General features: G+C 43.2%; 11 protein-coding genes across 18 annotated transcripts in view; 2 read left to right on the top strand and 9 right to left on the bottom strand.

Moving 5' to 3' along the window:
- Window positions 1-694: 694 nt before the first annotated feature.
- On the bottom strand, window positions 695-3,270 carry LOC139565318 (GTPase IMAP family member 7-like). 2 transcript variants are annotated; one of them, XM_071385539.1, is made up of 3 exons: window positions 3,131-3,270; window positions 2,316-2,470; window positions 695-2,209 (listed from the first exon to the last, which is right to left on the bottom strand). In XM_071385539.1, the coding sequence occupies exons 1-3, from the start codon at window positions 3,153-3,155 to the stop codon at window positions 1,331-1,333; spliced, it is 1,059 nt and encodes a 352-aa protein (XP_071241640.1). In that variant the 5' UTR covers window positions 3,156-3,270; the 3' UTR covers window positions 695-1,330. The 2 variants fall into 2 exon arrangements, with proteins under 2 accessions (XP_071241640.1, XP_071241639.1); XM_071385538.1 differs by having other exon boundaries at window positions 2,316-2,503; window positions 3,131-3,256.
- A 1,023-nt stretch (window positions 3,271-4,293) lies between these two features.
- Window positions 4,294-7,887, top strand: LOC139565319 (putative nuclease HARBI1). 2 transcript variants are annotated; one of them, XM_071385541.1, is made up of 11 exons: window positions 4,294-4,552; window positions 4,832-4,902; window positions 4,990-5,166; window positions 5,257-5,318; window positions 5,401-5,487; window positions 5,575-5,616; window positions 5,685-5,858; window positions 5,938-5,973; window positions 6,073-6,627; window positions 6,909-7,020; window positions 7,115-7,887. In XM_071385541.1, exons 1-9 carry the CDS (start codon window positions 4,395-4,397, stop codon window positions 6,148-6,150), a joined length of 885 nt encoding a protein of 294 aa, XP_071241642.1. In that variant the 5' UTR covers window positions 4,294-4,394; the 3' UTR covers window positions 6,151-6,627; window positions 6,909-7,020; window positions 7,115-7,887. The 2 variants fall into 2 exon arrangements, with proteins under 2 accessions (XP_071241642.1, XP_071241641.1); XM_071385540.1 differs by lacking the exons at window positions 4,294-4,552; window positions 4,832-4,902; window positions 4,990-5,166; ... (1 more) ...; window positions 5,401-5,487; window positions 5,575-5,616 and adding an exon at window positions 6,697-6,812 and having other exon boundaries at window positions 5,853-5,973.
- A 1,767-nt stretch (window positions 7,888-9,654) lies between these two features.
- LOC139565317 (HMG box-containing protein 4-like) lies at window positions 9,655-15,653 on the bottom strand. Its single transcript, XM_071385537.1, has 13 exons — window positions 15,547-15,653; window positions 14,752-14,833; window positions 14,465-14,601; window positions 14,302-14,377; window positions 13,594-14,187; window positions 13,254-13,457; window positions 12,925-13,121; window positions 12,641-12,722; window positions 12,475-12,539; window positions 12,238-12,337; window positions 10,870-11,045; window positions 10,573-10,695; window positions 9,655-10,401 (listed from the first exon to the last, which is right to left on the bottom strand). The coding sequence occupies exons 2-13, from the start codon at window positions 14,786-14,788 to the stop codon at window positions 10,357-10,359; spliced, it is 1,836 nt and encodes a 611-aa protein (XP_071241638.1). The 5' UTR covers window positions 14,789-14,833; window positions 15,547-15,653; the 3' UTR covers window positions 9,655-10,356.
- A 205-nt stretch (window positions 15,654-15,858) lies between these two features.
- On the bottom strand, window positions 15,859-18,522 carry LOC139565320 (ankyrin repeat domain-containing protein 54-like). The gene is made up of 8 exons (XM_071385542.1): window positions 17,762-18,522; window positions 17,409-17,456; window positions 17,197-17,295; window positions 16,997-17,068; window positions 16,771-16,818; window positions 16,564-16,688; window positions 16,362-16,469; window positions 15,859-16,206 (listed from the first exon to the last, which is right to left on the bottom strand). The coding sequence occupies exons 1-8, from the start codon at window positions 18,138-18,140 to the stop codon at window positions 16,132-16,134; spliced, it is 954 nt and encodes a 317-aa protein (XP_071241643.1). The 5' UTR covers window positions 18,141-18,522; the 3' UTR covers window positions 15,859-16,131.
- Window positions 18,523-18,801: 279 nt separating this feature from the next.
- On the bottom strand, window positions 18,802-24,233 carry LOC139564857 (FAD-dependent oxidoreductase domain-containing protein 2-like). The gene is made up of 7 exons (XM_071384696.1): window positions 24,228-24,233; window positions 22,307-22,593; window positions 21,962-22,128; window positions 21,603-21,768; window positions 21,018-21,244; window positions 20,633-20,803; window positions 18,802-20,356 (listed from the first exon to the last, which is right to left on the bottom strand). Exons 1-7 carry the CDS (start codon window positions 24,231-24,233, stop codon window positions 20,124-20,126), a joined length of 1,257 nt encoding a protein of 418 aa, XP_071240797.1. The 3' UTR covers window positions 18,802-20,123.
- Window positions 23,961-26,810, top strand: LOC139565340 (heme oxygenase-like). Its single transcript, XM_071385571.1, has 7 exons — window positions 23,961-24,123; window positions 24,230-24,281; window positions 24,475-24,586; window positions 24,761-24,976; window positions 25,071-25,343; window positions 26,323-26,371; window positions 26,459-26,810. Exons 2-7 carry the CDS (start codon window positions 24,232-24,234, stop codon window positions 26,572-26,574), a joined length of 816 nt encoding a protein of 271 aa, XP_071241672.1. The 5' UTR covers window positions 23,961-24,123; window positions 24,230-24,231; the 3' UTR covers window positions 26,575-26,810.
- LOC139565336 (DNA replication licensing factor mcm5-like) lies at window positions 26,803-31,816 on the bottom strand. Its single transcript, XM_071385563.1, has 14 exons — window positions 31,509-31,816; window positions 31,062-31,188; window positions 30,729-30,857; window positions 30,416-30,588; window positions 30,126-30,281; window positions 29,827-29,996; window positions 29,558-29,729; window positions 29,346-29,457; window positions 28,742-28,885; window positions 28,410-28,652; window positions 28,173-28,285; window positions 27,886-28,014; window positions 27,519-27,789; window positions 26,803-27,328 (listed from the first exon to the last, which is right to left on the bottom strand). The coding sequence occupies exons 1-14, from the start codon at window positions 31,676-31,678 to the stop codon at window positions 27,227-27,229; spliced, it is 2,211 nt and encodes a 736-aa protein (XP_071241664.1). The 5' UTR covers window positions 31,679-31,816; the 3' UTR covers window positions 26,803-27,226.
- A 352-nt stretch (window positions 31,817-32,168) lies between these two features.
- On the bottom strand, window positions 32,169-38,812 carry gcat (glycine C-acetyltransferase). The gene is made up of 9 exons (XM_071385570.1): window positions 38,508-38,812; window positions 37,681-37,811; window positions 37,473-37,574; window positions 37,194-37,340; window positions 36,666-36,820; window positions 36,450-36,532; window positions 34,812-34,983; window positions 34,118-34,239; window positions 32,169-32,543 (listed from the first exon to the last, which is right to left on the bottom strand). Exons 1-9 carry the CDS (start codon window positions 38,725-38,727, stop codon window positions 32,392-32,394), a joined length of 1,284 nt encoding a protein of 427 aa, XP_071241671.1. The 5' UTR covers window positions 38,728-38,812; the 3' UTR covers window positions 32,169-32,391.
- Window positions 38,813-41,271: 2,459 nt separating this feature from the next.
- On the bottom strand, window positions 41,272-47,520 carry LOC139565337 (target of Myb1 membrane trafficking protein-like). Of its 5 annotated transcripts, none has more exons than XM_071385565.1 (16): window positions 47,387-47,520; window positions 45,916-46,000; window positions 45,734-45,812; window positions 45,473-45,622; window positions 45,228-45,362; window positions 44,937-45,068; window positions 44,569-44,685; window positions 44,291-44,424; window positions 44,182-44,209; window positions 43,949-44,072; window positions 43,802-43,865; window positions 43,312-43,381; window positions 42,890-42,958; window positions 42,204-42,263; window positions 41,925-41,964; window positions 41,506-41,749 (listed from the first exon to the last, which is right to left on the bottom strand). In XM_071385565.1, the coding sequence occupies exons 1-16, from the start codon at window positions 47,436-47,438 to the stop codon at window positions 41,652-41,654; spliced, it is 1,437 nt and encodes a 478-aa protein (XP_071241666.1). In that variant the 5' UTR covers window positions 47,439-47,520; the 3' UTR covers window positions 41,506-41,651. The 5 variants fall into 5 exon arrangements, with proteins under 5 accessions (XP_071241667.1, XP_071241666.1, XP_071241668.1 ...); XM_071385567.1 differs by lacking the exon at window positions 47,387-47,520 and adding an exon at window positions 46,725-46,862; XM_071385566.1 differs by lacking the exon at window positions 42,890-42,958 and having other exon boundaries at window positions 41,272-41,749.
- A 5,732-nt stretch (window positions 47,521-53,252) lies between these two features.
- On the bottom strand, window positions 53,253-64,655 carry LOC139565099 (bMERB domain-containing protein 1-like). 2 transcript variants are annotated; one of them, XM_071385179.1, is made up of 6 exons: window positions 64,150-64,655; window positions 59,849-59,969; window positions 57,351-57,424; window positions 56,491-56,605; window positions 55,180-55,250; window positions 53,253-55,011 (listed from the first exon to the last, which is right to left on the bottom strand). In XM_071385179.1, exons 1-6 carry the CDS (start codon window positions 64,226-64,228, stop codon window positions 54,890-54,892), a joined length of 582 nt encoding a protein of 193 aa, XP_071241280.1. In that variant the 5' UTR covers window positions 64,229-64,655; the 3' UTR covers window positions 53,253-54,889. The 2 variants fall into 2 exon arrangements, with proteins under 2 accessions (XP_071241280.1, XP_071241279.1); XM_071385178.1 differs by having other exon boundaries at window positions 59,849-59,972; window positions 64,150-64,653.
- Window positions 64,656-64,965: 310 nt separating this feature from the next.
- Window positions 64,966-66,931, bottom strand: part of LOC139565098 (major facilitator superfamily domain-containing protein 6-like) — a 3,892-nt gene continuing 1,926 nt past the window's right edge. The window contains exon 2 of the mRNA XM_071385177.1: window positions 64,966-66,931. This exon is cut by the window's right edge and continues 1,323 nt beyond it. Coding sequence (XP_071241278.1) covers window positions 66,420-66,931 — 512 coding nt within the window. The 3' untranslated portion in view covers window positions 64,966-66,419.

The following is a 66,931-nucleotide window of genomic DNA, read 5'->3' on the forward strand; positions in this document are numbered from 1 at the left end:
CTGGAAGACAGATGTAATCCCTGAGCATGTTCTCTCTCTTTCTCGCTCTCTTTCTCTCGCTTGCGCACACATATTCACTCTCTCCTCTTTCTCGCTCTCTCCCCACTCTCTTTCTCGTTCCTTTCCTCCCTCTATTCTCAGGAAACATGAGAGCTGGACTAATTCTCTCTCCCTCCCACCCCCGGCGGACCACCCACATTCGGAAACGCCTAGCTGTTCCACAGGCAGGGTCTGTCAGCTTAGAGCGAAACTTAAAGAGAGAGATGTAAAGATGGGTTTGACTGATGGTTTTAACAGAGTATCAATTACATCAATGTCAACCCCGTAACCTACCGTTTTGCATAAAGAGAAGAGAGGAAGCTTTGAGAGCAGCGCTTCAGTGTTTTCCAAAGTCAGAGGCACTTTCACTTAGGACTCCACACTCATCACCACTTATTAACGCCCTCTACACGCGCTCGCAATTGTCCTCAGCTAACACACACTGCTGCAGATGGTCCGTCTATAGCGGAGGTCTCCGTTATCTATCATGCATCATGTGAAAATCTTGTTTTCGAAAAGTAGCCTATACTCAACTCCTAAATTAAGTGCTTGAAAATGTTGGCCAATAAATGACTAAATTCAGTCTGAGGGAAATGTGTAATTGTATGCTTTACAAGTATAAACTGTGTGACGTATACAGGACACAACAAACTGCCTTGGAAATTGTATTTTATTTCCTTCAGTTAGCAGTAAGGTATTTGTTTTCAGTTGAGCGCAAATATTTAATGTTCAACTTCAATGTTTTGGTCAACGTCTCCACCAAGTGGATCATGTATGTAACTTCCCCTTTATTTGAAGTTTTTAGTAGACCCTACCATACCTTCTATAATAATTGGTTTTGAAAATATGACCAGTCAATAGGCATGCCAGCAGTGAAACAACAAATATTATAACAAGTATTGTGAGGAATGTACATTGGTCAAATACAAGCCAATTGCACAATACAATATAAGTGCAGTGAAATAACAAAGGGAAACTAAAATTGTTCTACTTCATATTCACCATTTCCAGCACCACCCCAACATCAACATATGTGACAATGGTATGTTCCTATGTTTTGTAGTAAAAAAGAAAGAGAAAGATGATTATGACTAATTGTGAGCTGGTATTAAATACAAAATGGTTGATGTCATTGGAAACACATCTTTCTCCATTTTTTTACTATAAAACAGAAATACACAATTTACACATGTTGATATTGGGGTGGTGCTGGAGATAATGAATATGAAGTTGAAAAATTGTGAAATGTCCCTTTTGAGGTTAATAACTGGAGCTATGTATCCCATTGCCATTATTTGTTTTTCTCTGTCTTTAGAGTCTTCCTTCTCCCCACTTCAGTGGCTACTGAGCCCACAGTGGCCCCCAGCATCCGCCCAACGGGCCCACCTACAAACAGGCCAACGAAAGCCCCCAGCAGAGACTCCATCCTCAGCATCTTGGGCAGCCTCCTCAGCCACCCTGTCAATCCTTGCCACAAGGACGAGAAAAATGAGGGAGAGGAGGAGGCAGGAGAAAGAGAGGTAATACCCTCGGTGTCTATGTTCAGGTTGTGCACACTCCTCTCTGCCTCCTCCCTAACTCTTGCCATCTCTTCATCGTCTAGCTCTTCCTCTGGAGGTGAGGCTGAGGAGGGCACCTCTTCATCTAGCTCCTCTCCACCTCCCTCTCTTCTCTGCCGCACTATCTCTGCCTGCTTCTCTCTTACCCTGGCCTCAGCCTCCTGGTAGAGGGGGCAGCTGTAGAACTCCACCCCGCTCTCTTTTACAGTCTGTTCAACCTTCTCCAGCAGCTCTTCCACACTCTTCCTCTCATCCTTCTCTCCTCTACTCCTCCTCTCCAGAGAGTGATAGCGGTCTCCACACATCACCACCAGCTCCAGTAGGTCTTTGCGTCTGGTGGCGATGTACTCGTCCAGCTGTTGTCCCAGAACCATCTGGTCTGTGTGGGTGAAGAGGATCAGGGTGTGTCCACTGACTGCAGTGGGGCCAAAAACTTTCTCCAGGGCCTCCAGGGCCCGCAGCTCCATGTCAGCCGGCCGGTCCACAGGGACACACAGCAGGAAGGCATGAGGCCCCGGGGCGGACAGGGCCACGCAAGAGGAGACATGGTGCCTCACCTCCTCCGGGGGGCGCTCTGAGCAGAACCAGTCTTGGGCGACTACCACTGATACCTGCAGGCAAAAACAGTGTGTAATGTTAGAACCTCTGGTTGACATTTAAGTCATTTGATCAGTGTGTAGGCTACTGTCCTTTTAAAGTATCAACAAAGTATCTTACCCATCTCCCTGCAATGGTTCCTCTGTGCTTCTCACATTCCTGAGTGACAGCTGGCTCACTGGCAGTCTGGGTAAAGAAAGCCTGGCGGCCCAGTATGGCGTTTCCAGCTGCACTCTGTCCTGCTCTTGTCCGGCCAAGCAGAACCAGCCTCAGCTCTGCATTGGGACAAGGCGAGGAGATGGAGTGTTCTTAGAAAGGGAGGATTTAAGTAGCCCGCACACATCACAAGTTCTGTCATCTGATCTCTGCTTTCAGTTTCCGTTTACATTAGTACTGTTCAATAAGCAAAGACTTTTGTATCTCTGAAAGTTCTGCCAAAATATGTATTGTAACAATGGAGACATTGTACATATCTTTCCTGTGAGACAAAAAAAAATATGAATAGAACGAACTCGAATCACGAAACATCTCATAGGCTATACCAGGGTTTCCCACACTCGGTCCGTTTTGTTTTTTTGCCCTGGCACTAAGTACACAGATGATTCAAATAACAAACTCATTATCAAGCTTTGATTATTTGAATCATCTGTATAGTGTTAGGGCAAAAAACCAAAACGTGCCACATGACCGAGTTTGGGAAACCCTGGGCTATAAAATGTAGCATACGATGTAAACACGTTTTATCAAATTCCAAAGAGACAGCTCAAACGAAATGCGGAGACAGCCTCCCTCACGTTCTAAAAACTGACAGGCCGTAAAGTGCGTTTGTGGCGAGTTAACAGCGCACAAGTGAGTATGAAATAGTCGTAAACAAACGCGAAGTCAAAGCCTACACTTCCTGGAACCTGCGTGAATAATTGGTAGGCTACACGTACCTGTTTGTGGGGGACCTGATGCCATCTCTTGATTGTGCGATATTGCCAGATATTATTGCCGTATTTAGTATGAACGCTAGTCAACTTCCTCGTGCCTACGTCCTGACTCACTAGAAGAAGGACCAGTCTGTGCCGTGTGCTTCTGCAGTCTTCAGGGCGTAGCCGTACAGTCAATGCTCTTCAAGTAAAGCCGGTTTTAGCCTGCTACGTTTTTGTAGTGTCTTTTGATGCAGTGACAAAAAAGTAAAGTAGGCTGACTTCTTCAATGGCAATTATGCATCAACATTCGAATCAATATGTTCATGGCATACTTGCTCAAACTTCCAAAAAATCTAATCTCCCGTGAGCACATTCTCTGTGTAGACTGATAATCTGCCAGAATTGAAAGGGATGCGCATTATATTATGTCAGGGGTATTCATCCGGAGGTCTGCGAATATAAATATTTGTATTTCAATGTTTTTATGACTACTGCTAGCAACAACAGAAAACGAATTTTGAATGACATGCATACAATGACGTCAGTTTTATTTCTCAGTTTATTCATCACAATGACATGGTCGCAGATGTAATTGCAGGGTACAGTGAAATTCTTAAACTTCACGCTCCAACAGTGCAGGTCAAAATTATACAAAATGACACTGTCTTTGGATTTACACTCACTGGAATGTCTGACATAGGCATTGAAAAAGCACTTGCAAATAGACCACCAGTGCAGAAGTGCCACTGGCTTTCTGGTAAGCTTTTTTGATTTGGACAAATGTTTGACAACACATGGCTAACCTTTGTTTAACCAGTTAAACAGATGCTCTTAGCGAAAATGTGTTACCGTTCTACCTAATATGATATGCTAGAGTTTACACTTCCTCTTCCAAATTATGTGGGGTCAAAATAATGAAAAACGATTTACCAAATATATTCATTTTAAAATGTTGATTACTTCATTCACCTGATAAGACGTGATATTTTTCGGGTGCTAATATAGGATGGGGGTCCCTGGAACACCGATTTGCCTGGAAGGCGGTCCCTGGGCAAGAACAGGGGCCTGTTGCACAAAAGTAGAATTAAGACATCCGGGATAAATGACTCAGCTGAGCTCAATGAAGCCAAAACATGTGGGTCCAGGCTTAATTGGTTGCACAAAGACCAAGCCAGGATGAGCAGACACGGATTCATTAAGCCAGGTGAAACCAATCCTGGATAGGTGCGCGCTCACGGCTCACTCAAATAGACCCCGCCACAGATCACAGATTAACTGATTTACCATGGCAACTAGAGCCGCGTACTTTTCCCCGTCGGAAGCACAAATCCTCATGGAGGCATACGAGGAGGTAAAAGATATAATTAAGAAGAAAGGCAACACCGCCACAGTGATAAAGCAAAGAGAAAAAGCGTGGCAAAGTATTGCAGACCGCCTGAATGCGTAAGTAGTGCACAATTACACACTCACCGCTCCGCTGAAACATCACAATTACAATTCAAATATTTAATTCACATCTCCAAAAATGCAGTTGTACTGTAATTATGAAACGGTTAAATTTTTAATTGAAATGCACTGCAGATATGAGTGAAATTGTGTAAAGTAACTCCATCACACTGTATAAAGCTATGATACATTTTTTGATATTTTTACTGAAAACAAGACAAAAATACCAAGTAATTTTTTGCAGTGTGACTCCATTAAATGTGTGTGTGTGTGTAGATTAAACATGAACGGGCCAAAACGGACATGGCAGCAGGTCAAAATCAAATACAAGAACATTCTGCAGAATGGTATGGTCCCTGACTAATATTTAACAAAGCACAAGCATATATTGTACCCAGAAGGTGCCTGCTCACACATTGTCTGTACTGTTTTAGCAGTGAAAAAGAATACCCACAGACAAGGCACGGGTGGTGGGTCACCAAAGGCTGACCTTACCCCAGCAGAGGACATGGCCTTGGAGCTAAATAAAGGCAGGCCCGTCTTAGAGGGGATCCCTGGGGGGAAAGAGACGAGCATAGGTTCCTCCCAAGATGCCACCCGCTTCATTCAAGGTATGTCCTTCCATCTCTACATGGGATACAACCACATTCATATTGAATCAATTTGGACTGTCTGACTTTGGTTTACCTATTGCCTTGCAGTGTCTGGCAGCACTGTGTTCCTGTTAGAGCCACCAGCACAAGCACCAGACGATGCTGATCCAGTGAGTACTCCATCAAAGGCATACTGTAGGCCTGGCATGTCTTGTCTACTAGCTTCAATATGAATCCGATTAAATGTGATAGGGTGAAGGCCCCAGTGCAGCAGCAACAGCACATGATGGAGACGATGATGAGGAGGAGACCATCTCTCTGGATTCCAGAAGGCATGAGGTATCATGTTAAGACTGTGAAAGTACTATTTACTCTACAATGGTGAGGAGTCCTCATCAAAATCAAAAAATCTAATTTCTTTTACAGGACCCAGATGCTATACAGTGGGAAAACCAGCCTGGCAACATAGTGCGTATTAATAAAAGGACACCACATCCTGCCAAATTCCAGCTGCGCTAATTGTATTGTGTTCACAGAGCTCACAAGCTATCAGAAAGTTGTATGGCAACCACCTCCGGCGCCAAATAGAACTGGCAGACATAGACATTCAGTACAAGAAGAAAAAGATGGAAAATCTTGCACTGGAGTCCGAAATAAAAAAGAGGACAATTAGGAAACTGGACCTTGAAATAAAAAAACTTGAGAGGGAGGTGAGATATGCCTTCAATGTACACTGTATGCTAACTGTAACACAAATGTATTAATCATTATTTTTCTTTCCTCCCCCAGCTCCAAGAAGATGACACAGCTCAAAATAAAAATTTGGTATATTCTCGTAAAGTCAAGTGAGCCATGACATATGAGCTCTTATTGTGAGCACACAGGACGGTGGCATCTTTCTAAGGTTTTTTTTAATTTTCCCAGCAATCAGTACAACCAAGTCATCGTTATAAGGCATCGCCCTCTTTTGCCCACCCCCCCAGCACCAGGTGTGGCCACTAGCCTATATGAAGGCCCAAAATTGTGTGTTCCTTTCTGCTCTGACAATGGCATGCCCATTCGTGCGAGATGTGGTGGATGAAGAAGCACTTGTGCTGAGGAGAGCCTTCAGGCGAGAAAGGGTCTTCAGGGACCGGTTGGACCCACTGGCCTTCCCTGATGACCATCTATATGAAAGATACAGGTTTTCTGCAGATGGCATCAGGTATCTATGCAGACTACTGGGTCCCAGGATTAAGCACCGCACTGCACGGAGCCATGCACTGAGTGTGGAGCAAATGGTTTGTGTGGCCTTGCGCTTTTTTGCTAGTGGAGCCTTCCTGTACTCAGTGGGGGATGCAGAACAGCTGAACAAGGCCACAATTTGCCGCACAATAAGGAGTGTGTGTCTGGCTATCAAAGCATTAGCAGATGTCTTCATCTCCTTCCCTGGCCACAGAAGACTCTGTGACATCAAAGAGGAGTTCTATAGGATTGCAGGTAAGAGGATCTACAAATTACAGGACAACTGTTAACACATAGTAGGATACTCATTACTTTGTGTGACAGGTTTCCCCAATGTCATTGGTGCAGTGGACTGCACACACATAAGGATAAAAGCCCCCTCAGGTGCCCATGAGGCCGATTTTGTGAATAGGAAATCCTTTCACAGCATTAATGTTCAGGTGAACATAACTTTTTGATATTGTCCATTGACGAACACTCTGCATTGCCAGTGATGTGCATTGATTGGTGTAATATTCCTCATCTTATGATTTCAGATGGTCTGCAATGCTGACTGTGTGATCAGCAATGTTGTGGCAAAATGGCCTGGCTCAGTCCATGACTCCAGAATCTTTCGGGCCTCTGAAATCTATCAGTGCCTATCACAAGGTAAGCCACACAACCCCTATTTATAACCATCATGGCTGTGTCAAGAATATCACTGTGTTTATGAGGTAGTAATGATGAGATTTTGTGTTGACAGGTGAATTCTCTGGTGTGTTGCTGGGAGACAGGGGGTATGGCTGCCAGCCTTTTCTCCTGACACCTTTCACAGACCCCCAGGAAGCACAGCAGGCCTACAACCATGCCCATGCCAGGACCAGGGCCAGAGTTGAAATGACCTTTGGCCTCCTGAAGGCACGCTTTCACTGCCTTCACAAATTAAGGGTCAGCCCTGTTAGGGCATGTGATATTACTGTGGCTTGTGCTGTCCTCCACAATGTGGCCTGCCTGAGGAAGGAGAGGGCCCCCAGAGTGCCACCAGCCATGGACTGGGACAATCCGGCAATCTTCCCTGATGACGACAGTGGTCGGCTGCTGAGGGACCAATATGTGTTGAATTATTTTAGTTAGTATGTGTGCTTTCAATTTTGGTTAAATATGTCCTGCGGTGGCAGAGGAATTTTGTTTTTTTTGGGTTCGTTTTTTGACGAATTTGGCCTCTTATGATGTTTGTGCGGTATACTGTGTGTAATACAAGGCTGCAGGGAGGCTACTGCATCCATTCATTTGTCTGTTCAGTTGATGTGTATGGATTTGTCCTGCATTTATTTTAGTGTGCAGACATGCAGGGTGTGTTATATACAGACCTTTGAATGTGTATGTATCATTTTGTATAATATGCTTGGATTCTGTGCTTTCCATCTTGTAGAGTCACTGTGACTTCAGTTTCGAAAGGAGCTGATGGTTTACCTGCTTTGTTTTGTCCTTATTCAATAAAGGAACATAATGTTACACATTGTGTTTTTATATTCATATGGAATGTGTATTTGTTTATATGACAGAGTACTAGGGCCACACTGAAGAAAAAGGATAAAGTCATAAATTTATGAGGCTGGTTCTTTCTGCAGAAAAGCTACATATTGTTTTTACAGTTTTGATACTTATGACAATGTGATACTTAATATTCTGGCACATCAGCATGTCTTTGTTTATGAAACCATACTGAAGTACAATTTCACGAAATGCCCCACATCTGTCATTTTAACAACTGGTTACAATATTATGACTTGTGTTTTTTTCCCCCTCTGTGGCCCTAATATTCTATCATTTTATATATAGCCTTATAGTCTATGGGAAACTGTAAATTATCTAATGATAGCAACATCTAAAAATCATTTTTTTATCCAAAATCATTGAAATTAATGATCACAAACGTTTAAATAATAACAGTGGGTCTAGTTATATGTGATAACAATGTATAGTGAGCAGTGAAATAACTATTGGTTTCCATTTGTGGTGACTGCTGACTGACATTAGGGATGAGATTAAATAGATCCTGGAATTTAGCCTGGTCTGGAGCAGGCTAGCTCCACAGAATAAATCTCCATGGTAATTTATACCATAACATATCCTCCTGCCCCCTATCCATCTTTAGTGCAACCGGATTACGGATCAATTGAGCCAGGATCACCAAGATATCCTGGCTTAATCCCTTATCCTAGTTTTGTGCAACAGGCCCCTGGTTGAAGACCATTGTTATATCGATACTGATTATTTGTCGCCATCTTCATATACACATACAGTGATTGGTCGCCAAAAATGGTTTGTTTACGTTTCTACCGGTTTGGCTAAATGGAGTAGGCCTACAGCGCTATCTAGTGGTCGCGTCGGGGACAACAGTTGTTGACAACGTTACGTTGTAACTGAGCTCTTTCATAACGCCTCAATCACACCAACAGACAAGCGCAAAATGGACGCAGCATCATCTGGATATGTGTGCCACAAAAGTTAAACATTCACCTTCTGCTACCATTTCTGTCAAGCCGTCTACGTTCAATAAATCCAACGTATGCTCCACATATAATGCACTGAAACGCAATGTTGCAAGTCAAACGCAGCGTTCCATCGGAAATGTACTTCTGGTGAACCAAAATGCAAAACAATGCCAGTGTGATCGAGGAGTAACCTTGACCTCGTTCTCCTAACCTGACACGTTTATTAGTTCGCTTAACTTGCCATGTAAATAAACCATTTGTGGCGACAAATCATCAGTATCACCAAACGTTCTCTCAATTTCTAACACGTATGAACACGAAGTTAATCACGCAGCTGACCAAATTACACTAGATTTTACTTCTCGGTTAACAGAGATGAACAAAAATCCAAAGCACGTCATTAGGTAAGGTTTTGCATTCCTCCCTGGCTGGGGCATAGAGGCATGTGGAAGCACAGACATAGTAAGTCGCTCTGGATAAGAGCGTCTGCTAAATGACTTAAATGTAAATGTGTTCTAGTTCTATTGTATGTGTAGAGAAAAGCATATCATCCTCAGTCTGACAAGGATCCTGAAGATTCACAGGCAGCTGCTGCAGTTCATGTACAATTCACTTTACTCACTTAAAAATAGCAATTTCAGTTGTAGGTATAACTGGCCTTAAAATGTAAACTATCTTGATACACTGCAATGGTTTGTTACAATAAATATAAGCCTTACTCATTCATTGGTTTGTGTAGGTGTCAGAACAACAGCTGTAGTTGAAATAAGGTGGCGTGGTACATACCAGTCATAAGTCTGCTATGCTCAGTCTGCATGTTGCCACTGTCATTTTTATTGTCAACATTTCCATACTGTATACTCAGAGGAAGAAATGTATTAATGAAAATGTGGATTACAGCTTTGTGCTTCAAAAGCTGCAAAACCCACAACAGTAGTTTGATTGCAGTTGCCTCGAAATATTTCTACCGTATACAAATTTCATTCTACAATCAAAATCTAAACCTTAATACTCAGTAAAATAGCATATATACAAAAGAGCAAGTCATTATGTAATTAACTGGTAAAACAAACATGAATAGTTGTCAAATATATTATTTTCATGGTATGTTGATGGAAGAGGAACAATGGTGGACTTGGGCCCTGGCTTGTCCTTTTGAGTAAAAACTAGCCTCTGGAGATACTGTATACACATAGAAAACACACACGCCCGCACACATTCACACAAGAACATACAGTTAAATCTGAAGACACTAACAGACATGCCAGAGGGAAAGAAAAGAGTCTTCATTAAAATAGGTTTCAGTAAAAAACAAATATAAAAAAATAACACATTTTAAAAACATGTTGAAAGTATTAATATCCACGTTTTCCAATGTCTTGCTGCATAAATAATAGTCTGCATCCCAAGCCACAAGCCACGCTTCTATAATGGGTACTCTCACTCCAAACGTTTTACTTCATGGCAAGGACACTCAGTAGACAAGAAAGGAATGTTTCTGTTGGCTTCACAGCCCTGGCATGATGTAGGCAATGTTGTCCAAGGTGTTGGACTGAAAGAGACATAAAAGGAGAGAAATGTTTCAGGCTGGCCTCATGCAACACACTTGCTGTCACACAATGTGCTGTCACTACAGCCACATATTTTTACTTTACAGCCCAAGTGGAAGATGAAACCTTTCAGAACAACATTTCAAATAGATGGCAAGGTGTGAGTGATTTACCAAGACTTGGCGGGGACATCCGTTGAGCTGGGGGATCTGTGCTGTGAGGCAGGTCAGGGGTCCAAGGGCACACAAGATGGAGTCCAGCAGTACAGAGAGACTGCCTGACACCGCCACCATCCCCTGAGTGAGGTGAGAGCAGAGGCAGTTAGTCTAGTGGTCACACACAAATCTTTGTTCAGTCTTTACTCATATGAACGTGATAATGAGACATTTCTGTTGTAGGTGAAGAGAGTACGTTTGGACACAACAGCTAAGTTAAAAGATACAGGGAATAGTTGGTTGGTGTGTGTGTACCTCTGTCTCCTGTAATCGGTGGCCGATGAGAGACAGGGACTCTCCCAGTAGCTGCAGGTGGGCGGCCGCATCGATGGGGTCGACATCAGGGACCCGTGCTGGTGACAGGGACACACCCACAGACGCCCGGTTGGGGGACACCAGCCCTGCTCCCAGCCCCATGCCCTTCATAGAGCCTGAGACACACAAATACAACACACGCAGTGACCAACTGACCATGAGTGTCATGTGGGCTACTGAGAGAGAGATAAAGCAGCATAGAGAAGGGACAGGACTACTGATTGACTTGTAATCACTGTCAAAGCTGATAGAGCTGCAAGGCCAATGTGGCTGCAGATGGGCTCTTACTAGGGATGCGCCGATATCACATTTTTGACCGATACCGATATTTTCCTTGGCAAAAAAAACCCAATACCGATATTTAACATTTTAGCAGCCTTTTAAGCATTCTAGAACAGTTAAATAGTTAATGCACACACATAGATGCAGCAGTCTAAGGCACTGCATCTCAGTGCAAGAGGCATCACTACAGTCCCTGGTTCGAATCCAGGCTGCATCACATCCAGCCGTGATTGGGAGTCCCATAGGGCAGCGCACAATTGGCCCAGCATTGTTACATTTCACGTAAACCCTGTTTGTCTGCATCGAAGTAGCGGTCCTTGTAGCTAGCATCGAGCATGGTGGTGACACAGTAAAGAGGCTCAGAGAGAATCGCTTGTTCACGGCCTAAGTTATAACCCCACGGTCGGTAGGCAGTTTTGTTGAGCAGACGTTTCAATACCATGACAGAGGGTATCTGCTGCAGACGCAGTTGATTACCTTATTTCTCCAGTCAGTTGTTTGAATGGCACTAGAAGTGTGTTCATGTTTCCAAGTTTCAAACATGTTCTCAAGTGCCATTGAAATGGAAGCAGCGGTATGAGAACCAGCACATTATTTAGCATGCAATACTGCGTTGACACACTGTGCTGTCAGACTCAACATTCTTATGGGGCTGACATCGCTGGTCCAAATGTCAGTCGTGACGCCCATAGCAAGTAGCATAATGAATTCCATTATCTTGGCGTTAGTGGATTTCGCCTTTGCGTTGTCTCGCTGAAATGTTCTTACTCTTTCAAATGACTGCTCAACTTGAACTTGTTTAGTTGTTGGAAGTGTGCGCCTAGTATGTTTCTGCTTTCGTTCTGTGTAGCGCTATTACGTCATCTACTTACGTTATATACGTATGCACGTCAGCTTTGACACCGGTTTTGCACATCGGTGTTAAACTAGACATTGGGCCGATGCCGATGTTGGCATTTTTAGATAATATCGTTTGATTCCGATATGCCTAGCTCCACCGATTTATCGTGCATCCCTAGCTCTTACCTTTGCTTTTGACTCCATCTGTGGAGCTCTTGCGTTTGACTGTGGTGGCCTCAGCTTTGTTCTGCTTGTGCTGCAGGTACTGAGCTTTCTGCTTCCACACCTATGTGTATATAGAAGCAATTTAGGCAATGAACCATGACTCATAGCATAGTGCTGGCGGGCCATTCTTAAATTGATTTCAAATGTTTATCAGAAATCAACTCTCTTCTTAAATTGGTAATTTCAAGTGAAACTTACCAGTTTATCTTTTTCTGGGAGCTGTTTCCACACCTCTGCCAACTTTTTGCTCAGCTCCCCGAACACTGCAAACACAGTAAAGTCTTTCTCTAAATCTTGTATAACATATGTACCACAATCATTAATAGTTACAATGTAATTATAAAAAAGGGATAACTCTGCCCACCTAGTCCCGGCTGCTCTGCATTGATGTTGACCCTGTACTCTTTACAGAACACCTGGTACGCTGTTGTGTTCTTCTTCTTGGGCTGAGAGAGAAAGGAGATGAGAAGAGTGTATATATATATATATATATAAAAGCATTTCGCTATACCTGCAATAACATCTGCTAAATCTTTGTATGTGACCAATCAATTTTGATTTGATATTATATATATATATACACACACTGTACAAAATGCAGGAAACACTGTCTAAAAGCCTAAACTACCAATCTGTTTTGGTTCTTACCTTATCTTTCTCCTTCTCGTGCTTTTCCCTTTCCCTCTCCTCCTTTTTTTTCTTCTTCTCCATCATTGCAACTTCATTACTTTGATGATGGTGAGTAAGGATGGGAGTAGGGATGGGGGCCCCCATGGCATACATTCCACCAGCTGCAGAGTGATTGGCTGAGCCATGGGTATGGGTGTGGCCTCTCGATTGGTCCCCTGGAGAAAGCATACAAGGAGCACATATTAGAATGCATAATAAAAGTAACTGTTGAAGTAACCAATGTTAAACATCTTTCTGCAATAGGATTAAGGCAGACTAGAGGCAGCGTTCCAAATGTTTCTAATCACCTCCTGATCCTTTGCTGTGCTTCTTCTCTCTCCCGCCTTTGTCTTTCTCCCTGTCCTTCTCTTTCTCCCTTTTCTTCTTGCTTTTCTTGCTCTTCTTCTTTTTCTTTGACAGATGCTTGTACGAGTCGTCTATCACCAGCTCTCCTGCCTCCAGTTCACCCCCTGAGGAGGAGCTGTCTCCCCCCATACCCCCACCGTAGTGCCCTGACACACAAGAAAGAGAGGACATAGGGTTCATGCAGGAATCAACACAAATACAGGAAAAGTGGTTAAGTGCACATACAAATGTGTTTCTAATAATGTCTCTCATAGCGATAAATCTAGCCAAAGGCAATCTTACCCTCCACCTCCACTTCTTTCCCCACAACAGGCAGTGGATCTCGGCTCTGCTGAATCTTCTTGGGGACTTTAGAGAGCTGCTTCCGGTCTCTGTCCTTCTCCTTTTTTATCCCCCCTTTTGAGGATGAGGAGGAGTGGGGAGGGAAGGGAAAGCCCTCTCCTTCTGCCTTCTCCTTAGGCGAGACCATGAGCTTCATCCTCAGCCCATCCGGCTCACGTATGTTCAGGAGATCTCCTTTAGGGGTACCGGTACCACCATGGAACAGAGACGACGACTTGGAGGAGGAGTGCTTTTTGGAAGAGGAGGATGAGGACATAGGACGGGAATGAGAGGAGTGGCTGCCTTTGCTTCCTCCGGTGCTCCCATCACGTTTGCGGTCTTTGGAGGAGTGGGAGGAAGAGAAGGAGGGGTAGGAGGGCTTCTTGTGCAGGTGTGGGCTCGGCTCTGAGCCGGTGGCCATAGGGGAGGTGATGGCCTGTAGGAGCCCCATGGCTGTGTCTGTGGGATGGGAGGAAGACGAGGAGGACAGGGAAGGGGAGTGGTCCGACGACTTTCGCTTCTTCTTGTGGGGAGGTGGGCCTGAGCCTTGCTGGTCTGGTAAAGAACATAGTGAATGGAGAGTGAGAACATAATGAATCAGTTCAGCATAAAATTCACGCAAATAATTCAATATTTTTATTGAAAGAGCAGAATTCCTTCCTCCTTTACCTCTGTAATAGTAGTCTTCACTGTGCTTTTTCTTCTTCTTGTGGGAGTCCCCTCCCAATAAGAAAAGTTCTGAGTCCTAAATGAAAAAGTCAGGATTTGACTAAATTTACAACCAGCAGAAACTACATGGCACTACATTTTGAAACCAGTGTTCTGCTGTTACCTTGGGCCGTTTCTTGGAGGACTTGCGGACCTGTGCAGCAATCTCCTCCTCCTCTCTGAGCAGGTCCTTGTACGATCTCCTCTTCTCTCTCTGACTACGACCAGCCACAAGGCCCACTTCCCCTTCCATCCCTACCTCTGAGAAAGAGGGAGTTGTAATGCACACTGGGAACTTCAGGCATTGCATGAAAATTGGAATAACGATGATGACTTTTAATAACTAAATGATTGACAGATTTCTTCAAAAGAACATAAGAGGTACCAGAGGAAAGAACTGGCACAAATTACCAATTACTCCTTTTTTCTTGATCTCTTCAAAAGCCATGATCTCTCTTTTCTCCTCAACAGGCTTGCTCGTCTCTCTGTGTCACTAACAATAGCAAGATATTAGAACACAGTCATAAGGATATGGAGGAAACATCAGCCACTGACTCAGCCAATATAACAGACAAGCAACTTGTGACTTGGAGCAGTTTTACTGCAAAATACAGGATATTTACATTTCACTGTGAATGGAAGAATGGCAAAAATAAGAGACAGACAACAATAAAGAAGTATTTTAACACCAAATTGATCAAACTGAGTAGGCCCCTTCAAAAAGCAAGAAGTGCCTTGTTACAACTCGCCACCACATATGGTTGATGAGAGGACATTCAATTTCTGTAATTGATGTCTCTCCTTAAAGTTTGGATAACAGTATACACTGATAAATGCTTGAGCCTATAGTAATAATAGATACATTACAAAACTGAAGTGTGTTTAGGCAATTGAAGGATAAATTCCCGCCTACTTTCGAAAAAATACACAAACACACCCCCTTTCATTAGCTGAGAGTCCCTAACTCCCAACATTTGGAACCTCTTCTAACTCCTATTGCTGATTATGTGCTGGGTTATCCGGAAGGTACTGCAATAGCAGTCCGTGGCTTCTGGTGCAGCTAGGCCTATGTCAGTCTAAACGGACAAAGAAAGTAATTTTCATGCATTTGGTTCATAAATTCTGTTTAGCATGCTGAGGTGAGAATATGTGAATTTTACTGTCGCAAAGAGAGAAGAAATGTACAATTATATGTAATTTTACTACCTCTCCGGATTCACCAATTTACGCGGTTCCAGTCGCCATCTTTGATATCAGTCTACAACGATGCGTGTCGGCAGGGGGAGGGACTTGACCGCGATGTAGCGAATCAGAACAATGAAATCGTGTACGTTATTGTAGTGCACAATGTCAATTGGCTGGAAATATACATTGCGTCTATTAATTTGAAGATATTGTAACCAATATGTAACAATTACTTTTCATGTATTAATTATATGAATGGATAATGATAACTACATTAACTGACAATGCATATTGATGTTACACCGTCTTTTCTTATAAAGCAGAGGCAACAAATATTTCCAAACATTTTATTAATCCATTAACCCAGATTGTTACAACCATTTACAACAATGACCATGATTACTTTTTTTTTTATACAGTAAACATTCATGTACAACACATGCAAGGCAACAGAAAAAAGGCAGTGACACAAAGATACTGAGAGGAAGACCAACACAACAGTCAAGGGTAATGAGTTCATAAAGATCTTTTTTATTTACTTTATCACAGTAGTATTCCCATTACCCCGCCATAAACAAAAGAATGTATCCACAAAGAGAGCCCCCTCTACCTATCCCCCAAATTCTGCTTCTGTAGACTGAGTGACGTGAAGCTGGCCAGCAAGTCGGTTACCTCATCAACCTGAAACAGAAGAGAAGCCATAATTGTCACCAATGAAGACTCATTAATTCTTGTAATAAGAATGATACCAATTGGTTGTGTTACCATTTGGTTCAATGCCAAAAAAAACAGGTGTGTGTGTGAGAGAGAGTGAGTTAAACACAAATGTCTCTTACCTGTTCTTTGGTGCGTGTGTGCTGCAGCTGTGTTGAGATATGATCCAGTCTCTCTCTGGCCTCACTCTGTCCCATCACATTCAGGTACTCCCTCAGCATCTGAATGATCTACAGAGCCATGGAGAGAGAGAATTTCAGACTGCACAAATAAATGTTGGTATACTAATGTTTACATGGTGCTGTTGTAATAACCCCTTATTACCTGTGTGACCTCCCCTCTAAGAGTTTCTATACTTCTCGAGTCTCCATCCTGCAGGATGTTGAGTTTGGAGCGTGCCAGGTGCAGGGGGGTCCTTCCTGCTCGGTCTAGGGCATCCACACGTGCTCCTGAACAGAAAAACAAAATTAACAAGTTAGCAGGTGTACAAGTATGTATGTCTATGTGTGTTCATACCGTATGGCATCTCACCTCCTCTCAGCAATGTGGTGATTACAGGCACGTGGTTGGTACAGGCCGCTGCAGAGACAGGTGCAGAAGTGGAAAGATTGTGGAAAATATACATTTTTCAGACATGGAAAAGTTAAATCAAAATAAAATGTTCATCTTTTACTTTTCTACCATCGGGACCTAAAGTAGCAATGTTGTACATCCCTGAACTAAATGCTATACTTTCAGTGCCATGTGTTGTTCTTACCCAGATGGAGAGGGGTGTTCCCAAGGCCATCCCGCTGGTTAGGGTCAGCGCCGTAGCTCAGAAGAAGTTGCACTGGAAGGAAGGGGACGATTTAATCATTTGTTCACAGTAATGCTGCTGTGACTATTATTAGTTCATAACAATGTCATTACTGTTGAGTAATGAATCATGAGCCCCTTGCACTTCTCAGTTTGACTTACCGATGCTCTCGTTGCCATTACAGGAGGAGAAGTGGAGGGCTGTTCTTCCTTTGTCATCTGCTGCACAAGGGTCTATGTCTTCTAGAAGAAGCCTGCGCACTGGATAGAAAAAGAGACAGAAATGTTAAACACCTGAAAGGGATACCATATATTACTTAGTCTTGTTAAGTCTCACAATAGTTGATGTTCCAATAGTTATCTTCAGTGCCTACCTGTATCAATGTCGTTGCCATTGGCAGCCTCTCGGAACCTCTTCACCGCTAGAGAGAATGAACAAACAAGCCAAAGGTTAGGTAAACATCAGGTAGAATGCTAAACTCTGTGCTTTGAGTGTTGACATGCCTATCACCGTCTGATGTACTGGCTAGTATAATGCATACTGATGATACTTTTGTCAAAGTTCAGGAGCCATAGGCAGATGCCTTGCATGACATCCCGTCCCTCCGCAACATTCACACAGCTTTAACACTATTCACACCTCATGTTTGGGTGTGGAATTCACCGCCAACTCTCTCCATCAACACAATTTTTTTTCTCTCCAATTTTGAGTGTGGAATTTCTGTACCATAAATATCTTTTCCAATGGGCCCCACATTTCGCCGGGCTCTCCCTTGTCGCCTCGCTCTACACCCTGTCACCTTCCCGGGTTTGCTGCTCGCCACACCCGACCCTGATCCAACTCGACTGGGTTCCCATAGCAAGTGGAGGTACCGAAGTTCTTGTTCAGCGGTCTGTCCTGTACAACTCAATCTCACGGTGCCCTCTCCAAAGCCAGTTATCCCAAATCCCTCAGCAGCACCTCCATCCATCCTCTCATCATTTATCTTTAGTTCACCCTCTTTCTCCTCCGCTTCTTTTGGTCCAGTGTCCACCGTGTATTCACCCTCGGAGCTTGAACGTTCATCGTCAGAAGCTGTTGCAACAATTGGACTCCACCCGTCCATGTTCACCGACTCATGTGGAAGATTTATTTAGTTTCTCTCTTCAAAATTATCCTCGTTCGCAAGCCAGTACTAGGAGCTACGAAAAGAGTCATTTATGTTGATGAACTGACTTGCAACTTTGAATACGTCGTTTATTTTCTCCGTTGCCATCGCTGGCTCTAGAACGTCAATACAGAAACGATTCTACGCATATTTACCATTGTGGCTCATATGTTCATGCTTTGAATTCAAGATACGTCCCTGTTACAAGAACCAAAATGTCTCCTGTTTCATAATTTCAATTATGACGAGAACAAGCAGTAAAAGGCGGTCCTATTGTAAAGAGAAACGTTGACAATGACTATTACCAATCAGAGCCTACGTTGTTCGTTCTCTCATAAACAAAGCACCCACCCCCGTTCAAAATAAGCAAATGAGCAAGCAGGACATGCGGGATGTGTGCTGCAGTATTCAATATCCGGTTAGTTCTATGTGAGCTCCTTGGGATAATAACCTTAACCCTTACCCTAACCATTATGCGTTTCAACTTCAATAAAATCATGGATGCTGTTACACTCAAGAAATCTTGAAAACAGATACAATTTAGAGTGAAGAAATTCAAGAAATATTATTTGCCCATAACCGTGTACGCTGTATAATACTACAAAAACATGGAAACATCTGAGCATTATGTTCTCTCTCTTTAATGTCTTACATCTGTTGCAACAGAAAATAAAGTAAGCAGATAAATAACAGCAGTAGGCCTACACAAATAGTATTAAAAAATAAATAATGCATAATTCATAGATCACAATGTAATTAAAACCCAACATCACCCATACTGTTTGTATACACATTCAAATCTAAAGTTCCATCATATAAACCATGCCACAATTTAGTGTAATATATAAATATGATTTAAGGAATAATATGGGATGAGCAATCAACTCTCAAGAGGAATCAGAATGGTTGTTCAACCAAAATATTTGGAATATACAGTCAAAGTTTGGACACACCTACTCATTCAACGGTTTTTCTTTATTTTTACTATTTTCTACATTGTACAATAATAGTGAAGACATCAAGACTATGAAATAACACATATGGAGTCATGTAGTAACCAAAAGTGTTACAAATATAAAAATATATTTTTGATTCTTCAAAGTAGCCACCCTTTGCCTTGATGACAGCTTTGCACACTCTGGGCATTCTCTCAACCAGCTTCATGAGGTAGTCACCTGGAATGCTTTTCCAACAGTTTAGAAGGAGTTCCCACATATTCTGAGCACTTGTTGGCTGCTTTTCCTTCACTCTGCGGTCCAACTCATCCCAAACCATCTCAATTGGGTTGAGGTCGGCTGATTGTCGAGGTCAGGTCATCTTTTGCAGCACTCCATCACTCTCCTTCTTGGTCAAATAGCCCTTACACAGCATGGAGGTGTGTTTTTGGTCATTGCCCTGTTGAAAAACAAATGATAGTCCCACTAAGTGCAAACCATATGGGGTGGCGTATCGCTGCAGAATGCTGTAGTAGCCATGCTGGTTAAGTGTGCCTTGAATTCAAAATAAATCACTGACAGTGTCACCAGCAAAGCACCCCCACACCATCATACCTCCTCCTCCATGCTTCATGGTGGGAACCACACATGCAGAGATCATCCGTTCACCTACTCTGCGTCTCACAAAGACACGGCAGTTGGAACTAAAACTCTCCAATTTGGACTCAACTGTGGGAAGCATTGGAGTCAACATGGGCCAACATCCCTGTGGAACACTTTCGACACCTTATAGAGTCCATGCCCCGACAAATTGAGGCTGTTCTGAGGGCAAAAGAGGGAGTGGGAGGGGGAGTGGGAGTGCAACTCAATATTAGGAAGGTGTTCTTAATGTTTTGTAGACTCTGTATATACTGTATATATTCATGGACATTATAATGGGAGGTAGAGAATGTCTTGGGACATCAAAACTGTCATAGGCTTAGTTTTGGGATCCTTGGGTAAACAATCAGAAGTCAAGGTTTATTGCAGAGGACACTGAGGTTCCAGCTCGTGTAAGGTAATCAGGGAACGATGGGTCTGTGTCTGGGGATGCAGAGTCCTGTCCTCCAGGCATTAGCCCAGCATCATGGGCATGCTGCCACAGCTGACTATTCCTAACAACCCCATGCTTCCTCAGGTATCCCTGACGACAAAACAGGGGTGGCTTTTGATTGGTAAGGGAAAAGCGAAAACATGACTCTGTGGGGAAAAGAAACAAGTTCAGTTTTACACATTGTAAAACAGTAATCAAGTAATAAAATGTCTCATTAACTGAGTGGGCAGAACCGTAATAAAACAGTAATAACACAGATCCTGTATGAAAGTATGTCACAAGTGAACAAACAAATCGTGTGTGATATGAGAAGATGAGTAGGAGGTACTGTATATGGAAATATAAAGGACATATCCTAAGGGCATATTTACCCTAGTATAATAAGGTGTTGTAATGAGGGATCAGTTGAGGACATGCTCTACCTGCATAGAAGGCCCTGAGGTCAGTGTGGAGACAGTGTTCCAGGAAGCGCCGCAGTGGCTGGCTGTGGGAGATGGGCCCATCCCACTCAGTCAAGAAGTCCTCGATCATGTGATGCACTGCCTTGGGCCGTGGCAGTGGCCAGCCAACAGGACGGTGTCTCATGTCCCTCTCTGTTTAGGATGGCAGACAAATGAGAGAATAACATGTATTTGTTTTTACATACATACGTAGGTTTGAGTGCTGACGTCATACCACAAAGATGCCTTGTACTATACACAGACATACTCTTCATTTGAAAGTCATTACTTCACTTAGTCTTCAACACAATCATAAGGTCAAACTGTTTTGTACTCTTCATAAGGTTTCTAACATTCTCACACTCACCAGTGGGAAGTTTGTCGTAGTAGTATAGAACAGGGTGGAGGAAGTTGGACCTCCAGGCACGGGTCCACTCTGACTCTGCCCTGCCAGGGCCCAGTGAGTCTGTGCGGTTCAGCCCGTACTGTAGAACCAGAACCAGCAGCCCATGCTTGGAGAGCTGGTGGCCAGACAGAGAAGAGAACTGGGGCAGGGCCTGGAGGGGAAACTCCTCCAGGTACTCACAGTGAGAGCTGAAAGGAAAGGAGAAGATTATTCAAAGTTAAACTGGTTCAGAAATGGATTAATTTAGGCTGCGTTTACACAGGCATCCCAATTCTGACCTTTTTTACACTAATTGGTATTTTTACCAATCACATCTGATCTTTTCACATCAGATCGTTTTCAGAGCTGCTCAGATTGGTCAAAATACAGATTGGTAAAAAAAAATATCTGAATTTGGCTGCCTGTGTAAACACAGCCTTAGTGAACATAAATCGGGATATCTATAGGCAATCAATCAATGTGAGATTCATTGGTAGAGAAAGGTAAATTACCATGAGGGACAATTATCATGAAGAAAAATGTGCACAGTGTTTCAGCACTACTTACCCTCTTAGTAAAATGATGTCTCCAAGTACCCCAAACATTTGGTATGGTCCGGAGGCCTCATTGACCCTCCTCAACAGCCAGGACTGCAGCTGACTGATTGACAGTTTGATTGCTGGCCAGGAGTTGCTATGGTAACGCAGCTCAAGGACTCTATGTACAGCACGCACTAGGGTGGAACACATAACAAAGTTAAAACACTAAATAGTCAAAAAACAAACACATTTTGTCTATAAAAACATTATTTTATAGACAAATTTGTAACTTCAAAGTCCCCCTCCCCCTTTACAGGCAGTTACTAACTATACAGAAGTCAGATTTACTCTTGTCTACGTTGTAATACCAGCAGTTTGAATGATTACCTGTGTATCGGAAGCCATGGATGAACCCCCCTGCAGAAGAGCGATAGTCTCTTGAGTGGGCAGCCGTCCCCAGAACAAAAAGGTCTGGGGTTCCCCGCCCCTCGTACCAGGCTGTCACCCCTGGCAACCGCCCCCTGGCACCCTCACTGCTTGGTGGGCGGGCCGAGCTGGAGAGATTAACGGTATCATTAGAACAGACTGACATTATCTGACTGAAACAGCCTGGCTTTGCCAATGAAAATGATAAAACAGAAGATCCACCACTTCCACAGAAAACAATAACTTTAACAAAACTCTTTTCGCATTATGTAAAGACATGCCACTGTAAAATTATCATTTACATACCCATCAAAGATGCTGAAGTTGAACCGGAACCCCAGGCAGCGGATCACACGATCATATGGCTGGCGGAGAGAGAAGTTGTCATTGTGGTACACAGGCAGGTTTGTCGCGGTGACCTTTGAACTGTTCCTCCCACCCGAACTGTCCAGTAACTCAGATAGAGTAAGGAACAACTTGCCACGCTTTTCCTTCCCACTGGATCTGCACTTCTTCTTTCTGCCTGGATACGACACTACAGCATACCTCAGTATTCTGACCAATAAACGCTGCTCTATTCTGGACAATAAGAGCTAGTGTGAAAAATAGAGGGCGTGATAAAACTTAAAGTGATGGACAAGAAATGTTCCACACTTTTAATACAAAAGTGTCATGTAGCCAAAGTAACACATTTGACCTTCTTTATTACTTTCTTTATTACAGTGTTATAAACTTTGTAATGTTGCAATTTTTTAGATAATTGTAGTAGTTTGATAATGTTTTGGTGAAATACATACTAATCATTATAAAATGTTAATTAAGTGAAACATAGCATGGATATTATTATAATATCATAAACACAATGAACTATTCATAAAATTCTCATGCCTAGAAATTGCTCTTATTTTTGCCTTCTACAACTGCAACATACACTTCTGTTGAGTCATGGTATCCCCCTTCTCTATTTTGTTGAAACCTGTTGAATCAGGTTATCTATAGATTGGTAATAGATCAATAGATGTATAATAGACAAATGTAAGGTAAATCATACTAATTGAATGTTGAGGACAAGAGTTTACAATGTAATCCCCTGAAATTAATTTTGACCTGCAGTTAGTCATTTGTGGCTGAAACTTTGTACCAACACAAAGTTCAATGAACACAATGGGAGAGAGAATAGGATTAAATTGGATTAATTTAACCAGTGAGTCCTACCTGTAGTTAAGTCAGCATATTGAATCACTCTTGTTATTCTGATTTATCTTCAGAAAATTAAAAGGTACATACACTGAGAGCACAAAACATTAGAAACATGACATTCCAGGTGAAAGCTATGATCGCTTATTGATATTACCTGTTAAATCCACTTCAATCGGTGTAGATGAAGGGGAGGAGACAGGTTAAAGAATGATTTTCAAGCCTTGAGACAATTGAGACATAGATTGTTTATGTACGCCATCAAAGTGCCTTTGAACGGGGTATGGTAGTAGGTGCCATGCGCACCTGTTTGAGTGTGTCAAGAACTGCAACACTGCTGGGTTTTTCACACTCAACAGTTTCCTGTGTGTTTCAAGAATGGTCCTCCACCCAAAGGACATCCAGCCAACTTGACACGACTATGGAAAGCATTGGAATCAACATGGGCCAGCATCCCTGTGGAACGCTTTCAACACCTTGTAGAATTGAGTCTGTTCTGAGGGCAAAAGGGAGTGCAACTCAATATTAGGAAGGTGTTCCTAATATTTTGAACTCTCAGTGTTTATAACTTTGTTCTCGCCTGTAGTCAACATACTCTCCCTCAATAGCAGAAGGAACACATTCACTACCTGTGGTTCATGTGACTCTGTGTTTAATGATTTCTACCATCCCATCTGCTCACTCATGCTCTCCCCTCACTGGTAAATCTGCCCTGTCATGTTAAGCTTCAGCATAAGGGAAATGAGTCAACACTCTCACTTCCCATTTGATTTAGCTGACAAACATTGGGAGAGAAGGCGAGGGAGTCAAATATAAAGACAGGGGCACAGGTCAAAGAGGACAAGCAACTCTAAACTCGTTTGAGAAGGAGGCAGCTTTTGTTTACCAGCTGTATAACAAGACATCATCAAGGAAATACCCCACAGGTAAATTATCAACTCTTTCACTGACTTGTTTTTTAATAAACTGTAACAGTTGTTCACATTTGGGTAATAATGTTATAACCACCATATAAAAAATTCTGGATTACAGACATGGAGACAGTCAACTCGGCATGGAAAGATGATATGCAGAACCCTGGCAGGTACAGTAATTTTGTAACGAATGGTCGATATGTTAACTAGATTATTGTATTTCAGACCAGGTCAGTGCTGATATATGGTAAAGTAAAGGTATTGAACATACAGAACACAATTACTAACTGCAAACTCTGTGCTCACATTTACTGTACTCTGGTAAATCAGGATGTCCTCCTAATGTTCTCCATCTCTCCTCAGTGATTTGTCAGAACAGATAAAAGCAGCGACTAAAGAGATCCATGTCAGGGCAGAAAACACCCAACTGATGCTGAGCTATCAGAAGGGACAGATAACTCTTCCGCAGTACAAGGTGAGAAAAGCCAATCTGAGAGTGAATTAAAAACCACTTGCCAAAATAATTTATAGTGGTTTTCATAATATGAACTACCTAGAATGCCTTTTCTTACACTTCCTACATAGTCATGGAAAATGAGCACTCACTGTGTACTAAGTATTAATCTGTAACCCCTCTTTTCCATGGCAGCTTCTTCTGTGTTCCCTCTACGAGATCTACAAAGCACTGGAAGAGGAGATGGACAGAAATGCTTCCCACCCAGGTGTTGCACCGATATACTTCCCCCAGGAACTGGCCCGACTGGAGACACTAGAGAGAGATCTGGAACACTTCTTTGGACAGGAGTGGCGAAAGAGAGTCATCATTCCTGCTGCAACACACAGATATACACAGAGACTTCACAAGGTACATGCTATAGATATACCAACATGCAGGGTAGGCACACTATCTTAATTGTGTACCTGCTTAGTAATAACAATTTATTTGTCTCCCTCTCCAGATTGGTGAAGGCAATCCTAAATTGCTGGTGGCCCACGCCTACACCCGTTACCTAGGTGACCTGTCAGGGGGACAAATTTTGGGGAAGATTACCCAGAAGTCAATCGGGTTAAGCAGCGGAGAGGGACTGTCGTTTTTCTCCTTCCCCGGAGTGTCAAGCCCTAACCGCTTCAAGCAGCTGTACAGGAGCAGAATGAACAGCATCGAGCTGACCAAGGATGAGAGGGAGGTGGTGCTTGAGGAGGCTATCATGGCCTTCGAACTCAACATCCAGGTGAGTGAAAGGGAAGACGGAGGAAGGGTGGAAGCAAACTGGGTAAGAATATAGGTTATGGGAACTAATACAGTAATGAAAAGTCACTATGAAAAGTTATACAGCTGTACCATTGAGAGCATCTTGACTGGCTGCATCACTGCTTGGTATGGCAATAGCACCGCCCTCGATCGCATGGCGCTACAGAAGTTGGTGCGGACAACCCAGTACGTCACTGAGGCCGAGTTCCCTGCCATTCAGGACCTCTATATCAGGCAGTGTGAAAGGAGGGCCTGGAAAATCGTTAGACTCCAGCCACCCAAGTCATATACCGTTCTCTCTGCTTCTGCACTGCAAGCGGTACCGGTGCATCAAGTCTGACACCAACAGGCTCCTGAACAGCTTCTAACCCCAAGCCATAAGACTGCTAAATAGCTAACTACATAGCTAACAAAATGGCTACACAGACTGAGTTGACCCTTATATTTTATTTTTGCAGTCTGTATGCACACTCACTGACACTAACATAGACACAAACACTCACTCCATAATTTGCTCACACACAAATAATATGCACATACATTTATACTGACTACACACACTGCTGCTACTCTGTTTATCATATATACCTACACATTTCTACCGATATCACTCCAGCATCCATGCACATTTTAAATATGGTTCTGGAACTGACTGATCCTGTATATAGTATGCTTTCTCGTGTTCTTTTTTTTTCTCGTGTTTTGTTCTACTTTATTTTTAGTATTACATTCTTATTTATTACTGCATTGTTGGGTTTAGAGCTTACAAGAAAGGCATTTCACTGTACTTGTGCATGTGACATTAAAAGTAGCTAAACATAACTGTGCAGAGGAAGTGAAACTGGGAAGGTCAAGTCAACGATGCAGTGTAAACGGGTTACTGGGTGCCATTGCCATAGCATATTGCTGATTGTGTACGTCTTGTTCAATGAAGACATCCTGTGTTATTTCTCGTACAGGTCTTCAATGATCTACAGAAAATGTTGAGTGTCACAGAGGACGCTTATGGTAAGTACAAGCTCATATGCTGATTGGAAATGGGATCTTTCACCTTCCTTGTGTGTTATAAAAAAAGGTATTATTTTGCTTTTGCAGGGGACCAAGTAAAGGCCAAGACGCCAGCTCTCATCCCTTCTTTGTCCATCAAGCAGGTGTCACTGGGTATTTGTGTTGCTTTAGCAACAGTCGGGATGGGTATCTATGTGTTCTAAAGCCTTGAAATAAGTCCTTAAATATGTATATATGTAGTTGACCTAATCACTTCACTAATCATGACCACCTAAGGGTGTGTGCACTTACAGCACTTTGTCATGACTGTACTTTTTTAAATGCATAAGGCAATCTTAAAATGAAAATTGACATGCTGTATTAATTGCAATTCTGTGTACATAGTATGTTTCATTAAAGATTATGCACACCATTTCAACATAAGAAATGTCTAAATAAAGAAGTTTGCTATTTATTTTCAATACAAAATACCTTACACAATTAATGATTTAACATTAACAATCTTAAAGGCATTCTCTTGTCAATTTTCTTACCCCAAACAATTCAACACAGTTAATCCAAATTGCCTCCATAACATCATTTGTTTAACTAAAAAGAATAGACACCAAAATACTTATGAGAGCAATAGAAGAGCAAATAACTGTTGGCTTAACTTGGCAAAGCAACACATGAAAAGGTAGACATCAGTGGCTCTGTAGGCGGACCATGGCCTAGGATGGAGTAGACGTATCGACGTGACTTCATGAAGATGTCCACTGGCTTGTGAGGAAGTGAATTGAGGAGACGCCTGTCCCTTCTACTATTTACAAAGCCCATCGTGACTTAATCTTTGTGCGTATGCATCTTTTTGAGAGACTACTTGACTCTGTAGAGCACCTTCCTCTGCATGCGGTGCTGCAGCTCTCCCCTCCTCATCATCAGGTGAAGGACCTTGTAGATGGCCTGCTCTGGATACTTCTGTATATGGGAGAGGGTAGAGAGATTCTGGTCAGTGGACAGATAAACAGGCTACAGGGCAACACGTAGGCCAACTGAGGACAGCACTGAATCATATAGACAAATGCCAAACATTCCAATGCCCAAAGTACTTTAATGTAATTGACCAAGTGGTACCGTCTTCTGTTCAAAGTAGACTAGTGTAACTGACCTGCTTGGTGAAGTCCTGGACGATGCTGTGCTCGGACACCTGGGAGCCAATGGCAAAGCGTCTCTTCAGCTGCTTCTCAACACGGGAAATCATCTCCTGGTCCTCCTGAGTGGTGAAGCCCTCCACACCAGAGAGGCTGCCGGACAGCGCAGCATCCAGTGTGGACACCTGGAAGAGCCGCAGGGCCTCGTCCACCTCCTCCTCTCCAGCCACAGCCTGCAGCTTCATCTTGGCCAGGGACTCAGAGATGCGCACCACCGCCTCCAGCTGCCTGCAGGGGACCACGGAGTACAAAGCATTATGACACTGAAGATGGACAGTATCCTGACTGGTAATGATGTTGGCAGGTGAAGTATCATATAGGTACCTGACAGTGATGGGGATGGAGGCTCTCCTGTCGCTCTCCCTCTCATGTTCCCTCGCTCCACTCCTCATCACCACATATCTGTTCTTCAGCTTTTCAGCTGCAGCCGCAGAGAGACGTGGGCCGCATTTCCTGTCAGGGCACATTTGACCGCTACAAACCAAATCCCTCCACGTGTACATACTAGTGTCTAGTATTGTTTCTCTGCAAGTAGAGTGCATGAACTCAATCTAAACAGAATCTAACCTACACAGAATAAATCTGCTGAAATAAAGGAGTTCAAGACTCACGTTCTGGCATAGGCAATGTACTTCTTCAGTGTGGCCAGTGTGATCTCTCCCTCCACACCCTCAGTCTGAGTATGAGCACTGAGATGGACGTTCATCACGTGGCGGGCCAGAGTCTGAGAGAGAAAAGAAGGTCAATAGTGTTAACACTGTGCTAGCCTGGGCCGTGTTCAGTATCCCTGTGCATAAACCTTCCCACACACAAACAAACCCAGAACAGACTAAAGTGTGTTCCCTCACCATGTCTCTCTGATGGTCGTGGATGTCCTTGATGATAAAGATCATGTCAAAACGGGACAAGATGGTAGGCATAAAGTCAATGTTGTCCTCTCCCTTGGTGTCGTCCCAACGGCCAAACACAGAGTTCGCAGCGGCCAGCACCGAGCAGCGGGAGTTCAGGGTGGTGGTGATGCCAGCCTTGGCAATGGAGATGGTCTGTTGCTCCATGGCTTCATGGATGGCTACTCGGTCATCCTCTCTCATCTGAGAGGAAGGAGAGATACGGTTAAGAGTCTGCAAACAAACTAATCAAGTATTCAGCAATTGATGTTCTTCTGTCCATGTTTCCATACCTTGTCAAACTCATCGATGCACACCACCCCACCATCAGCCAGCACCATGGCTCCTCCCTCCATGATGAAGCCACGGGTGACGGGGTCCCTCAGGACAGAGGCCGTCAGACCAGCAGCACTGCTGCCTTTACCTGAGGTATACACCTGACAGAGGAAGAGAGAGAGGGAAGATACAGGTTAGCGCTTTCGATAGGGGTCACTAGCATGCTGATTAATTGTCAGCAAATGACACTTCTGGAATCCATCTTTGTAATTCTGGTTTAAATCTATGTTGAGGGAGTGTCATGATTGCTCCTTGTGAAGACTTACAGAAAACGTTTGACCTCTTGCCAACAAAGGGTATATAACAAAGTTGAGATAAACTTTTGTTATTGACCAAATACTTATTTTCCACCATAATTTGCAAATAAATTCATTAAAAATCCTACAATGTGATTTTCTGGATTTTCTTTTCTCATTTTGTCTGTCATAGTTGCAGTGTACCTATGATGAAAATTACAGGCCTCTCTCATCTTTTTAAGTGGGAGAACTTGCACAATTGGTGGCTGACTAAATACTTTTTTGCTCCACTGTACCTATATTCATTCATCAAGCCCATCCTTACCCCAATGGGAGAGCACCTCTCCACAAACTTGAGCAGCTGGGACTTAGCAGTACCGGGGTCTCCCAGCATTAGCAAGTTGATGTCTCCTCTACGGGTCAGCCCGTCAGGCAGCCTGAGACAGGAAAGGTCATTATACATACACACTGGAGAGAAATGTACACGCATCAAATCTAGTCGAATTCTACATGCCATTTCCAATGGTTATGACTCACCTCTTCCTGGAGCCGCCAAACAGCAGGCAGGCAATGGCCTTTTTCAGGTCATCACTGCCGTAGATGGAAGGAGCGAGGGAACGGGCGAGGGAGCCGTAGACGTCGGGGGAGGAGGCCAACGCTCTCAGCTCCTCCTCTTCCTGAGGGGAGACTGACCCTGTGGCCCCGCGACCTGAGAGACAAAGATAGCATTATATCTATAGTACTATCCCACATAGGACATAATGTTGGATAAGTAATCTAACCTCTAGTAGCCTTATCGTGCCTACCTGCTCCCTCTGTGTCCTGCTGAATGCCCACCACACGGAGGTAGGAGGAGCGGATGCCCACACCTGCACTTTTATCTCTGCCCTTGCCCTTAGCTTGGGCCACCTTCTTGATGGAGTAGATCCCCATGATGGTCACTCTGTTCCCAGGGACCACACGGTCACACAGGTACCTGAGGGGAGGCAGAACATGAGCTGTAATGTACTTGTCGGTCTCACTTTGCACTCTGTGTATATTGGGCATGTGTTAATTGTATTTAATTGAGAATATTGAGGCACACAGACGATGCTGTGTGTGTTACCTGTCACAGTAGAGCTGCAGGTGGCGGGGCATCTCTCCGTGTGGCACAGCATCTGGAGACTCCTGCAGACGGAGGGTCTGGAAGTCCACACAGACACAGCGGTCTGGAATGATGAAGTAGGGATCTATAGGACACCTCACCCTGCCTGCCTGCTCACTGAGAGAGAGATGTTTAAGAATGAAATCACACACAATGATAAAGCAGATGATTTCACACACACACAATGACTTATTGCGTTTTTTCATGCACTGGAGTGTACACAAACACTAAACTCAGAGGGTTGCACTCACGTGTTGCACTTTCGGGGAAGAGCGTAGCCCTGCAGGCCTGGGGGCATTGAGATGTTACTGATGACGGAACGACAGCCACGACACTGCAAACACACCCTGGTGGCCTTGGCCCTCACAGCCGTGGCAGAGATGACGATCCCAGGGACCTTCACCAGCCTGGACACCTGCTCCGACTACCAGAGAGAAAGAGATGGAGAGTTCAGAGTCATGGCATGTTACATGGATGGAAAATTCAGGGAACCTTTCATGCCACCTTCTACATGAGCCAACTGAAAGGTGAAAGGCCCAGTATTGCATCCTCAGAGTCTCTTACCTTGAGGTTGCGAATGGAGGCAGGATGGGCATCACTCTTCAGCATGACCTGGATTTCCTGCACTGTCTCCTCTCCCAGGGGCCTGGGGCGGGTCACCTCGTCAGCCACCTCCTGGGCAGCCTCCTCCAGCTGTCAATCATAATGCCAGGGCTCAGTTTAAAGGGATAATGTTCAGATATAATTATTTGCCAAATAGAATATAAGATTAGCATGATAAGATCAGCAACAGAAAATATAGGAATCCATCAAATACATTAATTATTCAGCCTGCAATTGCTCCAATTAAAACTCCTCAAATTATTTGTCTGTTATTAGTCTATTCAATCGTCTCACCAGCGGCAGGTTCTCAGAGGGCACCTTGTACAGGCAGTCTGACAGGTCCTCGTCAAAGCTGGCCAGGTCTTCCATCTCCACCTCCACCCAGTACTCCCCCAGGGTGTAGTGTCTCTTAAGAGCATCTCTACACAGCAGAAAATGTCAACAATACAACATGAACAATAAGATATAAATAGCTCAATAAAACAGAATGCGAACATAATCATAGGGCAAACAAAAACGAAATACAAACTCAATCACAGGACGTTGAAGAGTCAAACTTGATTCCTTCAAGACCATTGTGGTGATCAGTGTTAGTTAGTTAGCTAACGTTACAGTAACTGGCTAACTAACTGTTAGCTAACTGGCTAGCTAACTTAACGTTGGGCATCTGTAGAACATCACACCAACAGGCGGTAGCCATCGACAATGACTTCGTGGCACTTAATACAATCTCGATCTTACCTGTATTTATAGGTGAAACCGGTGCGATCCGTCCCAACTCTGAACTGCCGAAGAAATTCACGGAATCGTTTCTTGATCTGGCTCCGTTTCACTCCACCTTCATCCCCGGGTCCATCTCCACCGCCGAAGCTGTCACTGTAATAAACTCCAGGGTCGTCGAAACCAGACATAATTCACCGATTATATCTACAAAGTGCTGAAAATTATATGTATTATCCTAAAAGCAACAGTTTTGGTGATCTTCTGTGGACAATGGATTCCACGCTGACTCTTTCGCGGCAAATAAAAATCGTCACTTTCCCGCGAAGTCGAACAGTGACGCTTTGCCATTGGTAGATATGATCGACGAGTGATAATGATTGGCTGAATACATTGCAGGAGGCGTGTCCTGATTGTAGGAAGGTGGGCTTGCAAGAGTTTGTGGCGGGAAAAGAAGGATTTCTTTTTAAATATCAAAAAGAAATATGACTAAGCCAGGTACATTACATTGTGGTGGCGTTACAACAAACTGGAACAACAACCCTGTTCGTTGTGTTTACAAAGTTACTGTTGATGCAAGCACACGTGTATTGCTCTAAATAAAAACAAGACTTTAATATATCTTCTAGCTTACCCAGTATTACAACCATATCCTGCTAGCTCCATAGGAAAATACCAACGTTTTGTTAACAAAAGTATTTTATTCATTCAACTGCAACACAAAAGCAACACAAATAGCATTGAGCTTCATCTGTAATACATTACCCTGTATGTAATAAATTATCTTTGTCGCACTGTCATTCATAGGCCTCCTGTGTAATCTGGAACCACAGTCCAAACTCTGCAAGCTGCTTGTCTTTTTAACTTGCTTATTGGCAGCAAAATTATCCACAAGTCCTTCTATTTAAGACACAACTCCATGCTTCCTGCCTGTCTGTATGAAAGCATCTACAGCGCGGTCAATGTCCTGGTCAGTGTGGGCCGCTGAGATCTGGACCCGGATTCTGGCTTTGCCCTTTGGTACCACTGGGTAGGAGAACCCAATCACATACACTCCTGTGGGAGACAGAATAATGGGTACTTGTAGTAGATAGACATAACACTGAAGACTACGGTTCTTCAAGAAAGGCCAGACTGATTCAAATGAATATTTTTTTCCAGCCCTAGTATTCAAGCAGTGTAGTTTGCAGCTAATAAACTATTAGGTCATTGATTGTTGTCAGCTCCCATTTTGTGAGACAAAATTGTTGAATACAAAAAAATCTATGAGTATATCTCTGTCTCCCTCTACAGGTTGATGTGTGTCCATTCATTTGTAATTCCACAGAAATCTTTTTGATCAAGCTTTTCAAAAATACACTGCTCAAAAAAATAAAGGGAACACTAAAATAACACATCCTAGATCTGAATGAATTAAATATTCTTATTAAATACTTTTTTCTTTACATAGTTGAATGTGCTGACAACAAAATCACACAAAAATTATCAATTGAAATCAAATTTATCAACCCATGGAGGTCTGGATTTGGAGTCACACTCAAAATTAAAGTGGAAAACCACACTACAGGCTGATCCAGCTTTGATGTAATGTCCTTAAAACAAGTCAAAAGGATGCTCAGTAGTGTGTGTGCCTCCACGTGCCTGTATGACCTCCCTACAACGCCTGGGCATGCTCCTGATGAGGTGGCGGATGGTCTCCTGAGGGATCTCCTCCCAGACCTGGACTAAAGCATCCGCCAACTCCTGGACAGTCTGTGGTGCAACGTGGCGTTGGTGGATGGAGCGAGACATGATGTGCCAGATGTGCTCAATTGGATTCAGGTCTGGGGAACGGGCGGGCCAGTCCATAGCATCAATGTCTTCCTCTTGCAGGAACTGCTGACACACTCCAGCCACATGAGGTCTAGCATTGTCTTGCATTAGGAGGAACCCAGGGCCAACCGCACCAGCATATGGTCTCACAAGGGGTCTGAGGATCTCATCTTGGTACCTAATGGCAGTCAGGCTACCTCTGGCGAGCACATGGAGGGCTGTGCGGCCCCCCAAAGAAATGCCACCCCACACCATGACTGACCCACCGCCAAACCGGTCATGCTGGAGGATGTTGCAGGCAGCAGAACGTTCTCCACAGCGTCTCCAGACTCTGTCACATGTGCTCAGTGTGAACCTGCTTTCATCTGTGAAGAGCACAGGGCACCAGTGGCGAATTTGCCAATCTTGGTGTTCTCTGGCAAATGCCAAACATCCTGCACGGTGTTGGGCTGTAAGCACAACCCCCACCTGTGGACGTCGGGCCCTCATGGAGTCTGTTTCTGACCGTTTGAGCAGACACATGCACATTTAATTCTAATTGCCTATAATTTCCACCTGTTGTCTATTCCATTTGCACAACAGCATGTGAAATTTATTGTCAATCAGTTTGATTTCACAGAAGTGTGATTGACTTGGAGTTACATTGTGTTGTTTAAGTGTTCCCTTTATTTTTTTGAGCAGTGTAGTTCAGTTCTATAAAATGAGTGGACAAAAAATCCATAGAGTATTTCAAACCAATATACAGACTGTTGTAATGTTTGATAATGCTTGAAATGTGCTTGTGCTCCATTCATATTCAGCCTAAACTGTTTCCTCACCTAGTTTCAGCATGTCATCAGCCATCAGAGAGGCTAGTCTAGCATCTCCCAGCATCACAGGACAGATAGGGTGGTCAGAGCCTGAGATGGTGAACCCAGCACCGGTCATTTTGTTTCTGAACCTACGAGAGAGGGAGAGAATAATGACATTACAGAAATGGCACTCGTTCCTTATACAGTATCAATGCCTTCAACTGTCATTGTTGCTAACTGGGTTCTCTGGGAAACATGTAGTGCTCTTGAAACTATAGACATGTGTGGAAGGACACCAGTGGAGGCTGCTGAGCAGAGGACAGCTCATAATAATGTCTGGAACGGAGCAAATGGAATGATTGATACTATCCCACTCCAGCCATTACCACGAGCCCATCCTCCCCAATTAAAATGTCCCACCAACCTCCTGTGAAGGACACAGTACAGATAAGAGATGAAATAAGCAAAAGTGTTGAATGCAGAATAAATACAGATCTTGTGACTTTTTCAGCACAAGAAAATAGTCAATCTCAAGGTCATTCAATTGCTCTTTTCAAACATGTCCCATTCATGATTTAGCTCATACGCATTTTTCACAAAGACCAACACAAAAAGGCTTATCTGTTTTTGTCCGTGCTCCTATGTTAACCGTTCCATAAGCTTAGACGGTGTCTACCACATTCACCAAAACAGAGGCCCCAGTCCCTTCCCCGGTTCCCACCTCGTGGTTTTGTCCCCGACACTCTGGGCAATCTCATTGGAAGCGAGGAGCAGCTCGACAGCCCGGGTAGCGCAGCCCACGACAGGAGGGGGTAGGGAGTTGGAGAAGAGGTACGGACGAGAGCGCTGCCTCAGCAGGTCAATCAAAGGTTTAGGACCCACTGTGTACCCACCTGAGAGAAAACAGATAGAAAACCCATATCCACCTTATACAGTGCATTTGGAAAGTATTCAGACCCCTTGACTTTTTCCACATTATGTTATGTTACAGCCCCGCCCAAAAAAAATCTGAAATATCACATTTACATAAGTATTCAGACCCTTCACTCAGTACTCTGTTGAAGCATATTTGGCAGCGATTACAGCATTGAATCTTCTTGGGTATGACGCTACAAGCTTGGCACACCTGTATTTGGGGAGCTTCTCCCATTCTTCTCTACAGATGCTCTCAAGCTCTGTCAGGTTGGAAGGGGAGGGTGGCTGCACAGCTATTTTCAGGTCTCGCCAGAGATGTTCGATCGGGTTCAAGTCCGGGCTCTGGCTGGGCCACTCAAGGACATTTAGAGACTTGTTCCAAAGCCACTCTTGCGTTGTCTTGGCTGTGTGCTTAGGGTCGTTGTCCAGTCGGAGGTCCTGAGCGCTCTGGAGCAGGTTTTCATCAAGGATCTCACTGTACTTTGCTCCGTTCACCTTTCCCTCGATCCTGACAAGTCTCTGCCGCTGAAAAACATCCCCACAGCATGATGCTGCCACCACCATGCTTCACCATAGGGATGGTGCCAGGTTTCCTCCAGACGTGACACTTGGCATTCAGGCCAAAGAGTTCAATCTTGGTGTCATCAGACCAGAGAATCTTGTTTCTCATCGTCTGAGAGTCTTTAGGTGCCTTTTGGCAAACTCCAAGCGGGCTGTCATGCGCCTTTTACTGAGGAGTGGCTTCCGTCTGGCCACTCTACCATAAAGACCTGATTGGTGGAGTGCTGCAGAGATGGTTGTCCTTCTGGAAAGTTTTCCCATCTCCACAGAGGAAAGGAACTCTGGAGCTCTGTCAGAGTGACCATCAGGTTCTTGGTCACCTCCCTGACCCAAGGCCCTTCTCCCCTGATTGTTCCGTTTGGCCAGGAGACCAGCTCTAGGAAGAGTCTTGGTGGTTCTAAACGTTTTCTATTTAAGAATGATGGAGGCCACTGAGGAGGCCACCTGCCTCGTGGGCCCATGGGGACCTTAAATGCTGCAGACATTTTTTGGTAGCCTTCCCCAGATCTGTGCCTCGACACAATCCTGTCTCGGAGCTCTACGGACAATTCCTTCGACCGCATGGCTTCGTTTTTGCTCTGACATTCAATGTCAACTGTGGGACCTTATATAGACAGGTGTATGCCTTTCCAAATCATGTCAAATCAAATTAATTTACTACAGTTTTTTTTTAAACCATTTTAGAATAATGTGGAAAAGGTCAAGGGGTTTGAATACTTTCCAAATGCCCTGTATCAATGTATATTTTCAAGTTAGTTTTGTCATCCATTTATGGAGTTCAATTACACAGCCTACATTGTCAACAGTGACATTTCATAACAATTGAGAACATACAGTACCGTTATGCAATTCCATATACGAGTCAAAACAGAGGGAAACCTACCAGCTGCACCTCCCAGTGCTTTTCCCAAAGTAGAGTTGACAATGTGAACCCTGTCCATCACTCCCAGGAGCTCATCTGTGCCTCTGCAAACAAAATGTAATAACACTATTGGTCGGCATAATCCTTTTTAGTTATCCTAGGCATAACTACATCATTAAAGTTCTAGCATAATTTCTCCATCTGTCCTTTTTTCTCTCCACCCGGACCTTCACTCACCTGCCTCGTGGGCCCATGAAGCCTGTAGCATGGCATTCGTCAATGAAGACCATGGCTCCATACTGCTCTGCCAGGTCACAGATCCCCTTCAATGGAGCCATGTCACCATCCATGGAGAACACGCCATCCGTGACAACGAGGCGTAGACGAGATGACTGAGGACAGGGAGCCATGATGACCAGTGAAGCAAACACAGCCCACTAACACTAAAATCAATTCAGCAACCTTAATTTACCCATCACTATGGTTTCAAGCTTCATGGATTTCAAGAGGATTCAGCATAATAAGCTTCATGAAAGGTGGAGCCCTTAATTAAAAAAAATATACTGTGCAATCATATTCTAAGAAATATGTGTAATGGCTGAAAGTAGTGCAGGTATTAGGATGGGGAGGACAGGGTTTAGAAATCCTCCAGCTGGAAGATGGACAGCAGATGATGCCTGTCTTACTCCTCACCCCGCTGTCATTATCCCACATAATCACCTCAAGGAGATTCTTATTTCAATGTGTGTATAGCACCCTCTTTACCTGGGACTCTTTCAGCTGGGTCTCCAAGTCATTCAGGTCCATGTGTTTGTATCTGAACCTCTTGGCCCGACACAATCTGATCCCATCAATAATAGAGGCATGATTCAGCTCATCAGAAAGAACTGCATCGTCAGGGCCCAACAGAACCTGACGTAGAAAAAGAGTGCATTACTACTTTAGGACTGTTTAATACAGTGGCACAGAAACTGTAACGACAGACCATGCAACATAATGTATAAAACAGTTAATCACATGTTAATGTATTCAAGAATCACAAACCTCAAATAGCCCTGCGTTGGCGTCAAAACAGCTGGCATATAGGATGCAGTCCTCACGCTCATGGAACTGAGCCAGCTTCTGCTCCAGATCTTTGTGAATGTCCTGTGGATCATGTGGTAATACGAGAATGAGAGGAGACACAATCACAGAGTAATGTGAACTCACACAGAACCACCAGAAACACTTGAGCAAGCAGTCTTTAGGTTACCTGTGTGCCACAGATGAATCTCACTGAGCTCAGCCCAGCACCATACTTCTTCAAGGCCTCAATCCCTGCCTCCACTACCTGGGGATGGCTGGAGAGGCCCAGATAGTTGTTTGCGCAGAAATTCAATATGTCTATATAGGGGGAGAGAGAAACAATAGGTAAGCATATATAAGTCAGGTTCTCCAGAGGACATGCACATCATAACAATACTGACCCAACCGCCAGAGAAATCTTGATTTACCAGTAACAATTACCACAGTGACCTTGCATGACTGCTGGAGGGAGTATGAGTGAGGGATTTCTACCATTGTGTACTTACTGGCAAATACAGAAGAGTGCCAGCTGTACACGAGAGGACATAAGCCATTCATAAATCAGCACTAGGGGTCAGTCTTTCTCTGGTACGCAAAAGTGAACAGTAACAATTCAGTAGTTACGTTGGTGGCAGAAATATGGGTTTAACAACACCAGCAGCCACCACAAATCACGATAACACTAAGCACACGTATAACTTCCAGTTGCCAAGTAGGGAAAGTCTCGGTCATGTAGCTAGCTACCCCAACACCACCAGGCTGAGATGAATTTCCGCGAAGTTCAGATGGGGCGAACAAAACTAGTAGGTAAACTTGCTAGCGAACTTAGCTTGCTGCAACTTTTAGCTGTCTGTATGCAACAAGTTCGACCTCGTTAGACAACGTGGGTAGGCTAGACTTGCCAACTTTTGCCATGTTTTTCATGTCACTTGAGGACAGCAATACATAGGTAGGCAAATCAATATAATTGAAAGTTGGTGAGCTGACCCCTAACTATAACGTCAGGCTACTCACCGCCACGACTGCCGTCCACGTTGATATGAGGACCCTGCTTGGACGTGATTATTCTTTCTCCTTTCCACGTTCCACCAGTTCGGATCGTTTCAAGTTCATGCTCCAGCACCGATCTAGCCTCGGCGATAGCTGCATAGCTCCGGTTTGAGGTGGTAGTTGAGGGTCTCAAAATATATCTTATTGGGGCACTAAGATAACGGACAGCTGTTCGAAGAGGCATGGTGAATTTCTGTCAAAATCTTTCCAAGCAGTTAATAGGTTGTGACTAGACAGGATAACAACGTAAGGCGTGGCCAAAAATACTGTAAGTGACGTCAAAGTGATATGTAACGCACGTGGGCGTATCATGGAGCACCAATCAGAAGCGATGGGAGTATAGAGGTGCTTTCTGAATCTAACCAAGTCTCGAAACATATAGCCAAAGACAGTACAGTATGAAGACAGTATATCCGATCACACTTGTAGGCGACGTTGGCTGGCTAAACTCATGCGTAGAATCACGTCATCGGGTCTTAGTGGTCGTCTGGCGCCTAACTACGCATGTGCAGGCAGTCAAATCAAAGGCACTCCTTCGATGTAAAATAGTTTTGGACGAAAATAAAAACGTTTCAGTTTGTCACTTTCACGAGGTTGGAGTAATAACATGTTAAACTACTTAAGACATTGGCTCGAATCTAGGTTGTGCCTTTAGATTTCGAGAAAATGTACAACTAAGGAATAATGTTTTACATCTCAAAACCCAAATCCCGGGCTGGAAGTCTCGCGATGTTGCACTTCTGGGTTTAGAAACTCCGTGGTATAACCACACTCTGGGCGAGTTCGTTTCACATGACCAGTTGTCCGGTAAGCGGGGTTCGCACATTTAATTTGCAAGTAACAGAAAGTAGCCTACTTCAAATAAAACATTTTAATTTTCAATTAAACCTGTAGAAAACCAAACCACTGATAAAAAAGATTAGCAACCAAATAAACAAAGCAGTCTCTAAGTCCGTGATTGGGAGTCCCATAGGGCAGCGCACAATTGGCCCAGTGACGTCCAGGTTTGGCCGGGGTAGGCAGTCTTTGTAAATAAGAATTTGTTCTTAACTGACTTGCCTAGTTAAATAAAGGTTAAATGAATAAAACAGCTTATTCTGAAAAAGGCCAAGACAGCAATCTTGATTTATACTGAACAAAAATATAAACAACACGTTACGTGTTGAACTGAAATAAAAGATCCCAGAAATTCTCTCATATTTTGAGCACAAATTGGTTCACCTCCCTATTATTGAGCATTTCTCCTTTGCTGGGGACAAAAGGACACAAACATTTGCAGTTTTGTCACAACACAAGGCCACAGAGGTCAGTTAAGGGAACATGCAATCAGCATGCTGACTGCAGGAATGTCCACCAGAGCTGTTGCCAGATAATTGAATGTTAATTCCTCTACCATAAGACACTTCCGACATAATTGTAGAGAATTTGGCAGTACGTCGAACGGGCCTCACAACTGCAGACAACGTGTAACCTGCGCCAGCCCAGGACCGAAACAACCGGTGTCTTCACCTGTGGGATCGTCTGACACCAACCACCTGATGAAACTGAGGAGTATTTCTGTCTGTAATAAAGCAAGGGGGGGGGGGGTGGACCTATGCCCTCCCATGGTTGCACCCTTGCCCATTCATGTGATATCCATAGATTAGGCCCTAAATACATTTACTGATTTCCATATGAATTGTAACTCAGTAAAATCATAATTTATATTTTAGTTCAGTATAGTTTAGATACCATGCAGCGTAGAGATTTACAGATCAAAATGCAGTATTTCAGAGAACCAAACATTGGCCGAGTTTATGCTTCACAACGCATTTCTAAATTGCCTCTTCCATACTTTGGTTTTAGGCACGTTTGTTTTTAAAACGTTGAACTTGGGATATCAATTCCTTATATCAGGAAAAAATACATAGTTCAACTTCCCCTTGCCCCAGCTGTTTGGAGCTCCTCTCAGCCCTTCGCTGTTCCGTGTAAAAGCTATGGCATCCCAGTTTCTTCAGACACCTTTAAAGTTGATATGACAAAAGCATTATCACTCCTGTAAGTACTTGACAGATTCAACATGCTTTTTTAAATGACATTGGAAACTGCAAAACCTTTTGTGTTATTCACAGTCACAGACTAGTGGAATTATGGTATACCAATTTTACAAACACAGAAATCAGTCATATTTGCAGAACCATGAAATCAGACCACACGCTGAACTCCTCATCTCCCAGAGTGAATAAAAGCAAACTATCTTTAAGACTTCATCTGTGTTTAATATTAACATATTTCATTTTTTATTTAACCTTGTAGGCCAGTTGAGAACAAGTTCTTGATTGACATTGTGTAACATTTGATAAACTTCAAGTACTCCAGAAACAATTAGGTTTGTATTGCTCTTCCTAAAAGTGTTCTGTATTACAAATGGGATTCATCATGAGCATCACATAATTCATTTCCCCTAATTATATCTTATTGCAATCTACTAACATTGTGTTTATCATTCCTGCATTTTCTGGAATGCACACCATTCAATGTTCATCTGAAAATATTGGGCATATTCCATTCTCTTCTAAGAAACATAACAGGAATTAAACTTAATCATTGTGCAAATGTTTGTATCCGTAGCCATACCAGAGGCTGGTGGGAGGAGCTATAGGAGGACAGGCTCATTATAATGTCGAGAATGGAACAAATGGAACAGTACCAAACATAAGGAAACCACGTTTGATTCCATTCCAGCCATTATAATAAGCCGATCCTCCTATAGCTCCTCCCACCAGCCTCCTCAACTGGATATCCATATACATAGTGGCACTGGACGACTTAAGTTCTTATCATAAAGCACTCTTTTAGTGTAAGTTAAAAACACTTGGTCCAAGTTAATTTAGCCTTAACATAAAAATATACATTAAACATACTAGATGAAGACCTTAACCCAGGAGAGTTGAACATAAAGTAGTTCTGTAGTGTACCTGAGTATCAGTAGCACAACCCTATTGTCAGGAGGAGTTGTTCCCACCAGTCATTTGCTCACTGTATGTGCCAATCATACATTCAGACAGTTCAGTCCTCTCACACTATTTGGGAAAACGGCATTGGCTATGTGACAGGTTGCAGCTTGGCCTATGATTCTGAGTGGTTGTTGTCGTCACGAGAAGAAGCTTTCAGGGACGGGAGTCGCTCCGCTGCTCTCACTCTTTCTGCCAGAAACCTGTCAAACTCTAAAAAGGAGGGAGAAGGAGAAGTTGCCTTAGGCGGGCTTTGTCGGTCTCAAAAAGGGATTACTCAGGACTTTGTAATAGTACAAGGAAGCAAACTAAACTGTTGTTGGATCTACATAGCGATACCCAGGGAGTGGATGAGAGCTGGATGAGGAACTAAGAAATAGAAGCTCACCCTCACTTGTCACACCCTCTGAATCAGCCATGTCGTCCTCCTGTGATACACATAACACACATGAAAGCCATGACTGTTGTGTTCACGCCAAAAGTTACATGTCCAAACAAAATTGAATATTTTCAAGAATCCAGGAATGTTACATTTGCTGGGGTAAAGCATAAAGTCCATAAAACCAAATTAGAGAGGGGGTGCAAGGACTGGCACTGGTATAACATGGAACCAAGTTGGACTCTGCTTGTACACCATGATATTGAGTGAATGCTAACAGTGACCCACCTCGTCCACATCCAGCCACTTCTCAATGTCATCCATCACAGACGTCTGACTCACAGGGATCTGGGGGAGTTAGGCAAGAGGTTACTGTAAGCCACTGTTTTCTTGTGATGACCAGACTCTGGAGTACCATTACCATTAGATTTTTCTTGGGCAATCTACACAACCACCATTCACGCATGCTGACCCCTAGTATTCTGATTGAAACCAGTTTATTTTAGACAGGGGAAACTAGGGATCCATCCACCACACCAAAGGTACGGCAGGGAAAACAGAACAGAATGGGATAAATTAGCAAGTATAGTAATGATTCAGAAGAGTTATGATTTAAAAGGGATACTTGGAGATTTTGGCAATGAGGCCATTTTGGACACAGACAAAAATGGTATTCACAAGTTCATATGGCTCTGGGGAAGTAGATAAAGGGCCTCATTGCCAAAATCCAGAAGTATCCCTTTAATGAACACTTATAACACTCAACACATGAATGCAAAAATCAAAGTAAGCTAAAAAATAACCAGATCAGGCACACAGGAAAAAAGATCATACAACCATCCCAGTACAAAGACGGAAGGAAACAATCATTCATTAAAATACACACTAAACATGCTTGAATGCAAAACATCCCAGCATAAGCCCCAGGGGTAGAATGCAAATGGATTGGCACTGTGCCAGCCAATCAGACCCACCATTCCCTTTTCCATCATCCAATCAAACTGTGTCGAGGAGCTGAGGGTGGTGGAGTCTGGGCTGTCACCCTTTACACAGATAGACATTTTTATTTATGAACAAAGATACCGGTAGACATGTATGCCATAACACAAAACCATTGGGTTATGAACAAGGAGACAAAACAGAGACAGACAATCTTATAGCACTAACAAAATTGCCAATTTTGCACGTGAAATTGTGGCAGGACACAGAACATTGTTTACACATATAGAGGCAGGGCAGACCAACACATTACCTAAGACACAGGGTTATTGTACATATTAGTGACACTTAGTAACACTCCACAGGGCATAAGGACTCCATGGACACAAGCAATGCCCTTCCTAAACAAACATCCTTTCAAATCTGTCCTGGGTTAAATCATTCTGGGGTTACTGACCGTTTCAGTGTTGTGTAATCTGGTGTTCTGTGCTTGAGTCAGACTGTCGGCAACACCTTCATTTCGCTCACTGAAACACACATCTCACTGCTTAGAAAATTATGCCGTTTACAGTGTACATACAGTAGTAGAATAATAGCCATCTCCACAAGTAACCATTGGCCAAAGTATGAACAACTTTATTGGAAAACCAAATACAGTGGAGGAACATTCCTTCAACATTTGTATTGCAAATGTTTGCAGTTTTCTCACTAGCTATGTAAGCTTGCAGTTCATGTCAGACTCCATTCATAATCCTTATTGACCGAATGAAGGGCACAAATATCTTGAGAGAGATAAGCAGCCATCCTGAGCCAGTCAGGTTCACTTCCGGTCTAGACTAGTGCACCAGCTTAGCTGGAGCAGGACTGTTATTACCCAAACAAGCCAGGGAGTGACAAGACAACAACAGCACTAGTCCATTTGTTATACCTCGGGAGCTGTCTATTACCTCGGTCTCAGTTGTGTCTGTGAGATGCTCCTGTTCTGTGCAAAGTCATCGAATTCCCTCATACCTATGTGGAAAACAGGGTAAGAGAATGAATTGTACTATAGAGACATTGAGAACCTCTATCAGAGGAACACTGTAGTTACTTACTGAGTCCTGTCATCTGACTAGACACTGTGTCCACTGTTGATCGGCTGAGATGGCTGTGGGTGGGAGCTGTAACAACAGGCTTGATTGCTGCGCTGAGGTCAATAAGGTTGACGTAGGTCGGGCTCTAGGCGATTGGGAAAAATGTGAAGAACTTGAACAGTACATATTTCTCTTCCAAACATGCATTTGTGATGAGGGTAAAGGACCACAGATCCTTAAGAAAAAACACTTACCTGCTGTGTAGCTCTTTGTCTCTGAAACCTGGAAAGGAAACAATGAAAATCATACTGCTATCATAGCAAGAATTATTGACTATCTGATGTTGATAATTTAGGACAATACCTCTGGTAGCGAGTGAATGTGGCATTGATTTCATCATTGACAACCAGCAGCTCCTCGGTCAGTTTCTCCTCACTGAGTCTTGGGACCAGCTCCATTATCTTATCCTGCATGTCTTTACATGCTGCATACAACTCCTACTGACAGACAGAGAGAGCAGGAGATACAGAGTCAGTGAAAAGACAGCAATGGACAAAAGAGAGATGGATACAAACAGATGACATGTGTCACAGCCACAGATGGACAGCCATAGAGAGAGCCCAGCGAGTGAACCAACTAACCTGAAGCAGCTCTGTGTCTGAATGCTTGGCTGTTGCTGGATCCAGTTGAGACATCATATCTGACATCACTGTCAGGTTACCTCGAACCACTCCCAGGTCGGTCTTCAACTTTTTAACCTGGAATAGGAGTCAATGGCATCAGCACTCATATGCTAAATTGTGTGGGGTGGGGTTGGCATAATACGGTAAAGCATCAACTTATTATAAATTCTGAATGTGAAACAAGCAACTGTGAAACATCCACAGTGCACAAGGTAATTGGATTTTAAAGTAATGCCCTGGAGTGAATTCAGCCTGCATGCAAAAGATTGTTGTGTTACTAAAATAAAAGCCATGCCATTTTAGAGGCCATTTTAGAGGCCAATCACCTGATAAGGTGTGAAGGTGAGGGGTCCCTGCTCGCTCTGTTGGGATGCAGGAAGCTGTGGTGATATGGGGACAGGCCTGGGGGATGAGGGTGCAGCAGATACAGTGACAGTAGGCCCGTTATCAGGCACAGTCTGGTGGACAGAGCACAGGGACCAATTGAGTTAGAGACTAGTGTTAGGGAGTAGGGAGTTAAAACAGCTTTAGAGAGGTTTAGCAGAAAGTTGTACTCTGTATTTGTCAGTGAGGAAATGCATGCATGCATTTTCACCAGTCATTGTTTGAAGGTATACCCTATTTGGAGTGTGAATGGGGGAGTATCCGTCTAGTTCAGTCATGGGGAACTCCAGTCCTTTCCGTCTCAGGTCCTCGTATACAGAGACCACGCCCGTCAGAGCTGGCGAGCTGCGGAATGCGTCTGCCCATGCCTGAACAATAGACAAACACATAAACAGCACACACCCGACAATAGCTAGCAGTCAATTCCAACACAGCTCTGTGACTTACTGAAGGTATGAGTACCAATGCCATCTCTCACCTGTATAAGGCTGAGCACCCTGTCATGCAGGACCAGAGGGGGATTATTCTTGGGTAAGATGGACCTGACCAGAACCCCCTCAACAAACTCCCTGGTTGAGACTAGCACATGGAACCTGTGGCCACAGTTCTTCACACACGCTTCCAGTACCTGAGAACCAACATGACATAAGAGAGATGGAGAGAGAAAGAAAGTTAGGTTACAAGTTCATGAAGAAAAGGAAAAAGTATGGTGAATGAGAGAGGTAAATGTGACACTCACAGTCAATGCCAGCATGACCTCTCTGAAGTTCTTGTTTCCAACAATCCTCTTCTTTATTGCTTTGTATGCATCTCTAGGCCTGTAATCATTGTAGGTAAACAATCAACTTCAAACAACAAGAGCACAATACAGTAAGCTGTCAAAGGAAAAAACAGCCCATTATGTCAACAGAGGATACACACCCCTCCTCTGTCTCATTGATGATGTCACAGATGTCCATGTTGAGGGCCCAGTCCTCCGACTGGAGACTGGAACTGGTTGCATATTCTGAGAACAAAAACAATTGAGACATTGCATAAAATTATCTGGAAGACATAGTCACTGTGAAACGGTCTCTGCCTCATAACACAACTGCCTCTACTCATCCATGCGAGTTAAATCCCTTTTTGTTTGTCAAACTCATTCTTTCTCCATCCAACTGACTGGTTCATGTGACCAGCATTAGGTTCCTTAGCAGACGCTTATTAAACAATTTAAAATGTTCTGTCTTCATTCCTCTGAAAGGGAGGGGATAGAAAGAGGATTTAGCTCAGTTGAGAAAGTAGAACAACCTCTCCTACTTGTACCGTCTCATTGTGGTCATATACATTAAAATAGGCAGATTGGTTTTCCATCTATAATTACATCACGGGGGAATTTTCAAGCTTATAAGATAAAATAGTAGGCCACTTGTAGTCTACATAAAAACAAGTTGGCAAGCAGATTAATGATTAAATCAGCAATGTTACTCACTATGAAACATCTACAGTATGCATGTTATTCTATTATTTCTTAAAGGCCCAGTGCAGTCAAAAATGTGATTTACCTGTGTTTGATATATATTTTCACACTATTAGGTGGAAATACAGTGTACTATTGTGAAAATGATAATGACCTTTTAGTGTAATAGATGTTTGAAAAGTCTACCTGAAATTGTTGCCTGTTTTGGTGGGATGGCGTTTTGGTCTACCTGGTAAATTAGTTAATATATCAGTAAGAAAGAGTTCCAAACCTCTGCAAAAAACAGCTAGTTTTCCTCTCCCAGTCCTAGCAAAATTATTGCTTGAGAAATTGCTCTTTGCTACGAAGTAAATTGTTTATTTTTGACCATTTTAATTTAAAACATTCACAGTAAGGTACTGCATGGTTACACGGAAATGATTTGATATCGAGATAAAAATGGCTGCATTGGCCCTTGAAAAAATGCCCCTTTATTAAAATTAGGTCACAAAGGAAGGGAACAATTTTTCACCGCCCCACCCAGAGCTTGCCAAACGATTGGTCTATAGACCACCAACAATACCCAAACTGGCCAATTAAATTGAGGATTAAAACACTGTAAACCCGCCTCTAGGGTATTATTGTGCGGTGCAAGTGTCAATAGCGTAATCTAATCTCTTCTTGTACTGTCAATCTTGATCAATTGACGAACTATAAACAAGCAATTGTCACAGTTTCGTTTCTTATTAAATACATAACCAATAACGCCAATTTCCCTTTCGATAGCCTACGGATTATCTAGTGGCGTTTTATGGAGTGATAGCGTCTGTTTTCCAACAGTAGCCTACCAATGTCTTGTAGCCTGTCATGTCCGATGCAACAATGTAAACTATTTACAAACTCACCTGCCAAACCACTATAAACCTACTTTATTAGTTAAAATGTAACAATTACCTATTCGCTGGCCCACGGGTGTAGTAAACGGGTTCCCTGTCAGAAACTCCATCCTTCTTTCTACCAGGCAAACCAAAATCCAGAACTGCGCTTCGTTCGTTTCCACAGCAGAGGAGTTCTTGCAAAAAACTGAAGCGGCACAAATTGAATTAAATTAGGTTACGTCATCTGTTAAAGTGAAAGTTACATTCACTGAACATTATTGTCTACTAATTGGGAATTTATACATTGCATAAAATGAGACCATATTAATACATTCAGAATGATAGGGTAGCCTACAATAGGGCCACCAGAACATTTGCACAGAGAGGGACAAAAAACAACAACTATTTAGCTATGGACTAAACGATAAACCATCTAAACATTCTACCCCAGCCATCAAAATACGTGGACTATGAAGCTACACTACATGAGAAAAAGTATGTGGACACCTGCTCGTCAAACCTCTCGTTCCAAAATCATGGGCATTAATATGGAGTTGGTCCCCCCTTTGCTGCTATAACAGCCTCCACTCTTCTGGGAAGGCTTTCCACTAGATGTTGGAACATTGCTGCTGGAACTTTCTGGCACAAAAGCATTAGTGAGGTCAGGCACTGATGTTGGGCAATTAGGCCTGGCTCACAGTCGGCGTTCCAATTCATTCCAAATGTGTTCGATGAGTTGAGGTCAGGGCTCTGTGCAGGCCAGTCAAGTTCTTCCACACCGACCTTGAGAAACCATTTCTGTATGGACCTCGCTTTGTGCATGGGGGCATTGTCATGCAGAAACAGGAAAGAACCTTCCTCAAATTGTTGCCACAAAGTTGGAAGCACAGATTTGTCCAGGATGCCATTGTATCCTGTAGCGTTAAGATTTCCCTTCACTGGAACTAAGGGGCCTAGCCTGAACCATGAAAAACAGCCCCAGACCATTATTCCTTCTCCACCAAATTTTACAATTGACAGTATGCATTGGGGCAGGTTACATTCTACTGGCACCCACCAAACCCAGATTCGTTCGTCGGACTGCCAGATGGTGAAACGTGATTCATCACTCCAGAGAACGTGTTTCGACTTCTCCTGAGTCCATTGGCGGCAACGCTTGGCATTGCGCATAATGATCTTAGGCTTATGTGCTGCTGCTCGGCCATGTAAACCTATTTCATGAAGCTCCTGACGAACAGTTCTTGTGCTGACATTGCTTCCAGAGGCAGTTTGGAACTATGTAGTGAGTGTTGCAACCGAGAACAGACCATTTTTACACGTTATGTGCTTCAACACTCTGCGGTCCTGTTCTGTGAGCTTGTGTGGCCTACCACTTTGCGACTGAGCCGCTGTTGCTCCTAGACATTTCCACTTCACAATAACAGCACTTACAGTTGACCGGGGCAACTCTACCAGGGCAGAAATTTAACAAACTGACTTGTTGGAAAGGTGGCATCCTTTGACGGTGCCATGTTGAAAGTCACTGAGCTCTTCTTTAAGGCCTTTCTACTGCCAATGTTTGTGTATGGAGAATGCATGGCTGTGTGCTCAATTTTATACACCTGTCAGCAACGGTTGTGGCTGAAATATCCGAATCCACTAATTGTGTTATTGTTTTCTTGAGTCAAGTCAATTTTAAAGTAACAATATTGTCGGCTCTGCGCTTTACAGCAATTTCAACTAATTCATTTTTCTGCCACTGGGTCGCACTGTTTCATTATAGATCATGTACATGTTAGGACATGTTAGGGTTATGACAGAGATGTTAGATTTACTACAGTCAGTCAGTCGCTAGTTATGTTATGATATGGTTTCTATTTCATATAGGTCAATTCACTTCATTTACTGTGCACTATAAGGAGTTATAGACATGTCTATATTATTTTATTCCAGTGTTTTTAGATAGTAATGACAATATGTGCAACAAAATAACAAATAATATGTACTGTGGATGCTATGACATTGTAATGTCATAGCATAGCTAAAATATTGAATAGTTTGTGCATTTAAACTAAATAACCTGCAAATTACATTCCTTAAATGTTGTTTTCTTCCTCAAAGAGGCTGAGATATACAGGAGAAAAGCCCAATAATTGACTTGTTATGCCGCAAAGTTGCTAGGAGTGACTCAGAATGACTCATGTCAGACGAAAATGAAAACACTTTAGAGGTGTTACTCTCACCGTCTCTGCCTTTACTGTTCTGTACCTCACAGATATGATGCCATAATATCACTAATAAAAGTGTCATATCTTCCTGTGTGTGACTGATTTGGTTGCAGGTGCTTTGAGGTTGCGAGAGTGTTTCAGAGCCGGTCACTGCATGTGTGAGTGTGAATATTGAACATGCAGAAGATAGTGTTTGAGAGATGGTCACTGTCTGTGGTCATCAGATGTGAGTTGCTGTGTTGCACCTGGAATAGTTGTTTTGTTCATTAATGGTCTCATGAGTCTGGGAGTAAAGAGAGAATCAGGGTAACCATCACTGTGCTCTTCTCTGCTGCTGGCCTGTCACACCCAGGGGCTTTCTGACATCACTGGGTTCGACAGCACAGAGACTGAAAAGGCACTGGCCATTTACTGTGACATTTTGCTCCACATACAGTATGTGTATTTCAATGGCATTCAATTGTCCATCTGATTCCAAGTGTTTTTCAACTGTACCAAAGGAGGTTGGTATCACCTTAATTGGGGCGGACATGCTCGTGGTAAGGACCCGAGCGGAATGAGTGGAATGGTATCAAATACATTAAATACATGGTTTCCATGTGTTTGATGCCATTCCATTTGCTGTCCAGCCATTATTATGAGCCATCCTCCCCTCAGCAGCCTCCACTGAACTGTACCCATTAAATTAACACTAACAAAAACTATCTGGATGATTACAGAGAGAATTAACCATTATGGCCTTTGTATACCATAATCATAATGCAATGGGGAATTCTTATTAGGACATGTTGGTATAAAAATGTTTACGGAGTGATAAACCATAAGCATGGTGGCCCATGCTATCTTATGTTGAACAATGGGTGTGAGAAATGGTCTTTCTTGTAAGGAAGGGTACCAGTGTGTTCCAATGCAAAGTCTTGGTGACCACTGCAGTGAACCAATAGCCAGCCTACATGGACCTGTCCAATCCACAGCTGAAAGACAGTCGCTGGCACAGCGTGATTTGTTCTCTCAGAGGAAGCTCATGGGTTCAATATAGGGACTGCAAAATGCCAGTGGTCACCAATACTGAGCCCAGCTCTGAGCCAATAGACAGAAATGTCACATAAAATTATGTCACATCCTCACTGTCAATGTGATAAAGATGAATCGAAAATATAAACAGATTCCATGCAATTTGGAAGCAAGTCAATGTCTGGCCATTGTAATTTCTCCTATCTCCGGTTATTGAGCCAATGGTTTACAAGATCTTGCACATCACATATTGAACTGGGAACTGAGACATAATCGACAGTAACTTGATACATTGAAGATCATTATTTAGCTGTTGTACAGTAGATCATCCAATTGTTAGATTCTTTTCAGAATACATGTTGTTATAAATGCAAATACTGTTCAAGTTGATCTAGAAAAGGTTGCAGAAATGCATAGAATGTGATGGAGGAAAGGGTCTCAACTCTCATCAACTCTTCCTCAACCCTGAGTCAGATAACACAATTCCATAGAAGTATTATTTTACAGCTCTATCAACCAGTATTGATTCAATCTCTCATTGTCACACTTCAACAGTTTTCTAATCCTCCACTAATGAATTCAATTAAACCAGTCACAGTCACAGGGCACAGGTCAATGGAGATACAGTAGAAAGACAGGCAGCAACATGCAAGGTTGGAAAGGCCATCTCTTGCAACTTGTGTTCACCTATGCTTCCTAGGCAAATTTGCAAAACCACATGATTCAAATGCCCTTTATATATAATTGAGATGCCATTATGAACCTATACTTAATTTCTTTAATGTCACTAAACGCACAGTGCTTAAGTTATTACTGGATTAATGTTGTAAAGCATATGAATTTGATATGATGTTGACTTAGATTCTAACACCTCTATTGTTAACTTAAACCCCCTCACCTCAGCATGCTATCTCTAACACCATGCTTTCAATTATAAAAAGAATCATCTCACAGCCTTCATTTCTACATTCATCAATAACAACAACATTACATTGAAAGGCAAGGTGACATGTTGCTAGGGAACAAAACTGTGAAGAGTGGCTGCATCCAGTTGGAGCAGGACGCATGTTATTAAGGCATGCTGGGTTATTCTTCTGGCCCTTTGTGAGAGGCCTGAGATATTCCTCCACTCCACCAACAGCTTCCAGTGGGCAGCCTCCTGATCCCTCCCAATGTGCCACCTCTCTCCATATCTGACATGTACACTGAGATCTCTTATTTAGTTTCACTTGTGTAAATGTCAAAATCATTTGTCAAGGGAACAACATACATACAGCAGGGGAGCATACAGCCCTGACTATGGGGTTGTATTTACAAGGAATTGATTTGTCTGAACCTGCTTTGAGCTTTTCTGTCATAACAACTCACAACCAGAGGGGAAGTCCAGGTGGGGAGAGGAGGGCAGGAGGAAGAAAGAAAAAGAGAAAAATGTGTTTGCCAGAAATGGTCTCTAATTGGTGAGGCGTGTTATCTTCTGTGCAGGGATTGTTTAATGTCTCGGCCCACGCCGCATATGAGAACGAGCTAGCTGAGAATCAGCAGCTTCCAATTAGGATGGGTTGGAAGTAATGTGTCTGAATTCTCTCTGTGCAGCTGCTTGATTGTATGCTTTTTTGGCCTGCAAATGAAATGCAGTGAGGTGTCTTCACTGACGCAGAGTCTGGTAATTTGCAACCGGCTGTGCCTTTCTCTCAGCTGTCAGGTAAATGCCACAGAAATTATTGAGTCTTCAAGTATCTTCAATCCACAACAATATCTTGCAAAACAATAATTACATCTAAAACACCCATATCACTAGGTCCAGTAAACCAAACTCTTGAACAGGGTATAGGCTACTGTATTGTCAATTGACAGTTTTCCATTCTGAAGCCGTGTGCATTATTATTTGTTAAGATCAGTTTTCCTTTGCAGATGGTCCCCCAGTGGTGGACTTTCTATGGAGTGAAGGATTTCAGAGAAAGAAAAAGCCAGTGGATCATAATCCATCTCCCCCTGAGTCCCTTGGATGAGTCATCTGTGTGAGCAGCGCAGGGGGGCTGAGGTGAGGAGGAACGTGTTCTGGGGCGAAGATACAAACAGTTGGTTCTCACTAGTGTAGAGCAACACCATCGCTCCCATCATGGGCTGTTGTCATGACAGTTGTCATGACAGTAATATGTTAGATGTTAAAGCCCAAACCCCACGCATTACATTTGCTTTGTGGTGACAGTTCAGTAACGCTCCTGTCACAGGAGGTTGGTGGCACCTTAACTGGGAAGAACGGGCTCGTGGTAATAACTGGAGCTCAATCAGTGGAATGGTATCAAATACATGGTTTCCAAGTGTTTGATGCCATTCCATTTGCTCCGTTCCGGCCATTATTATGAGCTGTTCTCCCTTCAGCAGCCTCCACTGGCTCCTGTGTCTTTGTTTCCCATGTGCTCGACACCCACCGATGTCTCTGAGATGTGAGCGGGGAAGAAAAGGGAAAAAAACGGCCTAATTATCACACTCACTTGATAACACAAAGCATTTGTTAGCGTAGTGATTCATAGAGATGAGAGTACAGAAAGCACAAGATTCAATTAGGGTAAAGATGTACATGATCTTGAAATAAATCAATTTAGCTCCTTATAACCAGCTTACAATATCCTTGCACAAGCGTTTACCTGGCTTGGTGGTAATACAGTCCAGATTTAAACAGTTATTTAATAATAATGGTTTAATAATGGAGAATAAACCTACATTACAACTCTTTAATTAGACAAGCACGCTAAACCAATACAATATTTACAACCAGAAGTTCTGACATTCTAAGCCACAAAACATAATAACAAGTAGCCTAATCACAATCAACTCCCAGGATCAATCAACTCCCAAGATCATAAATGTGAAAATACATGTTCAGTTTTCCACCCAGATAATGTGTCAGTTTGGATTAAACCATTGTAGAGAATGAAACATAAACACACAGAGCATTGTGAATGAGCTGTTACATGGAGCAGACTGTGCTCATTGATAGACGTCAGGTTAAAGAGTGTTTTGTAATAGAATAAGCAGCAGACGGTTGATTTCAAGGCATATTATCTCATTCAAAGGGGAGAAATTCGGATCTCCATTATACTTGGAAAGTTGTCCTTGATACTCTGAGATATTTGTCAAAGCCACGTTCACAGTACATGGTTTTCACTATCACACATTTACCTCTACTGTCACAAAAAAATTACAAGTATCGCAAATTGGCAACAACAGCAATTCCCGTCAGACCAATCAGCGTAATAGAAGGTAATGGGGAACAAAAAATGCAAAACATGGCATTTGAACCTGAAATTGAAACAATATTAGAATTGTGAAAGCAGAGAGCTGAATGTAATTCTGGTGACTTTCCAGGAATCAGACACAGCTAATGACAGGGTAGCTACCACAGTAAAGCAGTAGTCCAGAGGGGAGATACCAAGGGGCCAAATGACAGAGAGGAGGATCTATTTTAGCTCATTTTTCACCTGGCATGGAAGCCAAGCAAGCAGTGGCCTTTAGCAAGGTTAAGCAGTGTCATAGTTAGCCGTGACCATGTAAAATGTCACCAAGAGACAGAGTGAGGTTTGCTAGTCATAGCTGTGTAGACAATGCCCATGGGAATGAAGTGTCAAGCTCTAATGCATTAAAGAGGGATAATTGCAGTCATAGCAACACATAATACTGTCTAATTACTTTAATTGGACAGGGTCTATTTGAATAAGATAATTGCCATTAACCTGGTGCTCAATGACTCTCCTGCTGCAGAGCTTTAAAACGTAGTCACTCACCGTGTCAAATCACACTACAGGTTTTACAGACAGCTTTCCTTATTTGTACGTCCACAAATATACACCAACCATCCAAGGGTGGCCAGATAGTCATTTCCAGGAGCTGACCCACATTTGCTACAGATTAAAAGAATATATCAGAATGGAAACGTTCCGTTGTCATTTTCACTCTGTCCAAAGGATAGTACCTCTGTTTGTTAATTGAAACATGGTCACGGACCAGAAGACTTATTTTGACCATGGTGATGAAGAAGATATGTGTTGATTTATGGACTTGGCTGAGTCAAATATATGACATATACATAGCCTATTTGACTCAGTCATGTATATATTACAGAATGTAAAAATTTGCTGAAATCTAAAGTTTTTTTTTACCAAGTTACACTTCTCAAAATGCACTAAATTGGTGCAATGACCCAGCAATAGATTCATTGATGGGAACACAGTCCCAACCGTCACTGTACATATGTTTAGGGTTATAGTCGAAGTATGAGAGCTCTGTGTGCCCACTCAACACAAATAACCCCATCCAGAAACCAACTAAGTGTCTCCGTCTCTCCACAGGGCAGGAGTCTACATGACAGAGCATGTGAAGCCGCAGCATTCCTTCAGAAGGGTCAGACCGGTTTTGGTGACGAAGGGAGTGGACGAAGTCTGCTGGGCTTTGGAGGTCATCCTTCGGTCCTCTGTGACGTCTGGGGAAAAAAGAGACATCATTATCATCCTCATCAGCACCATCAGCATTGTTAATGTTATCATATTTTAACTTGGTTCATTCGATGCGTCTTGGACTAACTCCACGAAAGGAAGCTTCCTATTTGAACCTTGACTACACAGCACTATGGTAACACATTTGCACATACCTTTTTTCTTCGAGGTCTTTGGGAATTTAGACTGCAAGAAATCAGCCATTTCTTTGTCCTCCTCTCTCTCCCTGTTGAAGGAGATTTAGTGGTATGAGCACAGTTAACAAAGGGTAAAATCTTCCTATATATTTCACAGCCACTGTTGCCATAAAACACAGTCATACATAAGCATGCACACACACACACAAAATAAACAAATAACCAACCAAACAACTGGATAGAGACAAAGAGGCATACACGAACAGCTCCGTCATTTGTTCATATGTGTGGATGGTGTGAATTCACTTAAACAATGTATCATTTTCTCTTCATGATTTTCTACTGTCAACATCACTTTACTGTAAATTATTAAGTATCTGCTCCCCACGTATCACCCACCTCTCTGAGAGCTGTCAAAAGTGTCACTCAGACTTGTAGTCAGAGAAGCAGGGATGCCTGACATGCAAGACAGCTAATTTAGTGCTGTAAACAAATGCAATATGGAAGGGGCTTGCTTCCTCTGTGTGACTCACTGTCATTTACACTAAATATACAGCAACACACAACGCTCAGCCCAGCCTCTAGAGAGAATACAATACTCTATAAACCACAGAAGTGAAAAATACCCTTTTAAATCCACCTCAACAGATCGATCGTGTGGGTTTAATTCACATTGACAGCGACATGGAAGAATGTTCCCCAACTGGCTCAGATACAGTATGGCTCAGAGGTGACAATGACTGAGTCACCAATATTAATAGTCACTAGATGCTACTTCGGCAACATGGATAGTTACGGTAACCCTTGCCTTTAAGAACATCATGGCCCAACCCTCCTTGCCTTTAAGAACATGATGGCCCAACCCTCCTTGCCTTTAAGAACATGATGGCCCAACCCTCCTTGCCTTTAAGAACATGATGGCCCAACCCTCCTTGCCTTTAAGAACATCATGGCCCAACCCTCCTTGCCTTTAAGAACATGATGGCCCTACCCTCCTTGCCTTTAAGAACATGATGGCCCTACCCTCCTTGCCTTTAAGAACATGGACCAACCCTCCTTGCCTTTAAGAACATGGCCCAACCCTCCTTGCCTTTAAGAACATCATGGCCCAACCCTCCTTGCCTTTAAGAACATGATGGCCCTACCCTCCTTGCCTTTAAGAACATGATGGCCCTACCCTCCTTGCCTTTAAGAACATGGACCAACCCTCCTTGCCTTTAAGAACATGGCCCAACCCTCCTTGCCTTTAAGAACATGATGGCCCAACCCTCCTTGCCTTTAAGAACATGGCCCAACCCTCCTTGCCTTTAAGATCATGGCAGCACTCACCTGAGCCTCTCAAACTCCACGTCATCCACCAGGAAGTCCCTGGTCTCCACCAGCTTGTGGATCTGCTGCAGCAGTTCCTCCTCCCTCTGCCGGTCCTCATTGGATTTGTCTGTGTCTGGAGTCATACAGACAGTATAGTCATGGAGTGGTCATACAGCAGTCACAGACAGTTCATATAGTAATCATAGATGTTAGGAATCATTAAGCATTCATACAGCTCCAGTTCAAGATTAAGCACCAGGCAAATTAAGTTTAGGCTGATGGATCTGTAACCACCAGATGACTGTGCATGGTGTTCCTGTTATAATACTGAGAAAGTGGCGTGGATAGCATTACCACTGGATCTAACCTACCAAATGTGAGATAATTCAGAGAGAGGCTGGGGCTGAAACATTGAAATGATAAGCTGAGATAATGAGGATGTTGTGCTCCAAATCTTCTGCTTGTTTGTCTTGCAAATCTTTTATTATTGGTTTTCCTAGAGCACTACCTGGACCATAAGCCCTTTTGATGCAGATATTCCATCATTTTCTGGCACAGCGAGTGTGTGTGCCCTCTATAATGTGAATTGAACACCTCACCTCACACAGTCAACTCACACAAAAAAGATGCCATCTAGAAACCAAAAGGGTTCTTTGGCTGTCCCCATAGCAGAACCCTTTGAAGAACCCTTTTTGGTTCCAGATAGAACCCTTTTGGTCACAGGTATAACCCTTTTGTGTTCCATGTAGAACATTTTCCACAGAGGGTTCTACTTGGAAATCAAAACGGTTATACCTGGAACCAAAAAGGGTTCTCTTATGGGGACAGCCGAAGAACCTTTTTGGAACACTTTTTTCTAAGAGTGTATGGTAGCCTACCTGAAACAGACACCAGCTTCTGAAGTTCTTTTTTCAGCCGTGTGATTTCCTTGCAAAGCTGAATGTCGTCCATCCTGAGGGAGATCTCAATCATAAACCACATTGATATACTTCAAAGGCAATCTATCTTCACAGCCGTTTAGTATGACCCAGGGGAAGAGAACCCAGGACTAGGTGAAAATCGGATCCTGTCACGTATCGACTGTCAGTACAGTGGCTGTTCTTCTCCCTGTACCACACTTAGTCTGACACTCAGGAATCAATCCTAATTGCTCTTATTGACAGAACAATTGAAACCCATACAGAATGCTTCAATACAGAGGATGGAGAGATTGTAGTCTTAAAGATACAATCATGCTGGCTCCAGTGTTGAGTGGTCTCGCTAAAGACACTGTGGCTTGCATGTATAACCCCACACTAGGGTTAACACTTAAGGACAGACAGACAGATCCTGCTGGGCAGTAATAAGGGTTGTGACATAGAGGACCTTCTGATGTGATCACCCGTCCCCTGGGACCACAATGTGCCAGACAACCCTGCAGGTGTCCTGTCTACTGAGGCATAACTTTCCTCAAGCTCTCAGCTTCTGCAATAACTCCTCTATTAGAACGTGGTCAATATAACGACAGTGAATTATAGCGATTAAAAAAGAATTGCTGCCGAGTGAAAAAACTGTCTGACAGGCAGAGCTAGGAGACTGGGAGAGATACTCTAGATGAGTGTAGAGATAATTACTTTTATTTAAAAATAGCATTTTGTGACTCCACAAGCGATTCGAACACAGTACATTTAAATGGCCAAATACATAGCAGAATGTAACGCTATAGAATTTAAGCGATTTCGCATTTCAGCTTGGTAAACATAAACATGATAGCAATAACCATATTAGCCTATCCTACAGACAGAAACCACTTCAGTGGAAATGGCGAACTAAATGAGCTTTCTCCTCTTCTCAGGTGGACTGAAATGATTGTTGGCTGAGGGTTTATTAGCTGAATTAACTCGGATGCCACAGAGAATGAGTCACTCCCCATCTATCTGAGCAGCAGCTGCATCATATCTCATTTCACTAATTGACTCAGGTAGGGAGGTTTAAGTAAACAATACTGGTCAGACACTGAGGCTCTGGATAACTGGGCTTTTCCGTCGGACAATAAGAGGAAAATTAACTCCTAGATAAACATGCCCCAAGCCCTTTAAGCACAGGAAATGTGTTATTATTTTAAAGCCACTTCATAGGAGTGACCAATACAGTAGCTGCTTCACAGCTTATTTGCATGGAAACTGTGTACGTGCTTTCATATGGATTCCCTTTGTATTGACCTGTCATCGTGTCTGAAGCTGCATCCCGACATTACACGTTCACAATAAAGCACCTTGTGGTGCCTACAGCATTAAAGAATACACGCTGAACTGCATACACCTAATGCACTGCATGCAAATGAGAGTTCTCATTTAATTCCATAAGTAAACCATGTCATGTTGTTCATTTTTAATTTGACTTCCACCTAAGTAGATAAGGAAACAAGCTACTTTAGACATCAGAAACCTAACAGTAATTACTTTTCCACATGAACAAAGGTATTATGCTATCACTGTTCAGTTTCTCTCTGTTAGAGCTGTGGTCAGCCTTGAAAAGACCTTGAGCTCTGCAGCGACTGGCGTCAATATGCTCCTGTCCCTGGAGATGAAAGAGAAGCAATCACAGAAACAGTAAGAAGTGAGAAAAGCTCTCTCTGTGCCGCTGTGCTCATCTACTTAATGGTGAGCGGAAGTGCGGTTGTTTACCAGGCCAATAGTGATTATTGTTAGTGTAGAGTAGGGTTAGTGTTCAGTAATCATACTGATTCTCACAGAAATCCCATAGGATGTTTTACTTCGATTAAAGGGTTTCTTATATGTAAGCTCCAACCCAGAAAGTTAAGGTCTTGAGGAGGAACAGTGAGAATGTAGCCTACTGTATGCATCAGTGCACATCTCCCCAGCAACTGGACCTCGCCATACCCAGCATCATTATCTTTTCTCTTAATCTCTCCACCCTTTTTCCCATGTCACAATAATGAAGAAGAAACATTACAGCCAAGGGGATCAGACAGAGAAGAGTATAAATCTGTTTGTTCTTAGAACAAAGTCCATGTGCAGTGTTGAGACAAGTGTACGAGCTGAGCTGGTAGACTAATAGGACAGCAGGCAAAGCGCTGCTGTCCTCTACACAGAATTCGCCTTCATGCACAATCGCTAGATGCTGTCATATGTGGAGTGTCACCAAGTCCGAGGGGATCACTGTGGAACTCTAATGAGCCCTGTGAAAACCTACTACAGTTCAACCACAACCCATTCCACAAGGAGCCAGGGCATGGATGTTATGTGTGAGACTTAAAAGGCCCAAAATGTGTATCCTGTTCTTCTAGCTCATACTAGAGGGATTTGATAAATCACCAAAAGATGTCAGAAACTGAGTGTTGGTGTGATTGGATAGTTATTTAAAAAATGCTCACATGTATCTTAGTTCTGATTCCCTCCGTACTAGAACATCACGTATCCGCTCGATTCTGAAAAGCTCCCCTTCAATGTGATCTATTGTGATGGTGGAGTCCGCCATTGAGACAATGTCTTCCTCTGCTGGAAGAGAAACAAGAAAACAAAGATACACTGTATATAAAAAAGTATGTGGACACCCCTTCAAATTAGTGGATTCGGATATTTCAGCCACACCCACTGCTGACAGGTGTATAAAATCGAGCACACAGCCATACAATCTCCATAGACAAACATTGGCAGTAGAATGGCCCGTACTGAAGAGCTCAGTGACTTACAACGTGGCACCGTCATAGGATGCCACTTTTCCAACAAGTCAGTTCGTCAAATTTCTGCCCTGCTAGAGCTGCTACGGTCAACTGTAAGTGCTGTTATTGTGAAGTGGAAACGTCTAGGAGCAACAACGCCTCAGCCGCGAAGTGGTAGGCCACACAGGCTCACAGAACAGGACCCGGCGAGTGCTGAAGCTCATAACGCGCAAAAATAGTCTGTCCTCGGTTGCAACACTCACTACCGAGTTCCAAACTGCCTCTGGAAGCAACGTCAGCACAAGAACTGTTCGTTGGAATCTTCATGATATGGGGTTTCATGGCTGAGCAGCCGCACACAAGCCTAAGATCACCATGTGCAATGGCAAGCATCGGCTGGAGTGGTGTAAAGCTCGCTGCCATTGTACTGTGGAGCAGTGGAAACGAGTTCTCTGAAGTGATGAATCACGCTCTACCATCTGGCAGTCAGACAGACAAAACTGGGTTTGGCGGATGCCAGGAGAACGCTACCTGCCCCAATGCATAGTTCCAACTGTTAAGTTTGGTGGAGGAATAATTGTCTGTGGCAGTTTTTCATGGTTCGGCTAAGCCCCTTAGTTCCAGTGAAGGGAAATCTTAATTCTACAGCATACAATGACATTCTAGATGATTCTCTGCTTTCAACTTTATGGCTACAGTTTGGGGAAGGCCCTTTCCTGTTTCAGCACAAAGCGATGTCCATACAGAAATGGTTTGTTGAGGTGTGGAAGAACTTGACTGGCCTACACAGAGCCCTGACCTCAACCCCATCAAACAGGCCTAATCGCCAAAAATCAGTCCCCGACCTCACTAATGTTCTTGTGGCTGAATGGAAGCAAGTCCCTGCAACAGTGTTCCAACATCTAGTGGAAAGCCTTCCCAGAAGAGTGGAGGCTGTTATAGCAGCAGTGGATGGAATGGAATGAGATGTTCGACCAGCAGGTGTCCACATACTTTGGTCATTTAGTGTATTAGCAAGTTATTCTACTGCTACATTGACATAGTACTGTGCATCAGCACGAAAATGGGAACAAATGACTGCTTATTCTGTTCGCGCCACCTATCCCAGCACAACATGATCGTGTCATAGAAGAGGCCAGAACCGAACTCCTGTCTTTTCAAGTTAAGTTTTATTTGACACATGCACAAGTACAGTGAAATGCTTAACTTGCAAGCCCTACCCAACAGTGAAGTATTCATATCAAAATAGTATAACTAAGAAAAAACTCAAACAAAACATAAGAAAAAATAAATAAGCTATATACAGGGTCAGTGCCAGTACCAAATGTACAATGTACAGGGATACTGGAGTATTGAGGTAGATATGTACATGTAGGCAGAGATTATGAGAAAGTGACTGGTACCAGGATAAATAATAATAATAACAACAACAATAGTAAAAAGTATGGCAGCAACATAAGTGGTGGGTGTGTCTTCAGCCTGTCTTAATTACAGCATGTGTGAGGCACGCTTCCTGGGTTTCCTCCCCCAGTGGGACAGCATGGAGGGAACGTGCCTTTCTGAGTGGCACACTGCCAGGCTGGGCAGAGACTCAGTGGTGCGGAGACTGGGATGGCATGACGGCAGCTCTCGCTAAACAGTTGAATTCAGGATATTGATACATGTCTGAGTTTCATGAACAATGAGAAATAATCTCAGACAATGAGAAGGAAGACAGAATCAGTGACAATTAAAGTAGGAAAGAGATGCTGAGCACCCATGGACTAGTACATTTCTAGAATCTATAATGAACTGGTTAAGGTCATCAGTTGAGTAGACTCGTGCAGTCTCATTAACATTTCCTAATTTGGCAGTGGTGCCAGGAGGGGGCCGGTCTGTTTCATTGGTCATAGTCTGTGAGGCGCTGTGATTGCTATCCGTGAGGAGATCCTAGTTTCCCAAGATGATATGACACACTGAATATAATCTCCATTATAGTCATCTCAACCTGCAATGGCTTAGAACTGTCAAACACAATACATATGTAAACAATGCATACACTAACTGGGTTGGATAATTGGGTTAGATAATTGGAATAAACCATCCATTACTCAGTATAACGCTCTACAGACTTGCGTTACACTGGCTGGGGATGAGCATGCTCAGTTCTTTCACTCATCCCCAGCCAGTGTAACGCAAGTCTGTAGAGCGTTATACTGAGCAATGGATGGTTTATTCCAATTATCCAACCCATCGTCTGTTGTAGGATGGAACATTTCTTGACCAGATGAAGAGGAATCTACATGATTATCAGTTATTGTAAACTGGTCCTAATTCCAAATGATTTATTGTTGTAGTTGCCCAATATACATTCATGCACCAGTGAGGGGAATTTGAGGCAGCTTGATGATGTCAAATGACTCGGATCTCTGTTTTGGATTAAAGGCTGAGATGTTCTTCTTTAGTCTATTGTTACAGAGGGGCTTTTCTGATCCAATGCTATTGTGTTCTTAGTTAACATTAGTTTAATGAGGCAACTCAAGACACCTCCCATAGTGAACTGCCCTGAAGAGTCAACAACTCCCTCTGACCTCCAGCCGCCCAGGTAGACTCCTCACCACTATGTAATCCTGCAGCCCACTGAGAGCCCAGTAATGCACCACTGCTGTTCATCCTGCAGCCTCCTCACAGACCAGCTATGACTCCTCCAACAGTGCTGCAATTAGCTCTTAATTACTTCACCTTGTCAGAAAAGACAACATTAGGTGAAAACAGAGGCCAAATCACCAGGGATAACACGGCTAATGCCATCAAACACACACACACACATCATCATTTACGTTTTAGCAGCTCCTGATAGTTTTTTGTCAATGGATCTTCACTAATTACGCATTTTGAAGAAATCCTCAGTTCAAGCTTGACGTCTGTGTTTTGATCGTGGGTTGCCTGCTGTGTGTGCCTTTCCCCGGAGGCAATATTCTGCCCCTATTGTGAAAATTGCTCCTCACAATTGGATTTCAAAATGTCATTTTGGATTACCAGAGCTTTACCAGGGCTCTGTGGGTGGCTGGCTATACTCTGTTCCTGTTCACCTTTTTAGAGACTCATCACTGTCTCTCCCTGTGTCGCCTGTGAAGAGTCACAGCTAGAGGCAAAGGTGAGTCATATCCTCACAATGGAACCTGTACAGACAGAGTAACACAATGAGTAAGGACAGCAGTTTCACGTCTTCTTTTAGGATACCAGTCTACTCTACTGAGCCCCTCTGCATACCAAAAACACTAGGAGGAAGTAAAAAAAAAAAACTTCCTCAACCTCAGCTCAAACACCCTCGATTTCCATCATTTTGCCTACTAATTCCAAGCAAAGTCGCTCTTTAGGTCGCCTTGCTGCCCCCAGTCTTCAGATGTCATTTTAAAGTGTACTCCCCTGCCTTCTGCACGCTCTGTTCTATGCCTTGTTGCACCAAGTTCTCTTTTCAGAAAATAATTCTCACTCAGATCGAATCGATCTATCTTTCGTCACGAGTCTTCCCGTTATGGCTTTTACTCCTAAATGCAGTAACATTATCCACGGTCTATGTTCATGAAATGATTCTACTAGTACAGAATAAGAAAACAGACATTACACAAGAATATCAGATCACTTCTCTGTTCCACTCACCAATGAGTGTCCTTAACCCAGTCAAGTGTTTCATTTTATGATCAGCACATGGACCAGAGTAACATTAAGCCTTATTGCCATGAAGAATATGACAACACGTTCATCTAATCGGAATTACTGCAAGTATTCAATGTATAGATGGAGCTCAGTTTGAGTATCATATAATCTTCATAAAGTCTCCAAATCACAAAACATATTGGATTTTTGTAAAGAAAATAGACTAAAACCTTACGATTTCAGCACCACGTTCTATCAAAGTCAATTTATCCTCATGCAAAAAACCTCACAGTAGAATAGATAAAGGCAGCCCGCATATATACAACTTTCTATGCTATGTACTGTATATAATTAAGCATTTTGCAAAGGCTCACCCTTCTTATCGGCTTTTCCATCCAATTTGTTTCGTTCCAAAGACCCATATTGCTTGGAGGATTTTCGCTCCTTTTCCATTTCTTCGGTTTGAACGACTTCAGGCTTGATAATGATAAATCAGTGGCAGAAAAATACCCTTAGCCTACTTTAGCCTATTTGAAAATGTAATTACACGGCGCAGGCTATTTATTTACTTGGCCATAACGAAACACCATCACCACGTGGAGAATACATGATGATCGTCAGCTGTGTATTTGCAGAATACAGTGTGATTTCAGCACCACGGACACAGCTCGAGTCAAATGACTGTAGTATAACGTGAAGCGCCACCTTGTGACGTGAACAGGTAAGGTTTGGAGGGGATCAATATTCCCCCACCTCAAAACAATGAAAGAATAACATTCACATGTGATATCAGCTTCCACCATTCATTTTCCATGCCTGATTGAGTTTATGCTGGAGCTGACATGATTTCATCCTGCAGGGCCCTTGAGGACTGACTGGTGAGGAGGGAGCAGATGGTGCTGCTGTATTGGAAGCATCATCGGTGTTCACTGAATGGGGCTGTCAGCCAGCTCTGTCTGGTCTGTCGAGACTGGGCTGGTAGCAGGTGCTGCCTCTGGCCAGTAGGTGGAAGCACCCCAAGCCCAGGGCAGCGTCACTTACCCTATAAACTGATCCAGTAGCTGTGTACACACAGGGACTTCAGACTAAAGTCATCAGTAGAGAACAGTATCCTATAGGTCTACAGTCCACAGACAGATACAAATATAAAATAGTTTATTTTTTATCTCTGGCTGATAAGGTCAGGATAGTGCGTGAGTAAGTCAACAGTATGAGGTGGACGTGAACAGAAGGACCACCGTCTGGGACCGACTGGTCCTGTTGAAAAACAAATATTTTACTTATGGCGCCTGCTCAGGCTGATAGCTCCTTATCACTCAACTGACTGTTCTCCACAGTCATGAGTTATGACAGACAAGGCCAAATACAAAGATTCAAGAGGAGTTCCACATACTGCTGACCTTTGCTTTGTTACATTAAGAGGCGTATTGATATTGACACAAGAGGCATTGGGTTTCCTGCTTGTGTTCTTTAAAAACACTACAACACATTTTCTGATGTTTGACACTATGCTGTTGTGAGGTATTGACATATACTGTCCACTGCATTGACTTACAATGTATCAATAAACATACTATAAACATTAGATAAACAAAAGGTATTGTAATGCCAGTCATCAATATTTGAGAATGTCTTCAAGGCACAATAATACTCATATTTTTATTGATATACTACTAGTCATTGGACATGTAAATCAACCACTGTATGTAATGTACTGTTATATCCACTCCAAGCATTGTAAATTAGACAGAGGTTTCAGGGAGAGGTGCTAAACTATATTAGTGTCTCTGGCTGATATGCTGAAATAACAGTCAGGTCAAAATGGGCCATGTCACCTGTGGCAAGTTTGGCAAACATCCTTTGAAATACAGGTTTAGCAAACACCATCTAACCTACAAGTTCAGCAACCAACAACAGATAGCTTCTAATACTTCCCCCACACAAGAGGCACTTCATGTTTAGTTAGGAAACTGACCCAAGGGGTAAGTTCTATTATAGTTGAACAAAACATAACATTTTCACAGTGGACTCAAGAGAGTAAGTATCCGTCATGTGAGAGCAGGCTAAACCACACATACAGGATGAGTCTGTTAGTCCAGGGATTTGTCTCGCCCAAAGACCACACCTGCACTCAAGAGGCCTTATGTTACAAACAGTAAAGCTGCCTAACGTGGACTGTAGTAACACTCATAAGCACTCGCACAGTCACCTGCCCACACCTAATTCTTCTCCGTTATTTGCTATCCCGAGTTTCTTGATAGCTTATGCAAATGACAGTTTATCATCACTCTGCATTCACAGTGGATCAACCTCCAGTGCAATAGTGAGGCTTGCAGTCCATGTGTTTAGTTTAACTGAAGAATGCTAAACGCCTTCTGGGCAGGTGGGGAATGCTAGAGCATTAGCACTAAATGAATAAAGCTGCAGTAAAGAGAATTAAAAAGCAATACTGGGTTTTCAATTAAACCAGCCAGGGACAGATTCACTTAGCAGTTTGTGGAGCAGCAAGAAGGCAGACTAAATGAAGAGTGACATGTCCGTAAGTGGTGGTGGAATACTCCAGGAGCAGAATTGATACTGTCATCCTTCCATTATGTTGCATATTGTTCCTTAGGTCTAATGATTTATGCTCCTGCCCATGTTATTATTGCTCGTCATCCTCCATGACTTTCTCCAGCCAGTCTGTCTCCTGCTCCGACTCGGATTCGCTCACTTCACTGGTGTCAGCAGCGAGGAGGCGGGAGTAGTTGATCCTGCGTTGGCGTGGGGCTTTCCACTGGAGCAGGGGCAGAAACAGGCACCACAGGAGCAGCATCACCGCTACCCCTCTGAATAGCACAGATACCCCAAACCTGTGGACAACAAACCCCCCGGCCATGCTGCCCAGCCCTGCCCCCAGGTCCAGAGAGAGGGCCTGGTAGACCCTCCTCACGCTCCTCTCTGTGCCCGGCGTGGCCACGTCCCCGCACTGCACCTGCACTGCCCACCAGAGGGCGCCACTGCTGAAGCAGCTCAGCACCTGGACAGGTATTGCAGCCCATGGGCACCACAGGAAGGAGTAGTAGAGGCTCTGCAGGGCCAAGCAGGCCGTCCCCACCAGCAGCACCCTGCCTGGGCTCAGGAGCTTCGACACCCGGCCACTCAGCAGAGGGAAGG

Source organism: Salvelinus alpinus, chromosome 36, assembly GCF_045679555.1.
Source record: "Salvelinus alpinus chromosome 36, SLU_Salpinus.1, whole genome shotgun sequence".
NCBI lineage: Eukaryota > Metazoa > Chordata > Actinopteri > Salmoniformes > Salmonidae > Salvelinus > Salvelinus alpinus.

Coding starts and splice junctions, on each gene's coding strand:
- LOC139565336 (XM_071385563.1), bottom strand. CDS start 31,678: ATGTCTGGTTTCGACGACCCTGGAGTTTATTACAGTGACAGCTTCGGC. Junction 30,589..30,728: donor CCTCCATTCGCAACCTCAAG/GTAAGAGACTCT, acceptor TCTCTCTGGTAG/TCGGAGCAGGTGTCCAGGCT. Junction 27,329..27,518: donor TCCAGGACTTCACCAAGCAG/GTCAGTTACACT, acceptor TCCCATATACAG/AAGTATCCAGAGCAGGCCAT.
- LOC139565340 (XM_071385571.1), top strand. CDS start 24,232: ATGGAGACAGTCAACTCGGCATGGAAAGATGATATGCAGAACCCTGGC. Junction 24,282..24,474: donor GATATGCAGAACCCTGGCAG/GTACAGTAATTT, acceptor ATCTCTCCTCAG/TGATTTGTCAGAACAGATAA. Junction 25,344..26,322: donor CCTTCGAACTCAACATCCAG/GTGAGTGAAAGG, acceptor TTTCTCGTACAG/GTCTTCAATGATCTACAGAA.
- LOC139565337 (XM_071385565.1), bottom strand. CDS start 47,438: ATGGAGTTTCTGACAGGGAACCCGTTTACTACACCCGTGGGCCAGCGA. Junction 45,623..45,733: donor AGGTCATGCTGGCATTGACT/GTGAGTGTCACA, acceptor GTTGGTTCTCAG/GTACTGGAAGCGTGTGTGAA. Junction 41,750..41,924: donor AGAGGGTGTGACAAGTGAGG/GTGAGCTTCTAT, acceptor CCTCCTTTTTAG/AGTTTGACAGGTTTCTGGCA.
- LOC139565320 (XM_071385542.1), bottom strand. CDS start 18,140: ATGGACGGGTGGAGTCCAATTGTTGCAACAGCTTCTGACGATGAACGT. Junction 17,296..17,408: donor TGGCAACGACATTGATACAG/GTAGGCACTGAA, acceptor TTTTCTATCCAG/TGCGCAGGCTTCTTCTAGAA. Junction 16,689..16,770: donor CACCACATTGCTGAGAGGAG/GTGAGATGCCAT, acceptor TTTTCTGTTCAG/GAGCACGTGTGGATGCCCTA.
- LOC139565318 (XM_071385538.1), bottom strand. CDS start 3,155: ATGGCATCAGGTCCCCCACAAACAG. Junction 2,504..3,130: donor ATCAGGTCCCCCACAAACAG/GTACGTGTAGCC, acceptor TCCCTTTCTAAG/AACACTCCATCTCCTCGCCT. Junction 2,210..2,315: donor GAACCATTGCAGGGAGATGG/GTAAGATACTTT, acceptor TTTTGCCTGCAG/GTATCAGTGGTAGTCGCCCA.
- gcat (XM_071385570.1), bottom strand. CDS start 38,727: ATGCCTCTTCGAACAGCTGTCCGTTATCTTAGTGCCCCAATAAGATAT. Junction 36,821..37,193: donor CCCAGCTGAAAGAGTCCCAG/GTAAAGAGGGTG, acceptor CCCTGTCCTCAG/TCATCTCGTCTACGCCTCGT. Junction 34,984..36,449: donor AGCACTGGGAGGTGCAGCTG/GTAGGTTTCCCT, acceptor GTTTTCTCTCAG/GTGGGTACACAGTGGGTCCT.
- LOC139565319 (XM_071385540.1), top strand. CDS start 6,156: ATGAAGGCCCAAAATTGTGTGTTCCTTTCTGCTCTGACAATGGCATGC. Junction 6,628..6,696: donor GGAGTTCTATAGGATTGCAG/GTAAGAGGATCT, acceptor TTTGTGTGACAG/GTTTCCCCAATGTCATTGGT. Junction 7,021..7,114: donor CTATCAGTGCCTATCACAAG/GTAAGCCACACA, acceptor TTGTGTTGACAG/GTGAATTCTCTGGTGTGTTG.
- LOC139565099 (XM_071385178.1), bottom strand. CDS start 64,228: ATGGAAAAGGAGCGAAAATCCTCCAAGCAATATGGGTCTTTGGAACGA. Junction 57,425..59,848: donor GAATCAGAACTAAGATACAT/GTGAGCATTTTT, acceptor GATCTCCCTCAG/GATGGACGACATTCAGCTTT. Junction 56,606..57,350: donor GAAGCTGGTGTCTGTTTCAG/GTAGGCTACCAT, acceptor GTATGACTCCAG/ACACAGACAAATCCAATGAG.
- LOC139565317 (XM_071385537.1), bottom strand. CDS start 14,788: ATGGCTTTTGAAGAGATCAAGAAAAAAGGAGTAATTG. Junction 12,540..12,640: donor TGCAGAGCAGCCGGGACTAG/GTGGGCAGAGTT, acceptor CTGTGTTTGCAG/TGTTCGGGGAGCTGAGCAAA. Junction 10,696..10,869: donor ACCGATTACAGGAGACAGAG/GTACACACACAC, acceptor CACCTCACTCAG/GGGATGGTGGCGGTGTCAGG.
- LOC139564857 (XM_071384696.1), bottom strand. Junction 21,769..21,961: donor CCATGGCTTCCGATACACAG/GTAATCATTCAA, acceptor GTTCCACCCTAG/TGCGTGCTGTACATAGAGTC. Junction 21,245..21,602: donor GACATCATTTTACTAAGAGG/GTAAGTAGTGCT, acceptor CTTTCCTTTCAG/CTCTCACTGTGAGTACCTGG.